Below are 60,948 nucleotides of genomic sequence, written 5' to 3' on the forward strand. Positions count from 1 at the left end.
ATACTATGACTTCAATAACCAAGGATTTATGAAATGAAATATCAGTGATCAATTGCTCCTCATATGATGGTTTTACAATAAAGATGCAAAGCCAAAGTCATTGTATTTGAAACACCCTGGTTTAGCAGAACTGAGGAGTAATAATGAGAATAAGGAAAATGATAGAGTTAGCATAGTGAGTGCTTAACAACGTGTAGGCTCTTCTTAAATGCTTTCTTGATTATCACATAAGCTTAGAAAAAAATACATTTCATCTCTGAATGTAATTGTGGACCGAGAGAATGTAAAATTCTAAGAATTTATCCAAGATCACATACGGAGCAGGTGTTTCCACTACAGTTGACATTCACGGTCTACGACATTGAAGTTTTTGATCTTCCTACTGTATCTGCCTAGAGATTCTTTTTCATGCTCATTTTATGCTAGCGATAAAATGAACAAATGACAAAAATCCAACACATAACTAATTATGGAGAACTTATAAAAAATACACAGTAGTGCAAACGAGAGTTGCTATAGGGCATTTATAAGACAGTAGAATCAACATCTTAAGTAAGTACAGGTCCTCATTCTAGTGAACCTAAGTGTTCCTACTATCATCAGGAATATTAACAGTATGACCACACATAAAATATTAAACAAATTGAAACACATTGACCTTTCTTAAATTGTCCAGTCATTTTATTTCAAGATGTCAGCCTTGCAATAGCTTTAGGATGTAATTATCAGAGTGATTATTTATCATTTCTCCTGGTAAGTATAAATGTGATTTTTCTCGTAGGTCCAAGTGATAAGTTAATAAAGTTCAAGGGAATCTCTTTACCTGTTTAGTTTTTACTGCTCATTAATTAACTACATAAGTATGAAATGCCGCCAAAAAATAATGCAAGCAATAAAAGAGCTGAACGAATAAACATTAGAACTAGTGCCTGGTTTACATTAGTAATAATTTTGCTGTGAAGACCTAGTTCTCTGACAGGTGGAGGGCCACTACCATCACTACCACCTGATCCTCTGATATCACACTTCGGTGGTTTCCATCCTCGCTGACAGTGACATTGGTTTTTGTTGTTGCACACCCCTTTGAAATTGCATTTCCTAATATCACAGTCAAAATGCATGTCCTGATGAAAAGTACAATTCTGCTGAAAACAGTATTTTCCTGGCCCACATGTTGCACCATCTATTACAAGCCCCATCTCTGGAATGTCTGTCCCCGGATGTGCATCGAACCCAAAGCATATTTCTTGTTTAACATCTGTTACTATTATGTGACGAAATGTCGTGTGCTCACCTGCACCAGGTATTTGTTGGACCTTCCTACAGTGCAACATTCCACAAAAAACATCACCTGTCTCACATTTAACAGGTTGTAATCCTCCTCGCTGCCTCCTCACCCCACAGTTTCCAAATCGGTCACCTCTTGCATTCAGTTGTGTATAGCATGCAGGTGAACCGTCTTTTACCTGATAGCCAAAAAGGGACTGACACTGCATATCACGGTCACTGCAGTTTCCTCTCACACAAACGGCTAATGGTGAACACGGGGTTCCATCCTGGATATAAAGGTCATCTGGACAATTCTGCGTTTTCCCATCGCAGTATTCCGGTAGATCACAAATACCTCGCACCTCTCTGCAAATCCGTCCAGGGTGAGCATATTTACAGTTCCTGCAGCAACCTCCTTCATCGCAATCACTGCCAAGGGAGAGGGCACAATCGGTCCCACAACATGTATCTTCGGCACATTCTTTAAAGGTGCCACAGTCACATTCTTCTCTCTGATTTACGATATGGTCACCACAGCGAGGAGCTACGTAAGGAAAATTAGAGTATGGTACATTTCTTGCACCCAAACAAGGATCCCATGCATGAATCCGTTCATGCAGTGATGCATAAGAACAATTGCTCCACATATCATTAAGACCAGGATCAGGAGACATGACACAGAAGGTTCTTCGAAAACATTTACAACCAGGCTTATCATTGTCCATACCCAGGCTATGACCTAGTGTATGTGCTGTAACAGTGGCAGCGAAAAACATATGAAAATGTGCTATATATACCCATGTGGACCCCCAGTTGGGATTGCATACTCCACGTATGAAAGCAAATTGGATTTTGTTTTCCACTTTAAATCCTGTAAAAAGTACTGAAATATCATGTGGAAATTGATTCCACCAGTAATGTTCTTTCCACAAACCAAATTTTTCTGCAAGGTCGTACGCAGACTGAAAATCTTCTGGGACAACAATATGACGCTGTTGCCATATGCACAACATACGTATGTGAACTTCTAGACCGTTATGATTAAAAATGGTATGTACTATGCTGTTCAGCATCACCACCTTCTCTACTAGATCTGTTATATTAGGGTTCAGCCTGTATAATGCATCACTAACCGTGTAGTGGACTTTTAAATATCTCCTATGTGGCCACCACAGATACACTGGCGCTGCTCTAGGGCTTTCAGCAAGTATTGCCTCTTCATATGCTAGATCTGCATCTTCCTCCCCGATTGTACACCTTTCAGTTGCTGCTGATTGTTGTTCTGTCACAAGCAGAGAAACCACATGCTCAAATTGCGAAGAAGCCTCCAGTGGTTTGATTTCGTAAGTGAAGTCATCCACCTGCAGCATGCCACGCAGGCCCCCGTAGCAAGTGTCCAGCGTGCCCATGGACCCGGGAACCCCTTCCAGGTAGCTGTAGTAGTAACAGTCTCGAGGAACAAACGGGTAGTCCTCCTGCATGGCACCTTGGTCGTTATCAGTGATAACAGGAAAATGTCTGGGCAGCAAGTTCTTCTTGACCTTCATGTGAATCACATGACTGCGGCCCCTGAAGTGAATCTTGTAGGAGAGCTGGTTTGGTGCCTGAGCTCCACCCACCCTGTGGGACACCTTCCTGGGGATCACAACTTCAGAGGAAGTGAAGCGCCATCCTGGTAGGGCATGGGAGCAGCAGACCTGAGACAGCAGGAGCCAGAGCAGAGGCAGCCAGAAATCACCTGTCAGGTGGGCCTGGGCCCAGGCAGTTCCCATGAGTGAGGGAGCCAGTGACCAAAGAAAATGCAGTCAGGTGCAAGGCAGGCAAGACTAGTGCTGAAGCAGCAAGTTTCTGGCAGTGTAATCAGGACAGCAGACAGAGTCTGGAGGTTTGACACCTGCAGGGAGAGGGAGGGAGAGGGGGAGTTGGAGAAGCAATTGCATAACAATGGTGCATTCATTAGGGGAGGCTGTGCTCAGTGCTCCTGGGACCCTGGACTGAAAGGTCCCCTGGTCTCCTGGAAAAGACACAGAGGAAGAATAAGTGGATTTGTTGGGAATTTTAAGACCCTTAGTAGCTTTCTTCTTGACATCTAGAAGACATAATAGATCAACATTGTAATTAAGAAGGAGAATGGAGAGGACAGCGCAGTTTTTCCTTTTAAGAACTTTGAGGAGAGAATTAGATTCACTCATATTTATAAAAACTGAATGCCGTTGGGCTGAACGATGAAAAAAAAGTGGAAAGAGATATCATGAGTAGAAAAATTAGGGTATAATAATAGTTTCTTGTACAGTGAAACTTATACTTATCTGCCTTATGTCCTGGCAAATCTAGTCTTAGGTAATTACCCACTAAGACTTGCAGATGAACTTTCATAGCAGCATTATTCACGAGTTCATCCCACCAACTGGAACCAACCAGTACTTAATAGACAAATGCATAAACAAACTGGTAAATTCGTCCAGTGGAATAGTCTTCAGTAAATCACAAGAAACTGCTGATACTTGTAAGTATATGGATGTGTCTCACAGATATGATGATGTTTACAGAAAGAAATTAGACCAAAGGAACTTAATATATAATTTTTATGAAGTTCTAGAACAGTCCAAAATCAGTTATGGGAACAGAATGTAAAACGGTCATTTCTTTTCATGGAAATGGAGGAATTGAGGGGACTTCTTGTAGTACTGGAAAACTTTTACCTTGACTGGGGTGTGCTATAGATTAAATGTCTATGTCCTTCCATAATTCATATGTTAAAATCCGAAACCCCTAGGCAATGGTATTGTTACTGTAAGTAGCTAAAGATGAATGCATGAAGCAAGCAGAAGACATCAGACATTGAGCATAGTAAACTTTGGAAGTGGGAATCAATCATTAGGCTTACTAAAACTGTGAGGCCCACTTCAATAGGAAGTTATAGCATTCCCTTCATTAGGGAGCTCTAGCATTTACAGGTTAATTCACACATGTAGGTTACCATTGCACCCTCAGGCCTCTGAACTTAATTCCCAACTTAGTTAGGAATTGTCCCCTGGGGTTCAACTGGTCCATCCCCAGACTATGGGGGTGGTGCTCCTGTGTCTCCACTTTGAGGCATGCACAAAGAAGGCAGAGTGTCAACCAGAAAGATTATCAGTCAGCCTAGAACAAAAATCTGATGGATTAGCGAGAGAAACTAGCACAAGCCCGCAAAAGATTAAGAACTTAATGGTTAGTTTAAAGAATATAATCTAGTCCTGGCCGGTTACCTCAGTCAGTTAGAATGCTGTCCCAAAACAACAAGCTTGCAGGTTTGATCCCTGTCAGGGCCCATATGGGAACCAACTAGTGAATGCACAACTACTAAGTGGGAGAACAGATGAATTCTTATCTCTCTCTCTCTCTCTTTCTCTCTCTCATTCTCTTCTTCTCTCTCTCTGAAATCAATCAATCAATAAAAAATGTAATTGAAAAATAAAAGCTTATACTCCAAGCGAACAACAGTGCTTTCCTCCTCTTCTACTTGGACACACACTCTGCCACTGTTCCTTTGCAGCTCTAATGATCCTCAGGGACCCAGCAGCGGCAGGGGCTCTGAGTGTGCCCTGGTTCAACAACACAGCACCTGGACTGGACTAGGCTTTATGCGGATTGAACCATGGCACAGATTCTGGACTCTGGCCTTTGTTCTGGGCTTGATGAAGATGAAGCTGGACTTTTTCTATGGTGCGATGAAGAGAATTGAGACACAGGAATCATGGGTCTCCTTCTACTTCAACCCTGAATAAATCTGACCACGAATGCCTCACTCCCCCCATACATGAGTCCTGTGCAATGCCCTTCCCGTGATTCCATGAAAGAACACCATTTCCACCCACAGCAGTATTAGGAGGTGAGGTCTTTAGAAAGTGATTAGGTCATGAGAACACAGCCCTTATGAATAGAATTAGTGTCTTTATAAAAAGCGGCCCGAGAGGCTCCCTCTCCCCTTCTGCCTGCAATGTGGGATTACAGGAAGCAGGTGCTGCTGTCTGTGAACAAGGAAGTGGATTTCATCAGACACTGATTCTGCTGGTGCTGGAACTTGGACTTCCAGCCTCCAGAACTGTGAGAAATAAAGTTCCTTGTTTAGAAAACATCTCATCTAAGGTGTTTTGTTACAGCAGCCCAAACAGACTAAGACAGGGTTATGGTTACAAATCACACCATAAATCTGTGTATTTAATTGCAGAGAAATGTAGACCTCAGAAAGTTAATTTCGTATAAAAGTTTGACTTCAGCTCCTTTATGACCCAGTCTGAAGAAGCACATCATTATTCATCCCCCACAACACCTTCTTTACCTTTTCAAAAATCATTTCAACATTCAATTGCATGTGAATGCACTTGTCTCCACATAAGGAAGTTACCAAGAATAACTTATCTCAGCTGTTTTCTTATCTTATGGATCACATCTTTTAGTTGGGAAGGGTTACACGCACATTAATATTTAGAGAATAAGTCAGACATACTGATATTTAAATGTGTTTTAAGCATGCCTTGCCCTAAGCTTCATATGAATTGACTGTGATTAAAAAAACATACTTTATGAAGAAGAAGTAATTTATCACAGTTGTAAAGGTAAATGGAACTAACTGTACTGGTAACAATAAAAAATGTTGATGAGTTCAAACATATGACATATATTAAGGATTTTTGGAAAACGGAATAGAATAAAAGTTTTGGTCATTTAGAATAGAGTAATAGTAAGGTAACCATTTATATATTAAGTGACTAGAAAATGTTGATTGTGAGGGTGTCTGTGAGGAGAGGGTTGAAACAAGGATGGTAATGTTTGAAAGATAGCTAAGCGGCATTTAGCATTTAGACCCTAGAAAACTACTACTCAAAATGTAGCAAATATGTATAGGTGTCTGAACGGTCTAAAGAGGAGTGTTCCTGAGAACATAGAGAGAATCATCCCTTTGAGTAGTGAGTTTTTTTCATGCTCTCAAACCCATGGGAGTGAGTTTTTCTTTCTCAAAAATAAAATTAGTTCCAGATACAGTTTTATTAACTTAAAATCATGTTTGATAACCAATTTATAGAAACAAGAAGAACATACATTTACCTTTTTTTTTTAATGTTGCCTTACACATTTTTAAAATAAATAGGTCGTACTCTGGATGGTCAGGAGGCACGAGGATGTACATGAATATTCGTACTGCTCAAAGGGTTAAGAAATGAGTTGTTTTCCCTGATCATGTGGTGGCGCAGTGGGTAGAGCATCGAACTGGAACAGGGAGCACCCAGGTTCGAAACCCCGAGGTCACTGGCTTTAGTGCGGGCTCATCTGGTTTGAGTAAGGCTCACCAGCTTTAGCCCAAGGGCACTAGCTTCTGCAAGGGGTCACTCAGTCTGCCGTAGCCCCCCCCCCACCTCCCGTCAAGGCACATATGAGAAAGCAATCAATGAACAATTAAGGTGCCATAACGAAGAACTGATGATTCTCATCTCTCCATTCCTGTCTGTCCCTCTCTCTTTCTCTCTCTGTCTCTGTCAGACACACACTAAAAAAAGAAATGAGTTGTTCTGAGTAATCATGTATGTGTGATTAATCTTTCAAAATTCTATTTGATTTAAAAAAATTAAGCCAGTCTGAAAAATATTCTTCTTGTATTTAATTATTCTCTTGTGTCTCACCTATTGAAACTTGTGTCCACTTACATTATCTCCCGCTTAAGGGAAGGTAATGGGGGCATTTGAGGAGGAGCAAGGAGGTTGGTAAGTGTAGGGGTGTTCACTATGAGTTTGGAATGTGGAGACAATTGGAGGCTGATTCATATATTTCTCTCATGGAAAAATTTCATGAGATTTTAAATTAATCATGGTTTTAAAGTCAGTAAGGTTCTTGAGAATATCATGGACCAGAATATAAACTAATATTTTATAAGCAAATGTATACTTAATGTTGAGTTAAGCTTGACTGCTGTTACAGAAAAAAATAATAAAGGAGCGAAACAAGCAATATATGATGCCAACCAAAACTGAACTTACCGTATGCAAAGACACTTGGCTACATATGACATGAGAGATAATTTAATGGATTTTGCAATAATTGTAATTCATACCATAGTCTACGGTGAAAAGTGAAACACAATTGTTTTGCTAAATTGTAGTCTTGAAACAATTTGCGGTTTTTTGTTTTTGTTTTTGTTTTAAATGAGAGGGGGGGGAGAGAGAGAGACAGACGACCGCATGTGCCTCAACCGACTGGGATCCACCTGGCAGCCCTGTCTGGGGCTGACATTGGAATTAACTGAGCTATCCTCAGAGGCCAGTGTTGACGCTCAAAGCAATCAAGCCACAGGCTACTGAAAGGGAAGAAGGAGAGAAGGGAGAGAGAAACAGACCTTCTCTTCTCTTGTGTGGCCTGACCAGGAATCAAGCTCAGGATGTCCGTATGCCAGGTCGATATTTTATTCACTGAGTAACAGGCCAGGGCCTCATTTGTGGCTTTTAATGAACCACTGTGTGTTGTTCTGTAAAAACGTTCAAATTTTTAAAGTTTTGTATTCAGAGTGACATAAGCAACATGGCACACCAGGAAGTTCCAAGCTCTTCTTCCCCCACAGTAAAACTGAGAAACAACTAGAATCAATCTGAACTAACGTTATATGAGTGCTGGGAGGGGGGGGGGGGTGAAGTCAAAGATTTACAGCAACCAAAAAATGGACCAATTAAGAATAAGCCATCTCTGCCTGACCAAGCTGCAGTGCAGTGGATAGAGCATCAGACTGGGACATGGAGGACACAGGTTTGAAACTCTGAGGTTGCTGGCTTCAGCACAGTCTCATCAGGCATGAGCATGGGCTCACCAGCTTGAGCGTGGGGTTGCTGATTTGAGCATGGGATCATAGAAATGACGCAATGGTTGCTGGCTTGAGCCCTAAGATCGCTGGCTTGAAGCCCAAAATCGCTTGCTTGAGCACAGGGTCACTAGCTGGAGCCCAGGTCGCTAGCTTGAGCAAAGGGTCACTTACTCTGCTGTAGCCCCCTGGTCAAGGCACATATTTGAAAGCAATCAATGAACTACTAAGGAGACTAAAGAGCCACAACGAAGCATTGATGCTTCTCATCTCTTTCCCTTTCTGTTTGTCCCTATCTGTCCTTCTCTCTGTTTCTGTCACACACAAAAAATAAAATAAGAAATAGAATAAGCCATCTTCAAACTGCTTCAGAAATTTATGGGAATCTGTGAACACGTAAGATGAAGATGGGCTGCAGAAAGAGGGTCATCAGTGAGCAGCCATAACCCCAGAATAGTACTTCAATATTTTAAATATTGAGGTCCACTCTCTTCTAGCTTGTAGAGCTTCTGCTGAGAAATCTGATGATAATCTAATAGGCTTTCCTTTATATGTTGTATTCTTCTTTACCCTGGTTGCCTTGAGAATTTTTTCTTTGTCATTGGTTTGTGCCGTTTATTTTTTTATTTTTTATTTTATTTTTATTTTTTATTTTTTTATTCATTTTAGAAAGGAGAGAGAGAGAGAGAGAAGGGGGGAGAAGCAGGAAGCATCAACTCCCATATGTGCCTTGACCAGGCAAGCCCAGGGTTTCGAACCGGCGACCTCAGCATTTCCAGGTCGACGCTTTATCCACTGCGCCACCACAGGTCAGGCGGTTTGTGCCATTTTTATTATGATGTGCCTTGGAGTAGGTTTGTTGTGGTTAAGAAAACTCGGTATTCTGTTTGCTTCTTAAATTTGAGGCTTTAGTTCTTTCCACAGGCTTAGGAAGTTCTCGTCTATTATTTGTTTGAATATATTCTCCATTCCATTTCCTCTCTCTTCTCCCTCTGATTTACCTATTATTCTTATGTTAGTCTTTTTGATGGAGTCAGACAATTCCTGCAGGGCTTTCTCATTTTTTTTAATTTTTGAGTCTCTCTCTTCTTCTCTCTGTTGTGCCTCAAGTTGCTTGTCTTCTATGTCATTAATCCTACCTCCTATCTGGCCTGTTCTATTAGCTAAGCTTGTTACCTCGTTTTTCAGTTCATGAATTGAGTTTTTCATCTCTGTTTGATTTGTTTTTATAGTTTCAATTTCCTTGGTAATATATTCTTTGTGTTTGTTGAGTTGTTTTCTGAGCTCTCTAAATTGCCTTTCTGTGTTTTCTTGTATATCTCTGAGTATTTTTAGGATTTCTATTTTAAATTCTTTGTCATTTAGCTCCAAGGTTTCCAATATATTAAATTTTTTCTCCATAGATTTTTCCACATCTATCTGTGCTACTTCTCTATCTTTTGTATCCATGATATTCGATTTCCTTTTTCTTAATGGCATCTGAGGATGGTCTTGTTAATAGCACTAATGAGAATTAATAAAGAATAAAAAGTTAAAAAAAAATTTTTAATGGAAAAAAACATACAAAAAAACAATAATAATTTATTATTCCCCCCCCTTTTCTTTCTTCTCTTCCCTCCTCTCTCCTCCTCCTTAGGAAAATATCATGATGAACTGTGAATTATATTATGCTAAATGGAACAAAAACTGCCTATAACAGAGGGCCTGAGTTGGGGGGAAGTGTTCAAGGGACAAAAAAGGAAGTAGGGACCCACAAAATGCAAAAAAGGAAAAAATTTGGGTCAAGTATAAAATGATTTGCTTGTAAGTGATGGTCAACTAAGAGATATAATGAGAGGGATAAGAGGGAAATGGGAAAAAGGGGGGGAAATAACTATTGTATTAAGTGGAGCAAAAACTAAATAGAATGGAGATCTTGGGTTGAGAGGAATGCTAATGAGTTAAAAAGCGAAGTCAAAAGCACCCAAAATGCCTCAAAAAAAAAAAACCCAAAAAAAACTTGAGTCCCAAATTAAATAATTTGTTTGTGATTGAGGATTGAATGAGAGGAAAAGTAAAAAGAGAAAAGAAGAAACTAATTGAGAAGGAGAAATAAGAAAAAGGGGAAAAGGAAAAGAAGAAAAAAAACAAAGAGAGAGAGAGAGAGAGAGAGAGTGTTAAGGGTTTTGGAGTGTAACCCTCATGGAGAGTAAGGAAGAAGAAAAGAAATAAAATGTAACACTTATGGGTAGTATAGTTCAAGAAAAGGAAAGAGTAAGATGGGCAGAGAATAAAAGGACCAAGGTGGAGGAAATAGAAATAATAATAATAAAGGCAAGAAGATGAAAGAAACAAAAAAATAGTGGAACAAGTTATAAAGTCTGTGTATTTTTCTTGATTTTGAGAGTTTAACTTCTTCCTTTTTCTTTCCTCTCCCTCTTCCTGGTCGGTGACTCTGTACCCCAGGCTCTGCCCCTGTGGCATGCTTAGGTAGAGATTTGCAGTTGATGAGACTCTACGGTGATGTCATATATTAGGCTTCAGTCTCATTGGTAGTCAAGGCTTGTTAGCGTTTGCAGGCTCCAACAATGAGAGAGTTCATTTTCCCGGAGCCTCTCTCATAGTCTCTCCTTCCTGAATTAGCAGCCTGATGATCCAGCTATGAGGCTGCCGCTGCCTCTGCCTGGGGAGTAAGAGGCTCAAAGAGCTAGCAAATCCCCACTCTATCCCCACTCAACGCAGGGCTCTGGGTAAGGTTCTGGCAGTCAGAGCAGCCAGTGTAATCAGGCCGGGCTGGGAGCCAATTGCTCTCAAGGTGACTTTCTATGAGCCTCCAGGCCTGTTCAGCACGCCTAGCACTCTGTGGTACCACTCTCCCCAGGCTTTCCGCACTTTGTAGCCTGTTTGGCTGGGAAGAAGATGCCCTAGTTGCTGCCTGCAGTACAGGAGGTCTTAACATCTGCCAAGTCCCTCTTTTTAGCTTATCTCTCCGAGTATGAAAGCTATGCCAGTCAGAAGTTGCCCCCACCCCTTTAGCAAGAGGCACTAAAAAATATCATGCCTCTTGTCTTAGATCGCTGAACTGAGAGAGATCTTGTCAATTAGAGCCGCGTAGGTCAATTGGGAGGTGAGCAGACTGTGGGTTAAGCTAATTTCAGCAATTGGATCCGCTGATCTGCTCCAGAAAGGACTGCAAGCTGCCCATGCGCCCCTCCCCAGATGCTTGATCATTAGCTTGAATGGCTGGGTGAGGTGCCCCGCCGGCCCAGAAAAACTCGGGCATAGAGAAGTTCGCTTTGGCACATGCCCCACACACTGCTGGCAGCTGCTGTTCGTTTGCTCATGGCGCGCGTTTGCTTGCATGGGCTGATTCACCACAGGCACACTCTTTCCTCAGCTTGAACGAATGTCCATGCCACAGCCTAGCTTCCTCCACACCCTTAGCCCCCCCACATACACCCACACACACTCTCAGTTCCAAGTGAAAGCAGCCTTTGCTCAGGTTAGTGAGGAAGGCAGAGTATTTCTTTGTCCGACTTATTTCCTTCAGGGTTGATTATATATTTAGTCAATTTTTCACTCGATCCTACCTTTGCCTTCAGTGTGTGAACTCCCGGACACTCCAAGGATAGATTTTTCTGTCTCTGGTTGATAAACTTGTTGAAATTTTGGGGAGATTTGTCGGTCACGCTCCTCACGGTGCCATTTCTCTGACATCACTCCTATTTCTTTTCTTATTACTGTACTGTAGTCCAATGTGTGTTTGTGTGTGTGTGGTGTGTATATAAATATAATGTATACAGAAATACGGCATCATATATATATATATATATATATATATATATATATATATATATATATATATATATATATACACACACACACACATACATATATATCATTTTTCTTTTATCCATTCTTCCGTGATGGGCTTTGTTTTTCTTCCTCAATATTGTATATGTTGAATATTAAAAATTCTAAGTCTTTTGCTTTCATTTAAACTTTATATCAGTTTGTAGATATCAAGAAAATAACGAGCTGACATTATGCTGGGGGTTGCTTTGAATTCCAAGGTTAAGTTGGAAACAAAGAACATCTTGACAATATTGAGTCTTTTAACCCATGAATAGGGAGTAGCTCTTCATTTATTTAGTTTTTTAATTTTACTCATGAGAGTTTTATAGTTTTCCTCATATAGATTTTGCATATATTTTTTCAGATTAATATGTATATATTGCACTTTTTGAGGATTTTTGAGCTCACTTTTTGAACACTTAACTAATATAAATGGTATTGTTTATAATTTCAAATTCCATTTGTTCATTGTTGATACATAGAAAAATTATATTGCCTGACCAGGCAATGGTGCAGTGGATAGACTGTCAGACTGGAAGCAGGGGCTCAGGTTCAAAACCCTGAGGTTGCTGTCTTGAGCACGGGCTTATCTGGCTTGAGCGCAGGGTTGCTGGCTTGAGCATGGGATCATAAATATGACCCCACGGTCACTGGCTTGAGCACAAGGTCACTGGCTTGAAGCCTAAGGTTGCTGGGTTGAGCAAGGAGTCACTCACTCTGCTGCAGTCCCACGGTCAAGACACATGTGAGAAAGTAATCAGTGAACAGCTAAGGAGACTAAGGAGCCGCAACGAAGAATTGATGCTTCTCATCTCTCTCTCTCTCTCTTCCTGGCTGTCTGTCCCTATCTGTTCCTCCTTCTGTCTTTCTCTGTCTCTGTCACACACAAAAAAAGAAAGAAAGAAAAGTTATTGGCTTTTGTATATTAACCTTGTATTCTGCAGCATTGTATACTTGCTAATTAATTCCTGGAGTTCCTTTGTCAAGTTCTTTGCATTTTCTACAGAAAAGATCATGTCATCTGCAAAAAGAAAATTATTTCTTGCCCTGGCTGTTTGGCATGGGGCCAGCATGTGGGTGGGGTTCGATTCCTGGTCAGGACACACAGGAGGGGTGACCATCTGCTTTTCCACCCTTCTCTCTCTCTTTTCTCTCTATTTCTCTCTTCCCTTTAAGCCAGCAACCACAGAGTCATGTCTATGATCCCACACTCAAACCAGTGACCCCGCGGTCAAGCTGGTGAGTCTGTGTTCAAGCTAGATGATCCCTGGAAACCTTGAGGTTTCTAACCTGGTCCTCAGCAACCTAGGCCAATGCTCTAGCCACTGTGCAACCGCCTGGTCAGGCTGTGACAGGTATTTGACTTGTCTGTCTCCAATGTCTGCAAGAACTTTGGGAGTTTTTAATATTAGTGCTACAATCAAAGAAGTAAAAGTTTGTGGAGATGCTCTTATTTATATTAAGTGACAGAAATTAGATTCTCATACTTTAATGTTTGTGTATTTTATGTCTTCTATGCCATGTAGATTCTATTTATTTTTATTTTTTAATTTATTTTTATTGAGAGGAGGGAGGCCAAGAGACAGACTCCCACACAACCCTGATCTGGATCTAGATGCAAGCCTCCTACAGGGCGATGCTCTGTCCATCTGGGGCCACTGCTCCATTACTCAGCAACAGAGTTATTTCAATGCCTGGTGTGAGGCCATGGTCCCTTTTCTAGCTATTTTGTTTATAAGTCTTGTTCTTCTGATTTGCTCTACTAGTTCTTCAGATACAACAAAGGGAGCCTGTACCTGTTAATACTCTGTCGTAGTGGTTATGCCATGCAGTCTTTGCCTTCTACCTGGTTAGAGTGTGTAGCCGCAGAGCTAATATGTTGAAAGCACTGGAATACATTTCCAGGACTTCCAACTGAGTACAACCCCACTGAAATGGAAGGAACAAAGTACTTACTAAGGAAAAGCAAAAGACATTTAATTTCAGAAGTTGAGTGCCCATTTATCCTTTATGTAAACATAAAGAACCAAGAAAACCTGCCTTTGATCATACTTTCAAAATTAATGAATTGTAGGTTATTAGACAATGATCATGCAATATCTTCTCTTTCCAAAGATATTTCCTTTGAACCAATGATTATTTTGTAATCCTTCTATTTCCTGTTTTAAGTTTTAAGGGTATTTTCTTGATTAGGGACTCTTAAAAACATAGTACTCTGATAAAAACATAAGATACTGAGACAAGGAAAGTGTGTGAATAGAATTATTGTGTAGCCCTGGCCGGATAGCTCGGTTGGTTAAAGCATTGTCCTGAAGCACAGAGGTTGCCCATTTGATCCCCAGTCAGGGCACATACAGGAACAGGTCAACGTTCTTCTCTCCCCCCTCCTTATATCTCCCTCTTGTCCTCTCTCTCTCTCTCTCTCTCTCTCTCTCTCTCTCTCTCTCTCTCCTAGTTCTCCTTTTCCCTCTCTCCACCTCTCCCTCTCTCCATCTCCCTCTCTCCTTCTCTCCTTCTCTCCATCTTTTTCTCTTCATTTCTCCCTTTCCCCCTTCCCCCTCCATCCTCACTCCCAGTACCCCTATCCTCCCCACTCTCCTTTTCTCCCTCTTCTCCTTTTTCTTCTCTCCTTTTCTCTCTCTCCGCCTCTTTTCTCCCTCTATCTTCCTCCCTCCCTCTTTCCCTCTCCCTCTCTCTATATTCTTTCCTCATCACTCCCTATCCTCCTCTTTCCCCCTCTGCCCTGATCCCTGTACTCCTCTCCCCCCTCTCTCCTTTTCTCTCTTTTCTTCTTTTCTCTCCTCCTTTTCCCTCTCTCCACCTCTCTTTCTTCCCCCTCTCTATCTCCTTCCCTCCATCTCTCCCTCTCTACCTCTCTTCCTCTCTCCAAAAAAAACAATTTTAAAAAATTATTGTGTGAAGAATTGTTACTAGTGAGGAAAGAAGGCTGCCCTTTGGGAACTGGGCCACTGGCTGAGCTACTTCCATAGCCTGCAAACACAGTGAGAAGAGTGGCAGTGTTCTTCATTGTTGTACATCCCTCTCATGGCATTTCTCTAATTGCAGTCATGGTTGAGAGCTGAAGAATCAACACAACTCCTCATGCATATCTAGCCTAGACCTCAACGGTGCCACCATTTCCATGTCTAATATCAACTAAATTTCTGCCAAAGTGGCAGTCGGTTCCCCAACACTTGGTACAATGAACACATATCTGGATTATGACACTATGTTTGAAACACATTTCCAGGGCTTTGCTTCTGAGATAACTCAGCTTAACTGAGTGCATTATTCTCACAATGCATTCTTCCACATAAAATGCTTGGGAGGCATCTTTTGTATGTTAAACCTTCTATACTGCGGTAGGCAGAATGATCTTGCATGTTAGTTATTTTACAGCAGTTCACAGAGGTGCTTTGCTGTTTGGACAACAATATAGTAATATTGTTTATTGTGACTGTTGCACATTTTGTGATAACAGTAGACACTGTCACCACAAAGCATCTCATCCTGAACATAGAAATTCTCAAGGTACCACCTTGGCCTTCTGATGGACCAGTTATGAAGGTGACATTTACTGATGTGTGTTCCGCAAGGCTTTCCAGGAGAGGACCAAAAGCATAGTGTGTCCGAGGTTTCCATTTAGTTAGACCCACAGCAAGGATCCTTTCTGCATTGACATTCTCACTCACGATCACACTCTTCATTTGCCACTCCAATGGGATAGTATTTTGTAAAGCAAGTATTTGACAGATTTCTTCCCCTGTGGTTAATGAAGTTAAAAGAACTTCCATGACTGAAGCTGCATTGTGCTTTTCCTGCATAAACAGAATTTCTCCATGTAAGACATGCCAAGATTATGGCCCAGTTGGTGAGCAAGGACCACCACAGAATGAAAGAAATCTTCTCTGATGAATTTACAAACTGCTGCCCCAAAGTGAGGGTAGCATATTCCTGAGATCCAAGCCTACAAACCCTTGCCTACAAACAGATGCCAGAATAATGTGGCAAACAGTGATAAAGATGAATACTTTCCCCCTTACTGAAACTGTCAAGTGGTTGACTTATTTCTTGTTCAACAATGTAAATATTCCCCTGGTTCCAAATCCTAGTCTCAATGAAAGACACATGAAATACTAGCTGGGGGTAGACAGAATCTACTCATGATCACATTGAATATATATTTCTCTGTTGCCATGGATACATTCCTATTTGAGTATGTAAAGCTATAGTTTTATATACCACGAGGACTAACTCCACAAAAGGCCTGTGGCTTCACCAGCTGTGGGAACTCTTGGCAGTTTTGAATTCTCTGCCTCTATCTCAAGCTTCTGATGTTGGGTTTTCTCTTCTGTTAAGCCACAGTTCATTGCTGGGGATTAACTCTTGTTACTGTCTGTCTTATACAGTTGATGTTCAAATATGGTAGAGTGTTTTATGGGCTCGATTTCATGAGTGAGGTCATTTACCTGTAGCATCCCCCTGAAAGGCACCCAGACAGGTACAGAGGCCAACCGTGAACTTTGGCCCCTCTACATAACCCTGATAGTAGTAGTCATCCTGGACAAAGGGCTGATTCTCCTGGCGGGCGTGCTGCCCTGTGTAGACGAACCCTGGCAGTTGTCTGTAAACCAGGAAGCTCTTAGGCTGTAGACAAATGCTGTGGATGCAGCCCTCCAAGCAGAGGCTGGTGCTGGGGGAACTGGGTCCTTCTGGGACGTCACCATTGGATGGGGTCTGAGTGCGTTTGAACCTAATGAGTATTCTACAGTTGTTGGATAGAGTGTTTTATATGTGTCAGTTAGCTTAATTTGATTTTTTTCTGCTTAAATATTAATTTTCTTTTTATATTTTTGTCTGATTGTTCTATCAGCTGTTGAGAGAAGCATGTTAATACCTACAAGTAGATTTTGGATTTTTCTCCTTTATATTTATCATTAAAATACATTTTAAAATTTTTATTAATTTTTAATTTATTGTGTTTCCATGGATTCAAGTGTCCCACTGAATATAACTCTCTCACCCCCACCCTGGTGTCCCCTTTTATACCCCGTTATCCCCCCTTCCCCTAACTCCCTCTGCCTTTGCCACTATGATTTGCTGTCCTGTTATCTGTCTCTGTGTTAAGTATATATATAGTTTCACTAATCTATTTACCTTCTCTGATCCCATGCCCTCATCCCCCTTCCCTCTGACTGCTGTCCCTCTGGTCCCTGTAAACACACCTCTGCCTCTATTCCATTCCTCATTTCACTTTGTTCATTAGATTCCACATATATGTGAGATCATATATTTGTCTTTCTCTGCCTGGCTTATTTCACGTAGCATAATAGTCCCCAGGTCTATGCACGTTGTCACAAAAGGTAAAATTTCCTTCTTTTTCACAGCCATGTAGTATTCCATTGTGTATATGTACCACAGCTTTTTAATTCACTTATCCACTGAAGGACACTTAGGCTGTATCCAGATCTTGGCCACTGTAAACAATGCTGCAATAAACATGGTGGTACATATCTTTTTCTGAAACCGTGATTTGGTATTCTTAGGATATATTCCTAAAAGTTGTTTAGCTGGGTCAGAAGGCAGTTCCATTTATAAATTTTTGAAGAAACACCATACAGATCGCCACAGTGGCTGCACCAGTCTGCATTCCCACCAGCAGTACAGGAGGGTTCCCTTTTCTCCACACCCTCACCAGCACTTATTGTGTGTTGTTTTGTTAATGAACACCATTCTGAAAAGTGTGAGGTGGTTTCTCATTGTTTTATTGGCATTTCTTGATGATTAGTGACGTTGAACATTTTTTCATATGCTATTGGCCATTTGTATGTCCACTTTGGAGAAGTGTCTATTCAGTTGTTGTTGGTTTTTTGCCCATTTTTCAATTGGATTCTTTACCTTCCTGGTTTTGAGTTTTAGCAGTTTTTTATAAATTTTTGATATTAACCCTTTAACAAACTTATTGGTGAATATGTTCTCCCATTATGTGGGTTGTCTTTTTATTTTTTTCATAGTGTCTTTAGCTGTGCAAAAGCTTTTCAGTTTGATATAGTCCCATTTGTTCATTCTGTCCTTTATTTCACTTCCCCATGGAGATAAATCAGCAAAAATATTGCTATGAAAGATATCGGAGAGTTTATATCCTATGTTTTCTTCCAAGATGTTTATGGTTTCACAACTTACATTTAAGTCTTTTATCCATTTTGAGTTAATTTTTGTGAATGGTGTAAGTTGGTTGGTCTAGTTTCATTCTGTTGCATGTACCTGTCCAATTTTCCCAACACCATTTATTAAAGAGACTGTCTTTACACCATTATATGCTTTACCTCCTTTGTCAAATATCAATTGACCATAAAGGCGTGGATTTATTTCTGGGTTCTCTGTTCTGTTCCATTATCTGTATGCCTGTTCTTATGCTAGTACTAAGTTGTTTTGAGTACAATGGCCTTGTAGTATAACTTGATATCAGGAAGTGTGATATATCCACTTTAGTCTCCATTTTCAAGATTGCTGAGGCTATTTGTGTTATTTTTTGGTTCCATATAAATTTTTGGAATATTTGTTCTATATCTTTGAAATATGCCATTGGTATTTTAATATGAATTGCATTGAACCTATAGATTGCTTTGAGCAATATAGACATTATAATAATGTTTATTCTTCCTATCTATGAACACAGTATATGCTTTCACTTATTTGTATCTTCCTTGATTTCTCTTATCAGTGTTTTATAATTTTCCAAGTACAAATCTTTTACCTCCTTGGTTGAATTTACTCCTAGGTACTTTGGGTTTTTTTATTGCAATAGTGAAGGGGATTGTTTCCTTAATTTCTTTTTCAGACAGCTTATTGATGGTTTATAAAAATGCCACCGATTTCTAAATATTAATTTTATTTCCTGCCACCTTGCCAAATTTATTTATCAGGTCTAGTAGTTTATTGACTGCGACTCTAGGTTTTCATGTCATCAGCAAATAATAATAGTTTTACTTCTTCTTTTCCAATTCGGTTGTCTTTTATTTCTTTTTGTCTGATTGCTGTGTCCAAGACTTCCAGAACTACATTAAATAAGAGGGGTGAAAGGGGGCACCCTTACCTTGTTCCTGATCATAGGGGGATTGCTTTTAATTTTTGCCCATTGAGTATGATGTTGGCCTTGGGTTTGTCATACCTGGCCTTTATCATGTTGAGTTATGATCCCTGTATTCCCACTTTGCTGAGAGGTTTGATCATAAATGGGTGCTGAATTTTATCAAATGCTTTTTCTGCATCTATTGATATTGTCATGTGATTTTTAAAAAATAATTTTATTTTTTAATGGGGTGACATCAATAAATCAGGATACACATATTCAAATATAACAAGTCCAGGTTATCTTGTCGTTCAATTATGTTGCATACCCATTACCCAAAGTCAGATTGTCCTCTGTCACCTTCTATCTTGTTTTCTTTATGCCCCTCCCCCTCCCCCTTTCCCTTTCCCATTCCCCCCTCCCCCCCGTAACCACCACACTCTTATCAATGTCTCTTAGTTTCACTTTTATGTCCCACCTACGTATGGAATAATGCAGTTCCTGGTTTTTCCTGATTTACTTATTTCGCTTCGTATCATGTTATTAAGATCCCACCATTTTGCTGTAAATGATCCGATGTCATCATTTCTTATGGCTGAGTAGTATTCCATAGTGTATATGTGCCACATCTTCTTTATCCAGTCATCTATTGACGGGATTTTTGGTTGTTTCCATGTCCTGGCCACTGTGAACAATGCTGCAATAAACATGGGGCTGCATGTGTCTTTACGTATCAATGTTTCTGAGTTTTGGGGGTATATACCCAGTAGAGGGATTGCTGGGTCATAAGGTAGTTCTACTTTCAGTTTTTTGAGGAACCACCATACTTTCTTCCATAATGGTTGTACTACTTTACATTCCCACCAACAGTGGATGAGGGTTCCTTTTTCTCCACAGCCTCTCCAACATTTGCTATTACCTGTCTTGTTAATAATAGCTAATCTAACAGGTGTGAGGTGGTATCTCATTGCAGTTTTGATTTGCATTTCTCTAATAACTAAAGAAGATGAGCATCTTTTCATATATCTGTTGGCCATTTGTATTTCTTCCTGGGAGAAGTTTCTGTTCATATCCTCTTCCCATTTTTTTATTGGATTGTTTGTTTGTTTGTTGTTGAGTTTTATGAGTTCTTTGTATATTTTGGATATTAGGCCCTTATCTGAGCTGTTGTTTGAAAATATCATTTCCCATTTAGTTGGCTTTCTGTTTATTTTGTTATCAGTTTCTATTGCTGAGCAAAAACTTCTTAGTCTGATGTAGTCCCATTCATTAATTTTTGCCTTCACTTCTCTTGCCTGTGGAGTCAAATTCATAAAATGCTCTTTAAAACCCAGGTCCATGAGTCCATGAGTTGAGTACCTATGTCTTCTTCTATGTACTTAATTGTTTCAGGTTTTATGTTTAGATCTTTGATCCATTTTGAGTTAATTTTTGTACAGGGGGAGAGACTGTAGTCCAGTTTCATTCTTTTGCATGTGGCTTTCCAGTTTTCCCAACACCATTTATTGAAGAGGCTTTCTTTTCTCCATTGTGTGTTGTTGGCCCCTTTATCAAAAATTATTTGACTATATATATGTGGTTTTATTTCTGGACTTTCTATTCTGTTCCATTGGTCTGAGTGTCTATTTTTCTGCCAATACCATGCTGTTTTGATTGTCGTGGCCCTATAATACAGTTTGAAGTCAGGTATTGTAATGCCCCCAGATTCATTCTTTTTCTTTAGGATTGCTTTGGCTATTCGGGGTTTTTTATAGTTCCATATAAATCTGATGATTTTTTGCTCTATTTCTTTAAAAAAATGTCATTGGAATTTTGATGGGAATTGCATTAAATTTGTATATTGCTTTGGGTAATATAGCCATCTTGATTATATTTATTCTTCCTAGCCAAGAACAAGGTATATTCTTCCATCTCATTATATCTTTTTCGATTTCCCTTAACAATGGTTTATAGTTTTCATTATATAAGTCCTTTACATTCTTTGTTATGTTTATTCCTAAGTATTTTATTTTTTTTGTTGCAATCGTAAAGGGGATTATTCTTTTGAGTTCGTTCTCAATTGTTTTATTGTTGGCATGTAGAAAGGCTATTGACTTCTGTATGTTAATTTTGTATCCTGCGACCTTACTGTATTGGCTTATTGTTTCTAGTAGTCTTTTTGTGGATTCTTTGGGGTTTTCGATGTATAGGATCATATCATCTGCAAAAAGTGATACCTTTACTTCTTCTTTTCCTATATGGATGGCTTTTATTTCTTTGTCTTGTCTGATTGCTCTGGCTAGAACCTCTAGTACCACATTAAATAAGAGTGGAGAGAGTGGACAACCCTGTCTTGTTCCTGATTTAAGGGGGAAAGCCTTCAGTTTAGTGCCATTTAATATGATGTTAGCTGATGGTTTATCATATATGGCCTTTATCATGTTGAGATATTTTCCTTCTATACCCATTTTGTTGAGAGTCTTAAACATAAAATTGTGTTGTATTTTATCGAAAGCCTTTTCTGCATCTATTGATAAGATCATGTGGTTTTTGTTCTTTGTTTTGTTGATATGATGTATTACGTTAACCATTTTACGTATGTTGAACCATCCTTGAGATTCTGGGATGAATCCCACTTGATCATGATGTATTATTTTTTAATATGTTGTTGTATTCGATTTGCTAGTATTTTGTTTAGTATTTTAGCATCTGTATTCATTAGAGATATTGGTCTGTAGTTTTCTTTTTTTGTGCCATCCTTGCCTGGTTTTGGTATGAGGGTTATGTTGGCCTCATAAAATGTGTTTGGAAGTATTGCTTCTTCTTCAATTTTTTGGAAGACTTTGAGTAGAATAGGAACCAAGTCTTCTTTGAATGTTTGATAAAATTCGCTGGTATAGCCGTCAGGGCCTGGACTTTTATTTTTGGGGAGGTTTTTAATGTTTTTTTCTATTTCTTCTCTACTGATAGGTCTGTTTAGGCTTTCTGCTTCTTCTTGACTCAGTCTAGGAAGGTTGTATTGTTCTAAGAATTTATCCATTTCTTCTAGGTTGTTGAATTTAGTGGCATAAAGTTTTTCATAGTATTCTACAATAATTCTTTGTATATCTACGGTGTCCGTGGTGATTTCTACTCTTTCATTTTGGATTTTGTTTATATGAGTTCTTTCTCTTTTTTCCTTGGTAAGTCTTGCCAAGGGTTTGTCAATTTTGTTGATCTTTTCAAAGAACCAGCTCCTTGTTTTATTAATTTTTTCTATAGTTTTTCTGTTCTCTAATTCATTTATTTCTGCTCTGATTTTTATTATCTCCTTTCTTCGGCTGGTTTTGGGTTGTCTTTGTTCTTCTTTTTCTAGTTCCTTAAGGTGGGAAGTTAAGTGGTTCACTTGGGCTCTCTCTTGTTTGTTCATATATGCCTGAAGTGATATGAACTTCCCTCTTATCACTGCTTTTGCTGCATCCCATACATTCTGATATGTCGTATTGTCATTTTCATTAGTCTGTATATATCTTTTGATCTCTGCACTTATTTCTTCTTTGACCCATTCATTTTTTTAAAAGTATGTTGTTTAGTTTCCACATTTTTGTGGGATTTTTTTCCTCTTTTTTGCAGTTGAATTCTAGTTTCAAGGCTTTATGATCAGAAAATATGCTTGGTACAACTTCGATTTTTCTGAATTTGCTGATGTTGTTTTTGTGACCCAACATATGGTCAATTCTTGAGAATGATCCATGTACACTGGAGAAAAATGTATACTCAGTCACTTTGGGATGAAATGTCCTGTAGATGTCTATCATATCCAGGTGCTCTAGTGTTTTGTTTAAGGCCACTATGTCTTTGTTGATTCTCTGTTTGGATGACCGATCTAGAGCCGTCAGCGGTGTATTGAGGTCTCCAAGTATGATTGTGTTTTTGTCAGTTTTTGTTTTAAGATCAATAAGTAGCTGTCTTATATATTTTGGTGCTCCTTGGTTTGGTGCATATATATTAAGAATTGTTATGTCTTCTTGATTCAGTGTCCCCTTAGCCATTATGAAATGGCCATTTTTGTCTCTGAGTACTTTTTCTGTCTTGTAGTCAGCATTATCCGATATGAGTATTGCTACACCTGCTTTTTTTTGGATGTTATTTGCTTGGAGTATTGTTTTCCAGCCTTTCACTTTGAATTTGTTTTTATCCTTGTTACTTAGATGAGTTTCCTGTAGGCAGCATACAGTTGGATTTTCTTTTTTAATCCATTCTGCTACTCTGTGCCTTTTTATTGGTGAGTTTAATCCATTTACATTTAGTGTAATTATTAATACTTGTGAGTTCCCTATTGCCATTTTATAGATTGCTTTCTGTTAGTTTTGTGTCTTGTTTGATCCTTCTCTTTCGTTTTTCTATCTTTTGTTTTTATTTGGTTGTATTCCATACATCTTTCTTCTGTTGCTATCTTTTTTATTTCATGTGCTTCTGTGGTGGTTTTTTCAATGGTGGTTACCTTTGAGTAATGAAAAGGGTCCCTACCCTGTTCACTGTAGTGAACTATTTTGTGAGTACTTTTGCACTCCATCGTCCTTTGCTACTATTAATCTCCATCTTCTCCCCCTCTTTCTTTTTGTTGTTGTCACAGTTTTAATTTGGTTTTATTGTGTTCTTCTTGGAGCTTTTACTTGTGGCTCTGTTTTTTTTTGTTCTTTGTATCTGATTGGAGAACCCCCTTTAGTAATTCCTGGAGTGGGGGTTTTCTGATGATAAATTCCCTCATCTTTTCTGTATCTGTGAATGTTTTTATTTCTCCTTCATATTTGAAGGATAGCTTTGATGGGTATAGTATTCGTGGCTGAAAGTTCCTCTCTTTCAGGACTTTAAATATTGGGGTCCACTCTCTTCTAGCTTGTAGAGTTTCTGCTGAGAAATCTGATGATAATCTAATGGGCCTTCCCTTATATGTTGTATTCTTCTTTTCCCTGGCTGCCTTGAGAATTTTTTCTTTGCTGTTGGTTTGTGTCAATTTCATTATGATATGCCTTGGAGTAGGTTTGTTGGGGTTAAGAAAACTCGGAGTTCTGTTTGCTTCTTGAATTTGAGGCTTTAGTTCTTTCCACAGGCTTGGGAAATTCTCATCTATTATTTGTTTGAGTATGTTCTGCATTCCATTTTCTCTCTCTTCTCCCTCTGATATACCTGTTATTCTTATGTTATTCTTTTTGATGGAGTCAGATAATTCTTGTAGGGCTATCTCATTTTTTTTAATTTTTGAGTCTCTTTCTTCTTCTCTCTGTTGTGCCTCAAGTTGCTTGTCTTCTATTTCACTAATCCTCTCTTCTATCTGACCTGTTCTATTAGCTAAGCTTGTTACTTTGTTTTTCAGCTCGTGAATTGAGTTTTTCATCTCTGTTTGATTTGTTTTTATAGTTTCAATTTCCTTGGACATATATTCTTTTTGTTCATTGAGTTGTTTTCTGAGCTCCCTAAATTGCCTTTCTGTGTTTTCTTGTATATCTCAGAGGATTTTTAGGATTTCTATCTTGAATTCTCTGTCATTTAGCTCCAAGATTTCCAATATATTAAATTTTTTCTCCATAGATTTTTCCTCATCTAGCTGTGTTACCTCTCTTTCTTTTGTATCCATGATATTCGATTTTCTCTTCCTTAATGGCATCTGAGGGTGGTTTTGTTGATAGTATTATTGAGATTTAATAAAGAATAAAAAGTTAAAAAAAATAAAAAAATAAAAAATCGAAGAGTTGTTTTTTTTAAAAAAAATTAATAATGAAATAAAGAAAAATAAAATAAAATAAAAATTTTTTAAAAAGGAAATTATTCCCCCCCTCCTTTTTTCCTCTCCTCTCCTCTCCCCTCTTTCTTGAGAAAATCTTGTGGTGAATTGTGAATTATAACAAACAATGCCTGTGATGGAGGGCCTGAATTGGGGAAAAGTAATAAAGGGGCAAAAAAAAGAAAGAAAAAAAAAGGGGGGGTATGGACCCACAAAAAGCAAATAAGGAAAAAATTTGGGTCAAGAATAAAATGATTTGCTTTTAGGTGTTGGTTGTCTAAGAGTTATGATGAAAGGAATAAGAGGAAAACAGAAAAATGGGGGGACAAATTAAAAAAATACTATTGTATTTAGTGGAACAAGAACTAGATAAAATAGAGAGCCAGGGATGGGAGCACTGCTAGTGAGTTAAAAAGGTGAAGTAAAAACCCCCAAATATGCCACAAACATAAGTTTGAGTCCCAGATAAGATAATTTGTTTGTTATTGAGGTTTGAATGAGAGGAGATGTAAAGGAGAAAGGAAGAAACTAATATAGAGGGAGAAAAGAAAGAGAGAGAGAGAAAAAAACAGGGAACCACTAAAAGAAGAAAAAAGAAAGGAGAGAGAGAGAGAGAGAGTTAAGGGTTTTGGAGTGCAACCCTCATAGAGAGAAAGGAAGAGAAGAGAAAAGATAATGGGAGATGTAACACTTATGGGTAGTGTAGTCCAAGGAGAGGAGAGAGTAAGACCGGCAGAGAGTTAATCGGCCAAATTGGAGGAGGAAAAAAAGTATCAAGAATGAAGATAAGAGAAACAAACGAAGAAATATAATAAAATGGGATAGGTTATAAAGTCTGCAGATTATTCTTGATTTTGAGAGGTTATCTTCTTGCTTTTTCTTTTCTCTCCTTCTTCCTGGTCGGTGACTCTGTACCCCGGGTTCTGCCCCTTTGGCACGCTCAGGTAGAGGTTTGCAGTTGATAAGTCTCTATGGCAATGTCATGTATTGTGCTTTAGTCTCGTTGGCAGTCGAGGCTATTAGCATTTATAGGCTCCGACAGTGAGATAGTCCGTGTTCCTGGAGCCTTTCTCCTAGTCTTTCTTTCCTCAATTAGTAGCCTGATAATCCAGCTATGGGGTTACTGCTGCCTCTGCCTGGATAGTAAGAGGCTCAAAGAGCTGGCAACTCCCCACTCTATTTCCACTCAGCACAGGGCTCTGGGTAAGGCTCAGTCAGTCAGAGCTGCTAGCATAATCAGGCGGGGTTTCCGCCCACTCAAAGACCTCTGGCTCTGCCACTCTGTCCGATAACACAGGCGGGCGCCCACTTCCAGGGCGCTTGGAGGAAACTCTCACTCAGTATCTGCGTGCGCAGACCAGGATATCCAGCCAGCAGTCTCACGCTCTGAGTGAAACCCCCAACCGCATGGAAAAGTTGCAGCGTTGGAATTGGCTCTCGCTCCGTCCCCATGCGCGGCTTTTGCAAGGCGCTGGGGTGGCCCGAGATTCCGCTTTGGCCCACACAAAGGCCCCTGACTCTGCCCCTCTGTGCGATGACACGGGCGCGCACTGCCGAGGCACTCGGAGGAATCTCTCACTCACTGTCTGCGCACGCAGACCAGGATATGAGGCTGGCCGCGTTTCCCTCTGAGTGAAACCCCCACCAGCATGGAAAATTTCCACCGTTGGAATTAGTTCTTGCTCCCTCCCGTGCGCGGCTTTCCCAGGGCACTTGGGCTGCCCAGAGATTCTGCTTTCGGCCCACAGAAAGGCCTCTGACTCTGCCTCTTTGTGGGGTAACACGGGCACCCACTCCCGGGGCTTAGGAAGAAATCTCTCGCCCATTAACTGCGCACCGACCAGGAGATCGGGTAAAATGGCTGCCCTGCTTGTCTTTCTTTGTTTGGGTTTGGCGCGAGTGTTAGCTTGTATTGCCCGGGTTGCCACAGGATCAGTTTTTCCTCAGCTTGGATCTCCATGCCACAGCCTGGTTCGGCCGTTTGTGCCGCGGCCTGGATCTATTCACCCCCTTTGCCCGCCTCAGTTTCTATATTCACAGTGACCAGAGAAAGCCGCCCTGTTTAGGTTAGTGAGGAAGGCGGAGCATTTCTTACTCCCTATTTCCTTCGGGGTTTGGTTATATATTTAGCCAATTTTTCACTAGACCATACCTTTGGGTGTATTGCGAAGCATCTGGAGGCTCCAAGTATAGGTTTTTCTGTTTCTGGTTGAAGATCTTGTTGAGTTTTGGGGGAGATTTATCGGTATCGCTTCCTACCCCGCCATTACTCTGACATCATCTCGTCATGTGATTTTTATCCTTCCTTTTGTTCATGTGATGAATCACATTGATTGATTTGGAAAAATTGTACCAGCCTTGCTTCCCCATAATAAGTCCCACTTGATCATGATGTATGATTTTTTTCATGTATTGCTGGATTCAGTTAGCTAATATTTTGTTGAGAATTTTAGCTTCTATGTTCTTCAGGGATACTGGCCTATAGTTTTCTTTTTTTGTAGTGTCTTTACCTGGTTTTGGAATGAGAATATGAGAAATATGGTTTCCTCATAAAAGGAGTTTGGAAGTCTTCCCTCTTCTTGAATTTTATGAAATACCTTGATAAGGATAGGTGTTATTTCTTCTTTGAATATTTGGTAAAATTCACCTGTGAAGCTATCTGGTCCAGGAGTTTTGTTTGCTAGGAGTTTTTTTGTTTTTTGTTCTTTGTTTTTTTCATTTTAGAGAGGAGAGAGAAAGGGAGAAAGAGAGAGAGGGAGAGAGAGAGAAGAGAGAGACAGAGAGAGAAGGTGGGGAGGAGCTGGAAGCATCAACTCCCATATGTGCCTTGACCAGGCAAGCCCAGGGTTTTGAACCGGCGACCTCAGCATTTCCAGGTCGACGCTTTATCCACTGCACCACCACAGGTCAGGCTAGGAGTTTTTTGATAACTGTTTCAATTTCATTTGTTGTAATTGGTTTAGGTTTTCTGACTCTTCCAGATTGAGTTTTGGAAGATTATATATTTCCAGGAATTTATCCATTTCACCTAGGTTGTCCAATTTTTTAACATACAGGTCTTCATAGTATTTTCTTACAATCCTTTGTATTTCTGCAGTGTTGGTTGTTATGTCTCCATGTTCATTTCTAATTTTATTTATTTGAGTCCTCTTTTTTTTGATGAGTCTTTTTAAAGGTTTATCAATCTTGTTTTCCTTTTCAAAATGTAGCTCTTGGATTCATTGATCTTCTATATTGTTTTTTTTAGCCTCTATGTCATTTATTTCAGCTTTGATCTTTATTATTTCCTTCCTTCTACTTCCTCTAGGCTTTATCTGTTTCCTTTTCTAGTTCTTCTAAATGAAAGTTTTTCTTTTTTTTCAATATTTTATTTATTGATTTTACAAGCAATGGGGTATAGATGAGTAGTTGCTTCATTCAAGCTGTTCATTGGTTGCTTGTCATATGTGCTTTGACCAAGATAGTCCAGGGTTTGGAACTAACAACCTCAGTGTTCCAGGTCAGCACTCTATCCAACTCACCACCACAAGCCAGACCTCTTTTTTTTTTTTTATTCTCAACATTTGCTTTATATATTTTGAAGCTATTTATTAACTAGATAAACATTTCTGTTTAATTTTATATTAAGTATACTTTATATAAATTCTTTGATTCTGTCAGTATGGTTTGTTTACTTAATTTTACCAATGTGAATTAGTGAATATTGTCATTATTTTAGAGTAGAAGTCCTTTTCTCTCAATTCAGAAATTCAACTTGTTCCTCTGGAACATATTAAATTAGATTCTGACTTGCAGTTAGAGCCAATAAATGGTGGTAAGAGTACATTCTGAGGACACTATTCATCCTGTTGAACGATAACTTCCTCAGCTAGGATAACAACAGGGTCTCAAGCCAGAGGTGGCTGGACTCCTCAGACAGCAGAGGACTAGGCTCTCTCCCTGGTAAAAAAAGACTCAAGGAATAGTTGGAGGCTCTAGATACTCAGAATCAATCAAGTCCAGCTGGAATTCTCCTTTGCAAGTATCAAGGATTTTTCCCTTCTCAGTGTCCTCTTTCCCACTGAGTGTTGGCAAATCTACGTATTCAACTTACATTGTTGTTCTACACAACTCCACAGTTAAAATCTGGTTTTCTGAGAGGTTGGCTCTGTGTCTAAAACAAATGAGGCATTCTTTAAGTCCACCCTCATCAGGTCCCTGAGCTGAGAATTTAGAACCTTGAGCCTCATTATGCAAATTCTGCAGTAGAATCCAGTATGGCCAGCTTGGCCCTCAGTCTTGGAGGTACTTACAATCATCATCACAGCCCTCACTTGGTCCCCCACACTCTCTTCAATAGGGCACTTCATCACAATCCACATTCGGTGGTAATTTAAGTAACTGTTATGCGATACATGCTTTATGGCCAGTAGTTGCGGCCATCGTTGTGGCCATGCACATGCAGGTTCCCATTAGATTCGGGCAGACAGTAAAGAAACAGTGGATCAAAAAATGAGTAGGCCATCCTTTTATTCAAGCCTCACATTGGTTGGCGAGTAAACACACAGGGAAAACAGTTCCCTTTCACTCAGAGCTCTCAAAGCCACTAACATATTCTCCCGTTCTACAACTAGGAGAATCTGCTCCAGTGTTTCCTAGAATCAAAGGCCACTACCAGTTTCAGTCACCTCTGGTTCCCCATCTGCCAACATGGCTTCTTACTCTGCCAAATGCTTCTCTCTTCTTTCCTGCCATCATACCTTCTTGTTATTCCTCCTTGTTAAACTTTTTTGGCTCAAGAGCCTCTCCTCCAGCCAACATTTGCATACCAATGACCCTTCCCAAGCAGGAAGGTAAAAAATAATTTCACAGATCACATATACCTGCCTGGCAGTGCCCAACACCATTTATAACAATAAAAGTGAGCAAACTCAAAACAACATAAATTTTACAAACTCATTTGCCCAACACATGCCCATTGCCCAGGAGTTCAACAATGAGGTAAAATCATGCACATGCCCAGACCCATCCCAGAGTCCCATTTTGTCTGTGTCTCTTGGCAGCACTGTTGGTATCAACTCCTGTTATCTGTCAAGATCGCATGCAGAAAAGAGAGAAATCCACAAAGTGTAATTAATACAGGGAATTCTTTAAAAAGTTCTAAGGACCTGAAAAGATAAAAAGGGAACAACACTGAGGTACACAAAGGTATGGTTCTGAGAAGGAAGTTCACCCCTAAGAATGGGGGTACAAAAGGAAGAGGTTGGGGTTATCCTAATATAGAAACTCTCATAATGGGCCTCATAGACTGAGACATGGACTGTAGAACATGTATGCTGGTAATTAAAGAACGCAGAAAAGGAGCATCATGGAGCTGATAGCTGCACCTCTTCATTTTTTAGGGACTTAGAAGAAGTCCCTCCAAAACTGTGACTCAGTTCTCAGAGACTTGCTATATATGTGGTGCTTGTATCAAGGCACTTTGTGGTGTGAGCTGGAACATCTGAGAAAGGGACACAGGCTACTAGTGTGGGTTGTCTAGGGTACTGGAGCATGGCTCTATATATCTGGTTCTCAGGAGGGTGCACTGCCCACCAGATACTCCTATGTTTGGCAAAGCCTCATGAGGCTGGTTCTGGGATTGCAGTAAACAACCCTCACCACCGGAACAAGGCACCATAGCTGTAGATTCACAGGAAGTAACAGCAGGGAAATGGATATTAACAAGTCCCTTCTCATCTTTCTCTCTCTCTCTCTCTCTCTCTCTCATTCTCCCTCGAATGCCCTTGTTGGTAAAATTTCAAGAATCCAAATAGCAATGGAGAAATACAACATGCAGAGTCTTAGCTCCAGCTTCAAAAACTATAAATGTTACTTTCGGAGTTTAGAAAATAGTTGATAATCAGCATGAGAGGGGCCCACAGAATGCTGCTGTTGTACCTGCTGTGATGACAGATAATAGCAGGTGACATGACCGCTATGAAGCTATCTGATATTTTTGTCTATTTTTGTGTTTCATTTAGCTCTGGCTCACTAAATCAATTTCATAACCCTGTATGGTTTCTTACCCAAGTTTTAAAACACTGAGTTAGGCCATGAATGAGAGAGTGCATGGAGACACAGCAAGATAGGGTTTTTGAGGAATTTAAAATAGCTGCAAGAAATAGAAGAAAGAATTCATGACTGATAGGAAGATTTACAATCTCCTTGATCTGCTGATAATGCTAGAATGAAGGGCTCTGGAGTGACACTAGTACACATAATTAATGTTAAGATGGTATTCCTTCAGTGCTTGTCTTTGGAGTCATGCAGTGGTGACCAAGGCTGGTGTGTCTCAAAGATTCTTGGTAGGATTCTAAGATGGCAACTGAGTAAGTGGATATTCCAACTAACACTCCCCAGGACCAAATTGGTTTACAACTTAATTTAAGAACAATGATCTTGAAAAACCAACTTGGGACTAAATGAAATGGACTTGATAACCAAGGGTCACAGAAGAAACCACATTATGACTGGTAGAAAGAGTGGATATGCAGAAAGGGCGGCCTGGCTCCCAGGAGCGAGGGGCAGTGGAGTGTGCGGAGGGACTCTCAACGTGGGGAGAGTTGCCCTAAGGGGTATGATGCTCAGTCCCAGGCCTGGAGACCCAACCTAGAGCCCCAGAGCCTAGAAGAGGCAACCAGGCAGCATTTGGTGATGTAAAGAGTTGGGTTTCTGTTTGCGAGAAAGAGTCAGCTTTCTAAGATGTATACTTTGTCTTAAAGGGTCTGCATGGAAAACCTTGTTCACAGCCACTTACCCGTGGCTCCGGTGGAGGGAGTGTTGAGAGGACGGGGGTTGCGTGAAGAGAGTATAATGTTGGATGCCCAAAGAGACTCCAGTGAAGGATAGCCACCAGAACCCCTGTGCTGAGTCATTCTCCAATACTGCAGTCACCATCTTTCTTTGGTAGAGCAATCCTCTCTGAGTGGCATCAGCCTGGGAAAAAGCAACTGTTCCACCCTCAGGAGTCTCTCTGGATCCAGGCATGGCGAAGGGTCATTCTGAGCGGTCAGGGAGCAGGGGGCAAATCAGTGACTCAGTTCTCTGGTGCTGAGGCTGGAGCAACACTGCCCCACCATGTTCCTGAGTCTAAGACTGGTGTTTACACCACATAGGAGACTCATCTGAAACTATGGATGGGCAGACCATACCTCTGGGTCTCAGAAGCCACACCCATGGGACTCCTGGGGCCACAACCTGCTGAGGTCTGTGAAAGAACTCTGGACAGACTGACACCTGGGGCCGAGGGGCAGAGCCACACCCACCACCTTTCCTGATCCCTGAATTGCTTCAGGCTCTAGACAAGTGTTTCCCAATGTGAGGCCCATGCCCCACAGGGGGGCAATTTGAAAATTGCAACCAGAGCCACTCTAGCGCCTGAGGCAGACTCAACACGACTTTAACTCTTTTGCCCCAGGCCATTTAAATGCAATGCTAGATATCGGTGCCAAATTTAACAAAAAATGCAATTCTTAAATAATTGCAGTAAATAATTATTAAGTATAATTTCGTTTGACGAGACCAAAATATCAACTGGGTGATTGGCGTCATCAAGTAAACTTCGTCCTGGGTTCACCGCAGAGCGTGCCGTCTGCCGCGGGGAACCCCGGACGTTTTAAAAACTCGCTAAACAACGCAGTTATTCTCACCTAATTGGCCCATCGCAACTTCTGTAGTGTTTCACATCATTCAGTTGGTGTTAATTTGAAATAAGTGTCAGTCAAAACTGTTGTAAAAGCTCATTGATTTAATAAATATACATATATATATTGTATAGATATAATTGGTAAGTATTTGATTTTATTTTTATCAATATTAAACTCTTTATTAAGTACTTCTTGCATCGGGGCTAGAAAGCACTAATATTTTATAAATATTATTGGGGCTATAATAGTGCATGCACGACAATTTTAATTTTAGAAGCATAACTTTCCAGATAATTTTGTCAAGTGGAAAAAATATAGATACCTTTTGATTTGCAGTGGTAGTGTAGTAAATGTGTTATATACATTTAAATAAATATGAATTTTTAGTATACGTTTACTCTATGTCACATTGAATATATTTTAACACATATTTAATATTAGTTTTTAATTGATTTTATTTTTATTATAGCCCATAGTAAAATGAGTGGTGCAAGCAAGAAAAAAACTCGTCAATATTTGGAGGAATATTTAAAATTTGGGTTCATACCTGCTGTTCACGATGAGTGGATTCCTTTTTGTCTTTTATGCCAGCAATGCTTGACCCACGAATAAATGAAATGAGGTCGTCTTGAGGCGCATTTGAAGGCGAAACATAGTGCTCATATTTTTTTTTTCATTTTTCTGAAGCTGGAAACAGGGAGAGACAGTCAGACAGACTCCCGCATGCGCCCGACTGGGATCCACCCGGCACGCCCACCAGGGGCGACGCTCTGCCCACCAGGGGGCAATGCTCTGCCCATCCTGGGCGTCACCATGTTGCGACCAGAGCCACTCTAGCGCCTGAGGCAGAGGTCACAGAGCCATCCCCAGTGCCCGGGCCATCTTTGCTCCAATGGAGCCTTGGGTGTGGGAGGGGAAGAGAGAGACAGAGAGGAAAGCGCGGTGGAGGGGTGGAGAAGCAAATGGGTGCTTCTCCTGTGTGCCCTGGCCGGGCATAGTGCTCATATTAATTCAGATTTGAGTTACTTTAAAACTTTAAAGAAAAATTTTGAAAAAAGAACAACATTAAAGTCTCTATTTACGGCTCATACTTCAACTAATAATCATGTTCTTGAGGCTAGTTATCAAATTTCTTTACTCATCGCTAAAACTGGAGAAAATCATACTATAGGAGAGAATTTAATAAAACCGTCAATATCAGCATTTCTTAAAAACGGTTCTTGAAAAAGATAACAAAGATGTAAAAGCTATGCCACTCAGTAACAATTCTGTTAGCAGAAGAATAGACGAAATGAGTGAGGATATTGAAAAACAACTTATTGAAAAGCTGAAAACAAGAAAATTCTCCTTGCAAATGGATGAATCAACTTTGAGAGACAGTGAGGCAGTATTGATAACTTACGTAAGCTATATTGATAAAGGACATTTTGCTGAAGAAATGTTGTTCTGTAAAAGATTAGAAAGCACCACTACCTCCAAAGATATATATAATAAGCTAAAAAACTACTTAGATGTCAATGATATACCAATGAAAAATATAACATCTTGTGCTGCAGATGGTGCTCCCAATATGATGGGCAAGAAAAATGGCTGCTTAAAATTGATGAAAGATGCAAATCCAGAAATGATTCTTGTGCATTGTGTTATTCATAGGGAAAACTTGGTAGCTAAAAACATCTCGCCTGTTCTGAATGAAGTATTACATACAGTAATAAAGTGTGTTAATGCTATTAAAGCTAGTGCCAAATGTGAGCGTCTTTTCAAGCTATTTTGTGAAGAACAAAATGAAGACCATGTGAGACTTTTACTTCATACTGAAGTAAGATGGCTATCTAAAGGAAACTGTTTGAAAAGATTTATGGAACTGTTTGATACTCTTAGTGATTTTTTAAGCGGCAAAGCTGAAATGAAGTATCTGTTAACAATAGATGGTAAAGCATTTGTGAGTTATTTAGCCGATATCTTTGAAAAACTAAATATATTAAATAAGCAACTTCAAGGAACAAATAAAACTCTTGTCGATGCAAAAGCAAAGATATTTGGTTTCATTACCAATATTGAGTTATGTCAGAAACATATTAACAACAAAAACTTTAAACAGTTTCATTGGCTCCAAAAATGTGAAGTAACTGATACTGCTTTATTTGTTATTGTCAATCATTTGAATATTCTATTGGCTGATTTAAAAGAAAGATTTTCTGATTTAAAACAAATTGATTTCCCAACATGGATGATGCAGCCAATGTTAGTGGATTTGTCTGATATATCAAATATGCAGCATCAAGAAGAACTCACAGAATTGCAAAATGATGAGTCAGTTAAAGCTTTATTTAATATCAAAGGAGCGATGGCATGGCTTTGTGAGGAAACAGAAATCAAATACCCAAATTCAACCAAATGTGCAAGAAAACTATTGCTACCGTTTCCATCTTCATTTTTAGCTGAATGTGGATTTAGTGCTGTAAATGATTTACTGGTAAAAAAAATAAATCGGCTGGATATAACACAACGTGGAGACTTGAGACTAAAGCTAACCAAATTGGAACCTAATATAAAATCTCTGTGCAGCAAGCATCAAGTGCAAGGATCACACTAAATTAAAATAATAAATTAATATAGAAAAATCTGTATTAAAATTATTTGGAATTTAAATTTCTGTTTTTCATTATATGTTTTGAAATTTTACTTACTGTGTTTTGTTAACAATTTCATAGTGATTTCTTCCTAGAACTTATCATTTATGTTTATTAAGTGAACAAATCAATTTTTTAATGTTAAAAATTATGTATGTTACATAGGGGGGGACATAAAAATTTTAGAAAGGTTAAGGTGGGGCATGGCACAAAAAAGATTGGGAAACACTGCCTAGACTCTAGAGACCAACAAGCAAACAGCAGACAGAGGCTGCAGAAGGACAAAATCTGGGAACGTTGGCCTTTTGAACAGACTTTTCCCCAGGTCCAGTGTGGGTAAAAGACAGCTTAGGTGTGCAGCTGGTACTTCCATGTGCACCTGGACCCAGAAGCGGCAGCCACAAACTCTGGATTACTAGTAGCTCTAAGAAGGTTGCTGATGGTTGGTCACTGGCAGTGTGTCCCACTGTTCTGTGCTGGGTTTCTGCCAGGGTGGCCCAGGGCTGGCACATCCAGTGGCCAGCTGCAGAGAACATTGGTTCAGGACCTAACAACCCTTGCTAGAATGGTATACTAAGGAAGGACTCCTCATACCTGGTCCAACTGAGGTGAGTTCTGCTCACTGTGATCAGCACCAGCACAGAGTCTCATGTGCATTGGATAGAGTGGAACTACACAGTCAGTTGGCCTGGGTGCTGGATATCCTATCCTTCTGGGGTAGACTCCAAAGGGGAAAAGGAGAGAGGCTTGGAGCATGGACATTTAAAGTGTGGGTCCCTGTGAGCCTACTGTTGGATCTAGTTGAGGGGCTTAGCCACTTTCTGGGGGGTACAGTCAGCCCCAGGAGAAGACTCTCTCAGTCTTCCTCCTCAAGACCAGGGTTTTGTCAGCTTTAAGAACTTCTTCAGAGGGGTCTGTTGGCCCCACTCAATCTGAACCTACTATTCACCTTGTTGGGAAGAAGTAAAATTTGAGTTTGCAGCAGTGGCTGAGATATTAGGTTCTGAAGTAGGGGCCACAATCCCTGTACTGTGCTACTATCCAAGAAACCACTGAAGTAGGGAGTCCCACTAATGTTATATTTCCAACTTCAGCTGCTTTAACCCAACAAGATTGCAAGCTGTAGAGGGATTGGTTGGGTGAAGCCAGTCAGTCCCCCACCCCCAGTACAGTCTTTCTACAGAAGACTTTGGGAAGAGCTGCAAGAGGAAGTGGAGTAGGTGAAAAGTGGAGGCAAATGTTATGGAGATTTGGGCTTTTACAGAGCTGCTGTCAGCTATAAGCAGGAGGAAGCTGATCCTTATACACAAGTTGGCCCCTCCCACAATACTCAGGCATAGAAAATGCAGACACAAACAGCAAAAAGAGCAGTAGCTGCAGACATGTAGCCCACAGCAGGTTACAAACAAGAACTGATGCTAACCTAAGAAGATGTAAAACCAACACAACTGGTAGCTTGTGGCAGACAATACCAACCATAGACTCAGCTAGCTATACAAGCAGCAAGCCCAAAGGAAGAGCCTATACACAGACAAAATGGGTAGGCAGAGAAATGCAACCCAAATGAATCAACAAGAGAAATCTCCATAAAAGAACAGAATGAGATAGAAGTAATCAAACTACCAGATGCAGAGTTTAAAACAATGATTTTAAGGATGCCCAAGGATCTTAGAGCAACAATGGATAGACACAATGAGCAACTAAATAAAGAGACAGCAAACATAAAAAAGGACATTGAAATCATAAAAAAGAACCAGTCAGAAATGACAAATACAATATCAGAAATGAAGACTGCACTACAAAGAATTAACAGCAGGCTGGATGAAGCAGAGGATCAAATCAGTGATTTAAAGGACAAGGTAAATGAAAGTATGGAAGCAGAACAGCAAAAAGAAAAGAGACTCAAAAAGTCTGAGGAAACTCTAAGAGAGACCAATGAAAACATGAAGAGATACAACATCCACATTATAAGGGTTCCTGAAGGAGAAGAGAACAAGGGATAGAGAACCTGTTTGAAGAAATCATAGCTGAAAACTCTAAATTGATGAAGGAAAATGTCACACAAGTTCAAGAAACACAGAGAGTACCATTAAAGAGGAACTCAAGGAAGCCTACACCAACATACATCATAATTAAAGTGCCAAAGTTAAGAGACAAAAAAAGAGTACTAAAATCTGCAAAAGAAAAGCAGTTAATTACCTACAGAGGGGCCCCCATAAGATGACATCTGACCGCTCAACAGAAACATTTGAAACCAGAAGGGATTAGCAAGAAATATTCAAAGAGATGCAAAGCAAGAACCTACAACCAAGACTTCTTTATCCAGTAAGGATATCATTTAAAATTGAAGGAGAAGTATAAAACTTCCCAGACCAAAAAACAAACAAACAAAAAAAATACTCAAGGAATTCATTAAAACCAAACCAGTAATGAAAGAAATGTTAAGGAACCAGCTGTAAATAAAAAGCAAAGAAAAATAATCTAGAAAAAAAGAATTGTAGATTTAAAGAATAAAATAGCAATAAACAACTAAATATCAATAATAACATTAAATGTAAGTGGATTAAGTGCTCCAATCAAATGACATAGTGTAGCTGCATGGATGCAAATGAAAATTTAAAAAGCTGGGATAGCAATACTTATATCTGATGAAATAGACTCTAAAACAAAGGCTATAGTGAGGAATAAAGAAGGACACTACATAATGATAAAGGGAGCAATACAATAGGAGGATATTAACATTGTAAATATCTATACACATAATATAGGAGCACCTAAACATATAAAGCAAATTATGATGGACATAAAGGGTGAGATCAACAGCAATACTATAATAGTAGGAGATTTTAATACCCCACTAATATCAATGTATAGATCCTCTGGACAGAAACTTAACAAAGAAACATGGGCCTTAAATGACACACGAGTTCAACTGAATTTAATAGGTATTTTCAGAATCATTCACCCCAAAGCAGAAGAATATACATTCTTTTCAAGTGCTCATGGTACATTCTCTAGGACAGACCACTTGTTAGCACACAAAAAGTGTCTCAATAAATTTAAGAAGATTGAAATCATATGAAGCATCTTCTCTGATCACAATGACATGAAACTATAAATCAACTACAATAGAAAAACTGAAAAACATTCAAACACTTGGAGGCTAAATAGCATGTAATAAAATAAAAAATGGGTTAACAGCCTGACCAGGTGGTGGCGCAGTGGATAGAGCATCAGACTGGGATGCAGAGGTCCTGGGTTTGAGACCCTCGAGGTCGCCAGCTTGAGTGCAGGCTCATCTGGTTTGAGAAAAAGCCCACCAGCTTGAACCCAAGGTCGCTGGCTCCAGCAAGGGGTTACTCAGTCTGCTGAAGGCCGGCGGTCAAGGCACATATGAGAAAGCAATCAATGAACAACTAAGGTGTTGCAACGCGCAATGAAAAACTAATGATTGATGCTTCTCATCTCTCTTCGTTTCTGTCTGTCTGTCCCTGTCTATCCCTCTCTCTGACTCACTCTCTGTCTCTGTAAAAAATAAATAAATAAATAAATAAAATGGGTTAACAACGAGTACAAGGAAGAAATCAAATATTTTCTTGAAAGAAATAAAAATGAACATAAAACAACTCAAAATTTATGGGACACAGCAAAAGCAGTCCTGAGAGGGAAGTTCATAGTATTACAGGCATACCTTAAAAGCAAGAAAAGGCTCAAATAAACAGCTTCACCATGCATCTAAAAGAACTAGAAGAAGAACAACAAATAAAGCCCAGAGGGAGTAGAAGGAAGGAAAAAATAAAGATCAGAGCAGAAATAAATAACATAGTGGCTAAAAAAAAATACTGAAGATCAACAAATCCAAGAGCTAGTTTTTTGAAAAGGTAAAGAAGATTGATGAACCTTTAACCAGACTCATCAAGAAAAAAAGAGAGAGGACTCCAATAAATAAAATTAGAAATGAACATGTAGAAGTAACAACTGACACTGCAGAAATATAAAAGATTGTAAGAAAATTCTATGAGGACCAGTATGCCAAAAAATTGGACAACCTAGGCAAAATGGATAAATTCCTAGAAACATATATCTTCCAAAACTCAATCTGGAAGAGTCAGAAAACCTAAACAGATCAATTACAACAAATGAAATTGAAACAGTTATCAAAAAAACTCCTAGCAAACAAAAGTCCTGGACCAGATGGCTTCACAGGCGAATTTTGCCAAATATTTAAAGAAGAACTAACACCCATTCTTCTCAAGCTATTACAAAAAATTCAAGAGGAGGGAAGACTTCCAAACTCCTTTTATGAGGTAACCATAATCCTCATTTCAAAACCAGATAAAGACACTACAAAAAAAAGTAAACTATAGGCCAATATCTTTGATGAACATAGATGCTAAAATTTTCAACAAAATATTAGCAAACCAGATCCAGCAATACATGAAAAAAATCATACATCATGATCAAGTGGGATTTATTATGGGGAAGCAAGGCTGGTATAATATTCACAAATCAATCAATGTGATTCATCATATCAACAAAAGGAAGGGTAAAAATCACATGACAATATCAATAGATGCAGAAAAAGCATTTGATAAAATTCAGCACCCATTTATGATCAAACCTCTCAGCAAAGTGGGAATACAAGGATCATACCTCAACATGATAAAGGCCATGTATGACAAACCGAAGGCCAACATCATACTCAATGGGAAAAAATTAAAAGCAATCCCCTTATGATCAGGAACAAGGTAAGGGTGCCCCCTTTCACCACTCTTATTCAACATAGTTCTGTAGGTCCTGGACACAGCAATCAGACAAGAAGAAGAAATAAAAGGCATCCACATTGGAAAAGAAGAAGTAAAACTATCATTATTTGCTTATGACATGATACTGTACATAGGAAACCCTAAAGTCACAGTCAAAAAACTAGACCTGATAAATAAATTTGGCAAGGTGACAGGATAAAAAATTAATATTCAGAAATGAGTGGCATTTTTATACACCAACAATAAGCTGTCTGAAAGAGAAATTGAGGAAACAATTCCCTTCACTATTGCAACAAAGTAAATAAAGTACCTAGGATTAATTTAACAAAGGAGGTAAAAGACTTGTACTCAGAAAATTATAAAACACTGATAAAAGAAATCAAGGAAGATACAAATGAATGGAAATGTATACCATGTTCATGGATAGGAAAAATAAACATGATTAAAATGTCTATATTACCCAAAGCAATCTATAGATTCAATTCAATTCATATTAAAATACTAATGGAATACTTCAAAGATATAAAAATAATATTCCAAAAACTCATATGGAACCAAAAAGAACACAAATAGCCTCAGCAATCTTGAAAATGAAGAATAAAGTGGGAGGTATCAACACTTCCTGATATCAAGTTATAGTACAAGGCCATTGTACTCAGAACAGCTTGGTTCTGGCATAAGAACAGGCATACAGATCAATGAAACAGAACAGAGAACTCAGAAATAAACTCACACCTTTATGGTCAATTGATATTTGACAAAGGAGGTAAAAGCATATAATGGAGTAAAGACAGTCTCTTTCATAAATGGTGTTGGTAAGATTGGACAGATACATGCAAAAAAAATGAATCTAGACCACCAACTTACATCATTCAAAAAAATAAACTCAAAATGGATAAAAGACTTAAATGTAAGTTGTGAAACCATAAACGTCTTGAAAGAAAACATAGGAAGTAAACGCTCTAATATCTCTCATAGCAAATTTGCCGATTTATTTCCACTGGCCAGTGAAATAAAAGCAGGATGAACAAATGGGGCTATATCAAACTGAAATCTTTTGTACAGCAAAATACACCATAAACAAAATAAAAAGGCAACCCACAAAATGGGAGAATGTATTCATCAATATGTCTGATAAGGGGTTAATAACCAAAATTTATAAAGCACTGCTAAAACTCAACACCAAGAAGATAAACAATTCAATTAAAAAATAGGCAAAAGAACTGAGTAGACACTTCTTCAAATAGGACATACAGATGGTCAATAGGCATATGAAAAAATGTTCAACATCACTAATCATCAGAGAAATGCTAATTAAAACCACAATGAGATATCACCTCACACCTGTCAGAATGGCACTCATTAACAAATCAACACACAGTAAGTGCTGGTGAGGGTGTGGAGAAAAGAGAATCCTCCTGCATTGCAAGTGGGAATGCAAACTTGTGTAGCCACTGTGGAAAACAGTGTTGTGTTTCCTCAAAAAATTAAAAATTAAACTGCCTTTTGACCCAGCTATCCCACCATTAGGAATATATCCTAAGAATACAAAATCACTGATTCAAAATAAGATATGCACCCCCATGTTTATTTCAGCATTGTTTACAATAGCCAATATCTGGAAACAGCCCAAGTGTCCATCATTGAACAAGTAGATTAAAAAGCAGTGGTACATATAAACAATGGAATACTACTCGGCCATGAAAAAGAAGAAAATCTTACCTTTTGCGATGGCATGGATGGACCTGGAGATTATTATGCTAAGTGAAATAAGCCAGGCAGAGAAAGACATATCAAATAATCTCACTTGTATATGGAATCTAAAAAAAACAAAGTGAACTGAGGAACAACATAGAGGCAGAGGCGGGGTAACAGGGACCAAGGGACAGCTGTCCGAGAGAAGGGGGATAAGTGGGTGGGATCAGAGAAGGTCAAAGGATTAGTAAAATTATACATACAAAACACAGAGATACAGATAACAGGACAGCAAATCCCAAAGGGAAGAGGGACGAAATTTGGGGGAGGAGGGCAAAAAGGGTGTAAATAGTGACATGGGAAGAGGGTGAGGGTGTTATATTCAGTGGGACACTTGAATCCATGTTAACACAATAAATTAAAATTAATTTTAAAAAATAATAAAATTAAAAAAACAAGATTCTTGACAATAAAATTTTCTATTATTATCACATCATATTTCTGACATAACTTAGTATGGCTTATTTCCATCTATCATATTTTATTGATAAAATAATTCTCTTTCAACAAATGCTTTCCCATCCTGATATCCCCAGATCTGTAGCAAAGAGCAATGCTATCTGAAGAGAGACATGGAAAGGAAATCTGGTAATTTAGGGTTTTTCCTCTGTCAGAAGTACTTCCTCTCAGAGGGTTCATCTAGTATTCTTGGTTTCTGGTAGCCATCCATTAGTTCTGGAAAAGTGTCCAGTTGTGTGCAGCTGTTCTTGACATTTCAATGCTGAGGCTAGTTATCATGCTGTACAATGCTGAGTCCCATTTGTGTTCTTTGTGTGTGTGTGTGTGACAGAGACAGTGAGAGGGACAGATAGGGACAGACAAGCAAGAATGGGGAGAGATGAGAAGCATCAACTTCTGTTGTAGCTCCTTAGTCTCCTTAGTTGTTCATTGATTGCTTTCTCAGATGTGCCTTGACTATTGGACTACAGCAGAGCAAGTGACGCCTTGCTCAAGCCAATAACCTTGGGCTCAAGCCACCGACCTTTGGGCTCAAACCAGTGACCATGGGGTCATGTCTATGGTCCCATGCTCAATTCAAGCCAGCAAGCCTGCACTCAAGCTGAATGAGCCAAAGCTCAAGCCGGTGGCATTGGGGTTTTGAATCTGGATCTTCTACATGCCAGTCCGATGTTCTATCCACTGCGCCACTGCCTGTCAGTCCCATTTGTGTTTTTATTCTGAATATTCAGGCTACCAGGATGTGTTCAAATGTGTTTCCAAATTTGGTTTAACTTTTGCTTTTAAATATTGAGCAAGTTGCTGATACTTTGAACTGAAAGCCAATGAATGAGGAAAATCAGCTGTTGCCTGAGCTTAAATTTGTTTGCAACAGGAGTGATGTGAGTCCACTCAAATTGTGGCCTTTTTAACATTTTAATGAACTGGCTCTAGGTTTAAACTCTTCAGTCCAGCTTTCTCTAGAGAATTCAGCTAACTCACCAGCCATGTGACACATAGAATAGATTCTGTATTTATGCAACCAAGATGAGTCTCATGATGGAGAACATGATGCAGCTGGGCTGGGTAGAGAGAAGGCTGCTGCCTCTATGCTGTGATTAGAGGCAAGTGGACTGTTTGTCTTGCTTTCAAGTAGCAGCCCCACTCCCTGTTACTCCATCAGTATGGCTGCCCTCTTTGAAATCCTTCTGGTTTCCACTGCAGATAAGAATGCATTATAAACTAAAAAATTGTCTTTATTGAAGGCTGTCTCTTAAAACTAATGAGACCTTAAGCGTGGCTTACTTTTATTAGTAACCTCAAACAGAATGGAGGTTAGATAAGATGGCTGCAGAAGAAAAGGGGAAATGGCCTGACCAGGCAGTGGCACAGTGGATAGAGCACTGGACTGGGATGCAGAGGACCAAAGTTTGAAATACCGAGGTCTCTGGCTTGAGAACTGGCTCATCGGCTTGAGTGCTGGCTCACCAGCTTGAGTGCAGGGTCACTGACTTGCGCGTGTGATCGTAGACATGACACCATAGTCACTGGCTTGAGCCCAAACATCACTGGCTTGAGCCCGAGGTCGCTGGTTTGAGCAAAGAAGGGATCATTTGCTCTGCTGTAGCCTCCAGTCAAGGCACATATGAGAAAGCAATCAATGAACAACTAAGGAGCCTCAATGAAGAATTGATGCTCTCATCTCTCTCCATTTCTGTCTGTTTCTCTGTCTCTGTCACAAAAAGAAAGAGAGAGAGAGAGAGAGAGATAAGAAGGGGGGAGGGAAAGAGAGAGAAAGAGAAAGAGGAGGGGATATGGAAGAACTGTCTGAGTAAAGGGGCTAAAAATGGTGGGTTTTGGATGGGTTGTCCATATATTTGTTGAAGATAGAAGGATATCAGTAGATTTTGGAGTGGAGGAGAAATTTGGGAGTCACATGTCAATTTTTTTAATAGGAATATTTTATGCTTGTTTACATGTTTAGAGACTATTATGAAATGAAGCTTTACGTAGCCACCATCCAGGCTCAACAATAACCCACCTATGATGAATCCCGTACATCTCTCTTTCTGGACACCTACCCTTTTCCCCACTCCTAATATATATATATAAGAGCAATTTCAGACATTTCATTGATTTTAGCCTTGTCCCAATTGGAGGATCACTTTTCCCTCACTCTCTTCTCTTTCCTTCCCTCACCCTCCCATCGCACCAGTCCCTTTCTGCTTTCACTTTCAGCACTGCGGTTCTGATGGCTCAACTATTCTAACTCACAGGTCTATAGAGGTCTACCCTGCACCCTGAGCAGCTCGGAGGGAGGAACTGTACCAGCAGTGCCTCATAGCCAGCCTGCTTCTGCCCCGGACAGATGGCTCCACAATGACAGCTCCAGAATGACAGTGGGTGAAGCCGTGATGCCCCCCAAGGACACTCTTCTACTGCTGTGGTTTTGGGTGTCTCTGTACATATATGACCACTCTCAGGCCAGGTTCTTTCAATGCATCTCCTCCCAAGAAGTGGTGGTCCCCATGAAGGTGACCAACAGGGACAGAGATGCTAAGGCTCCAGGCTGGCTCTCCTACAGCCTGCACTTTGGGGGCCAGAGACACATTGTCCACATGAGGGACAAGAAGTTCTTGGCTCCCACACAACTCTTGGTGTTCACCTACATGGACCAGCATGCTCTTCTCCAGGGGCACCCTTTTGTCCCTGATGACTGCTACTATCATGGTTATGTGCAGGGGGTCCCCGAGTCCCTGGCTGCCCTCAGTACCTGTTCTGGAGGACTCCGAGGAATGGTACAGATCTTGCTTATGAAATTGAACCAATTAAGTTTTCCGCCACTTTTGAATACCTCGTGTATAAGGTAGATGTACAGCTCCCACCTATGAGATGTGGCTTAACAGAAGAGAAAATAGCAAACCATTTAAAGATGCTAGAGTTGTATAAAGGCACTCTGATGCAAAGATCTTACATGGGCTGTTGGACTCACTATTTCTTGAGCTGGTGGTTGTTGTGGACCACTTTCGATACACTTACTCTCAAATTAATGTGTCAATAGTGCAGCATGAAGAAATTGATGTGCTCAATATAATAGGTCTCCTTTATCAACCTTTCAGAGTTGATGAAATTTTGACTGCAATTGAGGTCTGGAATAAAGGAAACCCATTTCCCACCGATAGCATACAGGACACTCTGGATTTCTTTTTTATTTGGAAGTATACGCAACTTGATGCCCAAGTGCAACAAGATATTGCCCATCTTTCAATGAAAAAATCATTGGCATAAAGGTTGTTCTTGTCTACATTGGAGGACTATTCCAGAAGGTTATTAATTGCGGAGTGGATGTTTTTGAAGACGATGCTCTGTATTCTTTTGCACTTACTGTGTCCCACGAGCTTGGTCATAATTTGGGTATGGTGCATGACACTCAGTGATGTAAGTGTTGTTTCAGGTGGTGCATAATGCATCCCTACAAAGTTCCAGCAACTAAATTTAGCAACTGCAGTTATGGCCATTATTTGGATTATACTATCAGTAATGAGTAATATATTAACCCTCTTCTACATCCAGACAATATTTTTAAATTACAGCATTATGGGAACCTAGCTGTTGAAGAAGGAGAGGATTGTGACTGTGGCTCTATAAAGCAGTGTGAACAAGATCCCTGCTGTCTGTTGAACTGCACTCTGAGTCCTGGTGCTGTTTGTGCTTTTGGGCTTTATTCCAAAGACTGCAGGTTCGTGCCATCAGAGATGGTGTGAAGACAAAAAATTGGTGAATGTGACCTTCCAAAGTGGTGCACTAGGAGATCTCATCAGTGCCCAGAAGATGTATATGTACAGGATGGGATTCCCTGTAGCGAGAATGCCTACTGCTATCAAGAGATATAATAGCCATGACAAACAGTGCAGGGAAATTTCGGTGAAGGTGCAAGGAGAGCATCTCAGCACTGCTATAAAGAAATCAACTCCCAGGGAAACCGTTTTGGACACTGTGGCCTAAATGGCATGGCATACCTAAAATGTAATATGTCAGATATCCTTTGTGGGCGAGTTCAGTGTGAGCATGTGTCAGTAATGCCTAATCTGATAGATCATACTTCAGTACTTCAGCATCAGGTCGGTGACACCATTTGCGGGGGCAAAGATTATCATTTCGGGATGTCCATTCCTGATATCAGTCAAATGAAAGATGGCACAGTGTGTGGTCCAGAGAAGATTTGCATCCACCAGGAGTGTGTCCCTATGGTTCCTCTGTCACAAGACTGTCACCTGAGACCTGCAACATGAAGGAGGTCTGCAATAATAATTATCTGCATTGTCACTATAATGATGAGTGGGCACCACCTTACTGCCAACACAAGGGAATTGGAGGTAGTAAGGACAGTGGCCCACAGATCAGGGACCAAGGACCACAGAGAAAGTTGGGTTCTCTAGTCTTATTGTGGCTTATTCCTTTGGTTCTTTTGTTTTTACGTTTCTTCATTATGCTTTGTATAAAATGTAAAAGCAAACAAAAAGAAGAACTAATGGAGGAAGAGGAGCTAACGGAGAAAAAAGAGGATCACTAAGGCTCCTGCTTCATTGAAAAAAGATCTTTAGTTTTTTAATAATAGAGAAACATGTCTACTACTTAAAGAAAAATTTAAGGATCTCTCGTGTTTGAATCATATTACACCAAAAAATTAGTGAAATGTTCTTGCTTCCTGATCAGTGTTTCAAGCAATATTAAAAGTTCACTTTGCCCTGGCTGGTTGGCTCAGCGGTAGAGCGTCGGCCTAGCGTGCGGAGGACCCGGGTTCAATTCCCGGCCAGGGCACACAGGAGAAGCACCCATTTGCTTCTCCACCCCTCCGCCATGCTTTCCTCTCTGTCTCTCTCTTCCCCTCCCGCAGCCAAGGCTCCATTGGAGCAAATATGGCCCGGGCGCTGGGGATGGCTCTGTGGCCTCTGCCTCAGGCGCTAGAGTGGCTCTGGTCGCAACATGGCGATGCCCAGGATGGGCAGAGCATCGCCCCCTGGTGGGCAGAGCATCGCCCCTGGTGGGCGTGCCGGGTGGATCCCGGTCGGGCACATGCGGGAGTCTGTCTGACTGTCTCTCCCTGTTTCCAGCTTCAGAAAAATGAAAGAAAAATAAATAAATAAATAAAAAGTTCACTTTTTCTGAAAGTCATCATTTTTTTTTAAAGAATTTTTATAAGAATCTATTTGTGGTAAATTGAAAACATACTGGGAGCAAGAGCTCAAACACTTCATTTATGTCTTCAAGTACCCTGGTCAAGTGAACAACAGCAAAGATACATTTTGAAGTTGATGTCGATCAGATCTAAACCTTTTCCAGCCTTTGTACTAAAAGATGTAATGTCTGGGATGTGCTACTATATCCCATTTTTTTATATATAAATAAAATTTTATTTTAATGGGGTGACATCAATAAATCAGGGTACATATATTCAAAGAAAACATATCCAGGTTATCTTGTCATTCAATTCTGTTGCATACCCATCACCCAAAGAGAGATTGTCCTCTGTCACCTTCTGTCTAGTTTTCTTTGTACCCCTCCCCCTCCCCCTCCTTCCCTCCCCCTACCCCCCAGAACCACTACACTCTTGTCCATGTCTCTTAGTCTCATTTTTATGTCCCACCAATGTATGGAATCCTGCAGTTCTTGTTTTTTTCTGATTTACTTATTTCACTCCGTATAATGTTATCAAGATCCCACCATTTTGTTGTAAGTGATCCGATGTCATCATTTCTTATGGCTGAAGAGTATACCATGGTATATATGTGCCACATCTTTTTTATCTAGTCTTCTATTTTTTTTACAGTGATTAAAGCCTTTAAGCAAACTCTTGGCCAATACAGCAAGAATACATAAAAGAGTAGTGTCCTTAACATGTTCACCAAGTCCAAGTTGGCACCAACACCATGCCAAATCCCTGAAAAATGCAACCCAACCCCAGTTCAGTCTGTTAGGAGCTGTCACAGGGAGCAGGAGTCCAGGAAAAGTCCACATCCAGGAAAAGTCCGCATGGCACTGGAATTGTTGTCACAATTCTATACTTTGCAGCTCACGTCCAAGTCCTAATGACTGCTGCTTCTAGCTGGTAATGATTCAGGTAGACTGGAAAAGCCATCTGCAGCATGTGTGGATATGAAGCTTCTGTTCTGCTCTGCCTGGAGAGATGAGACCAGGTTGCTTTTCCCTGGAGCTCTGCGACTGTGGCTTGGTAAAGAGAACCTTGGGATACACTAAGCTGGGTGGCAAAGGTAGATTCAAAATAGAAGTTGGCAAAAGGGGGAAAGAGAGCTCTAACTTAGGAGTAGGTCTAAGCCTGAAATATGAGTGGGGCATTGAGGTAGGAGGAATAAAGGAAACACTATATATTAAACAAAGCAGTAGAAAATAGGACTATCAACACCCACAACAGAGATCTTTGAGGGAAGAATAAAAAACCTGACTATTCAGGCAAGACATAGTTAAGTGGCCCTTGAGGAAATGAGATCAGTTTACCTGCTTCTTGGAAGAAATACCCTAGGCTCATCCACAGTGTCGTAGATGGGGCTGATGGCCCTGGGCACCTTCAGCCTTCAGTGGCAAACCCCAGCTTTCTGGGCAAGGTTAGGTCATAGGTGGCTGGAGCAGGGCTGGAAGAGACTGAACCCTTCCTTAGAGGAGCGAGGGGGAAGCCTACCTTCCAGTGTCCCTCTTCCTCACAGCAGAGGCATGTAAGTCTGGTAGGCTTTAGCTCAATGACCTTCCTTTCCACTATTGAAGCAGGACCCAGATGGCATCCTATGAGACCCCTTTGGGGTGTTGGAGCCTTTAAGGGCGTATCCTAAAAGCTGGTAGTTCCCCTGATCTCTATTGGGCTTTTTCTGCCTCTAGGTATCTTAAAAGCCATGCTCAGAAGATCTCGCTGAGGGGTTTGAGGATCCCCATCCACCTATATAAATCTTTTCCATATATCTGGAGCCATTTGGAAAAAGACAAAACAGTGTTATTAGCTGGATCAAATAAAGAAGGTAGTAGTTTGCAGGCGAAAAAGATTTGATGTCTCCTGTTCATCAGCATTCAAAAGAAATTTAATTTTTTTTAAGTAAAAAGCATGATATGGTAGACCCATAGGCGTTCCAGGATATGACTACCTCCTTTAAAATTTTTTTAAATTGACCTTAAAATATTTGCTGGGTACACTTTAATAATACCTTGACTTTAAAGATTGTAAGAATGGCAAAATACAGTAAATGCTTTTGCTCCATATGCAGGAGTATTTTCAGTTTAACCAGTTTAGGAAATCCAATAATAGAACAATGCATACAGACAATGAGCTCTAACATGCTTAGCAGCTTCTCCTGTTCTGACAGAGATTACTATAAATCCAGAATAGGTATCCATTGTAACGTGGACATAGGACTGTTTGCCAAATGAAGGTATATGAGTAACATCCATTTGCCAAAGTTGTCCTGGTAGGGGTCCTTGAGGGTTAACTCCAAATGAAGGGGCAGTATAGGACCCCTTGGACAGGATTTTCCAATCTGTCGTGCTGCTTCCCGAGAAAGTTGAAACTGTTTACACAGGGCTGCAGCGTTCTGGTGATGAATAGTATGAGACTGAATTGCTCGATCTGTCATGGTTGCTCCAAATAATTTTCTTTTGGGTAGCTTGATCAACAAGGGCATTCCTAGGCCCTGGCTGGTTGGCTCAGTGGTAGAGCATCAGCCTGGTGTGCAGGATTCCCAGGTTCGATTCCCGGCCAGAGCACACAGAAGAAGCGCCCATCTGCCTCTCCACCCCTCTTCCTCTCCTTCCTCTCTGTCTCTCTCTTCCCCTCCCACAGCCAAGGCTCTACCGGAGCAAAGCCACCCAGGGCACCAGTGGCCTCTGCCTCAGGCGCTAGAATGGCTCTGGTTGCAACAGAGCAACACCCCAGATGGGCAGAGCATCCCCTCTGTTAGGCGTGCCGGGTGGATCCCGGTCAGGCGCATGAGGGAGTCTGTCTGACTGCCTCCCCATTTCCAACTTCAGAAAAATACAAAAAAAAAAAAAAAAAAGAAAAGAAAAGAAAAAGGAAAAGAAAAAAAAAGGACATTCCCTTGTTCTAAAGCTCCAGGGAGCATGGAGTGAGCTCGAGTATGTCCTATGAAACATGGAGCTCTATGTTGACATACAAGTCTTTGAAGAAGGAGGAACTGCTGAAATAGTTCATCAGCATTTGCCCCTAAGACAACAGTCTTTATAGTGGAAACACCATAAGTAAATATTTGCTGTCTGTATATAGATTAAAGGGGGAATATGGCAAATGCTGAAAAGCCATGATAATGGCATATAATTCTAGACTTTGAGCTGATTTTAAGTTGACAGTTTCAGTATAAAGTTGTCTATTGATTTGCAAGAGCGATTTGCCATTTAGTGGAAGTTTTTCAGAGCCATTGTTGTTGATCCTTTGAAAAAAGGAACAACAATAATTTTGAGACTCAAAACCTATAAGCTGTAAGGGTCGCCTATGCCCCTTGATAACCCAGGAGGCAACAAGATCAAAATATGGAAGTGTATTCCATGGGCTATTAGATGGTTCAATGTGCCCAAGCTGTAGCTGCTCTTGTACCAATTGAGCAGCTGCCCTAAGTTTCTCCTGAGAAAGTAGCCATTGGTCTACCCATACAGGATTATCTGATTTCCAAGTAATTGGGTCTGCACAATGCATTATTGAGGTAGCAGGAGCTACCAAGGACCCTATGCTAAATTTTGATATCCTAATCCACACCTTCTGGTATTGGGTGCCACTTCTATGGGGGTGAGAATTCCTCACTGTTCTTTCCCTAGTCCCTTGGTGGGCAAAAATCCCTGATCAAGCATCTGAGTACTGACTAAACCATTAGGACTGACAAGCAACACTCCCATATTTTTCAAAACATCACTACCTCACAAATTAATTGGCCATCCAGGGAGCACATAAGGCTTAAAGAATCCAGAAGGACCTTCTTAATTTTCCCACTATATCCCATTTTTGTTTTGCCAGCTGTCTTCCAGGTAGCTATGCCAAAAAGGGACAATAGAGGTAGCCTGGAATGAAGGATGAGGGAAGAAGGGAGTTCAGTTTACTTGATGTGTACTAAAAGTTACTTAGTGTCATTTTGGCTAGGGCCATTCTCTCTGGTAGTTACGTCTGGTTTGGGATTCCAGCTCTGTTAGAACCACCCTCAATCTTCCTTAGAAGTCCCCGGACCTGCTTGGTCATGCTTCATACCCTCAGAGATCTGAGTTGCAGATCTAGGGTTAGGAGGGTGGTCCTCCTCTGAGTTCCTGAAGCATGAGCAGTAGCTGGTCACTTGCCCTCAAAGGGTCTTGGTCCCTGCTCTGCAGAGGATCTCCCTTAATCATCAGTATTCTAATAATAATAGAAACTCAGCTTCTCTTCTTTGCTTCCCTGACACTGGGGTTGGTAAGTGCTTGCAGTAATTACTTCATTGTGACAGTCTGAGTTCTCCAGAGCGGACACCATATTGGAATTTAGAGTGCAAGGTATTTATTAGAGAAGAACACCTGGAAAGGAAAGTGTTCTGAGATGAAGCCAGTTTTTCAGGCAGAGGATCGATTGTTTTGTAGATCTGAACACTCCTTGGCCAACCTGGATGGGCACGGTGAACCAATTATTTCCTGTCGTGTCCTTCCTGCTTGGGGCTGCACTGGCAGGGCCTTCGTGCCCTCCTTATGTATGATGTGTAGGTGTTGGTGGTCCTGGTCCTCACCTACACTGCCCATTCTGTGTGATTGCTTCCTTGAAATTATAAAGTTTAATGAGGGTAAGACCTGGGATTTCTCAAAACTATTTAGAAGAATTAACTGAAATTCCATGTGAATTTATGATTTCAGATTCAACCCTTTTAATACAAATGGAACTATTCATTTTTTAATTCATGTGTTAATTTTGGCGAATTACATTTTTCAAGGCATTACTCTTATTTTTCTCAAGTTTATCATCATAAAGTTGTTCATAATATCTTTTCATTTTCTTCTTTATATTTATGTGAACTCTAATTATGTCTCCTTATTGCTTCCTTCCTGATAATGTCAACTTGCATTTTCTCAATTTTAATCTTTATCAATTTTCTTTTATTTTTTTTATTATTATTATTTTTAATAATTTTATTTTTTTAATGGGGCAACATCAATAAATCAGGATACATATATTCAAAGATAACATGTCCAGGTTATCTTGTCGTTCAATTATGTTGCATACCCATCACCCAAAGTTAGATTGTCCTCTGTCACCTTCTATCTAGTTTTCTTTGTGCCCCTCCCCCTCCCCCTTTCCCTCTCCCTCTCCCCCCTCCCCCCATAACCACCACACTCTTATTAATGTCTCTTAGTCTCACTTTTATGTCCCACCTATGTATGGAATAATGCAGTTCCTGTTTTTTTCTGATTTACTTATTTCACTTCGTATAATGTTATCAAGATCCCACCATTTTGTTGTAAATGATCCGATGTCATCATATCTTATGGCTGAGTAGTATTCCATAGTGTATACGTGCCACATCTTCTTTATCCAGTCATCTATTGACGGGCTTTTTGGTTGTTTCCATGTCCTGGCCACTGTGAACAATGCTGCAATAAACATGGGGCTGCATGTGTCTTTACGTATCAATGTTTCTGAGTTTTTGGGATATACACAGTAGAGGAATTGCTGGGTCATAAGGTAGTTCTATTTTCAGTTTTTTGAGGAACCACCATACTTTCTTCCATAATGGTTATACTATACATTCCCACCAACAGTGGATGAGGGTTCCTTTTTCTCCACAGCCTCTCCAACATTTGCTATTACCTGTCTTGTTAATAATAGCTAATCTAACAGGTGTGAGGTGGTATTTCATTGCAGTTTTGATTTGCATTTCTCTAATAACTAAAGAAGATGAGCATCTTTTCATATATCTGTTGGCCATTTGTAATTCTTCCTGGTAGAAGTATCTGTTCATGTCCTCTTCCCATTTTTTTATTGGATTGTTTGTTTGTTTGTTGTTGAGTTTTATGAGTTCTTTGTAATTTTGGATATTAGGCCCTTATCTGAGCTGTTGTTTGAAAATATCATTTCCCATTTAGTTGGCTGTCTGTTTATTTTGTTATCAGTTTCTCTTGCTGAGCAAAAACTTCTTAGTCTGATATAGTCCCATTCATTAATTTTTGCCTTCACTTCTCTTGCCTGTGGAGTCAAATTCATAAAATGCTCTTTAAAACCCAGGTCCATGAGTTTAGTACCTATGTCTTCTTCTATGTGCTTTATTTTTTCAGGTTTTATGTTTAGATCTTTGATCCATTTTGAGTTAATTTTAGTACAGGGGGACAAACTTTAGTCCAGTTTCATTCTTCTGCATGTGGCTTTCCAGTTTTCCCAGCACCATTTATTGAAGAGGCTTTCTTTTCTCCATTGTGTGTTGTTGGCCCCTTTATCAAAAATTATTTGACTATATATATGTGGTTTTATTTCTAGACTTTCTATTCTGTTCCATTGGTCTGAGTGTCTATTTTTCTGCCAATACCATGCTGTTTTGATTGTCGTGGCCCTATAATATAGTTTGAAGTCAGGTATTGTAATGCCCCCAGCTTCATTCTTTTTCTTTAGGATTGCTTTGGCTATTTGGGGTTTTTTATAGTTCCATATAAATCTGATGATTTTTTTGCTCCATTTCTTTAAAAAATGTCATTGGAATTTTGATGGGAATTGCATTAAATTTGTATATTGCTTTGGGTAATATGGCCATCTTGATTATATTTATTCTTTCTAACCAAGAACAAGGAATATTCTTCCATCTCATTATATCTTTTTCGATTTCCCTTAACAATGGTTTATAGTTTTCATTATAAGTTCTTTACATTCTTTGTTATGTTTATTCCCAAGTATTTTTTTGTTGTTGTTGCAATCATGAAGGGGATTATTCTTTTGAGTTCGTTCTCAAATGTTTCATTGTTGGCATATAGAAAGGCTATTGACTTCTGTATGTTAATTTTGTATCCTGCAACCTTATTGTATTGGCTTATTGTTTCTAGTAGTCTTTTTGTGGATTCTTTGGGGTTTTAGATGTATAGGATCATATCATCTGCAGAAAGTGATACCTTTACTTCTTCTTTTCCGATATGGATGCCTTTTATTTCTTTGTCTTGTCTGATTGCTCTGGCTAGAACCTCTAGTAACACATTAAATAAGAGTGGAGAGAGTGGACAACCCTGTCATGTTCCTGATTTAAGGGGGAAAGCCTTCAGTTTAGTGCCATTTAATATGATGTTAGCTGATGGTTCATCATATATGGCCTTTATCATGTTGAGATATTTTCCTTCTATACCCATTTTGTTGAGAGTCTTAAACATAAAATTGTGTTGTATTTTATCAAAAGCCTTTTCTGTGTCTATTAATAAGATCATGTGGGTTTTGTTCTTTGTTTTGTTGATATGGTGTATTACGTTAACCGTTTTACGTATGTTGAACCATCCTTGAGATTCTGGGATGAATCCCACTTGATCATGATGTATTATTTTTTTAATATGTTGTTGTATTCGATTTGCTAGTATTTTGTTTAGTATTTTAGCATCTGTATTCTAGCATCTGTATTCTTTATCAATTTTCTGTATCCCTATGTGCCTATGCAATAGGGCTTGTTTTGTTTTCTTAATGATCTCTTCTAGTAATCACAATATGCGTGATTGGGGCTTCTGTTTGCATAAGTTTAAAGTACTTTATAGTCATTGAAAAAGACCCTTTTGATCTTTGCTGCAGAAAATCATTGAATTAAATGGGAATTTGATTTGGATTACCACCCTGCAGCTGTTACATGGTGGCATTAATCTCTTCTGTTACATTCCTGATATATTAGTGTTCCTGTTTCACTGTGGAGATAGGTGAGTATGGGGGAAATTTTTAGGGCTTCTCACTTGGTCTTTTCTGCCATAACTCTTAGAACCATTATAAGGATGCAACCATCTTCTGAGTTTATTTATTCAAGAGCCAGAGGAATTACCACAGAGCGGGTTCTACAACCTTTTGACCCACTGTGAGATGCACTTGGATCAAGATTTTACTAATTAACATCATCTTTTTCATGAGCCATTTTTGGATTCTGTGGTGTTTCTGTCTGGTCAGACCTTGCATCTGATAGTCTTCAAAAGATCTTAGTAGTCTCCCTTTCTCCACTGTGTAGTTACTCTGACTGGTATATGTATATCCATTTTGGGGGACAAGTTGCTTTGAGAAACAAGGGAATATTTATTGCATGTATTTGTGGTGACATTGCACAGTGCTTTCTGAAAGGTACTTGGTTTTTCATTCAATTGGCAGTTGGTCAATGATTGACCTGATTCAGCATTTAAAAATGGGCAAGAGATGTCCATTGCAGAAGTTGTCATCAGTCTACTGACCACCAGGTTTTAATTTTTTTTTTTAGTTGTATAAGACAATAAATCCACTCATTGCCTTACCTCCTATATCATCTCTAGGAGAACCAAAATTCTTAGACATGACTCCGATATACTTAGGTCAGTTTCAGAGTTTGTCATTCTAGTCTTATTGTCTGTTATAGTAATTATACCCACCTTGTTTCTAATAGTAAGGGCTACAACCTTTCTTTTTTTTTTTTTTTTTTCTATTCTGGAATCTTTTCAACTTCGTTGATACTTGGGAGCCCTGTTCTATAGCACCCTGTCTTGTCATCAAACTGGCCTACAGAGAAAGCCACCACTGAGGACCCAATGATGACTGCTTTTCTCTGACTGACTAGTGCATTTCTTGCAGCTTGGGAGAAGACATTCCTTTAGGACCTCTAGAGAAACTGGATCAGTGCTGGTTTCCCTGGCCTTTTTTTAATAGCCCATTCTCACATGCGTTCTACCCTGAATAGTCTGACCCCAAAATTTACTTCTCTGACAAAGTAGTTCTAGCATCTCCACCTCTATTATTATAGCCCCCAACATTTCCAAGCCTCAACAATGTAATAATTCCATCAGAATGTTAAAAAGTAAGCTCTACACATTTTGCAAGAATGTTAAATCATGAGAACCCACTTATTAAAAAGTCTTGTCTATTTATCCTGAAACAGTCACCTCAGCATCTAGTCTCTGTACTTCTGGCTCCTGATGGCATATGTTAACCAGTTCCCAAAGCTCTCTTGATCAGTGATCCTGTTTCTTTCATACTAAGAACTGTCCTGACCCAAGTTGTTGGTCTAGATGTAAGTAAGAGATGTTAAGACCAGATCTTTAGGAAGATAAGCGTAATGTTTGGTTAAACATGGTCTCCAAGCAATGAGAGCCTACTCTCCTCCAGCAAAGTTTGAGGAGTGAGTTCTGTTGGCCCACGGTGTTCAGGATATTCTCAGGATCCAAATTTTGTTTTATTTCTACAAGTAAGAGAAGGTGAGATAGAGAGACATACTCCTGCATGTTGCCGTGACCAGAATCCACCCAGCAACTCTTGTCTGGGGCTGATGCTCAAATCAAACAAGCTATCTTCAGCACCTGAGGCCAATGTATGGACCAACTGAGCCACTCACTGTCTGTGGGAGAGGAAGAGAAAGAGAAGTGGGAGAGGAAAGGGAACAAAGCAGATGATTGCTTCTCCTGTGTGCCCTGACTGGGGATCAAACCCAGGACGACCTCATGCTGGGCTGACACTCTATCCACTGAACCAGTGATCCAGGCCCTAGGATTCAAATTTTCAAATGCAGCTAACTCAAATTTTTTTGTTTTAAATCTCAGGATTTAAATGAGGAAGTTTCCAGGATGGGCTACTGGGGTCATCCCCTGTGGACTCTATAAAAAGTTATGTGAAATACACCTTTGGATAGCTCTAGATAATACCTCTAGTTTTTACATGGGAAAAATACCAGAACTCTAAATTCAGTAATCTTTATTAATTTGCATAGTTATAACTGGTCTGGGGTATTATTTTCAGCAGTCTATAGAATGAGATTCTCTTCCAACATGGTCATTGAGGTCTTGGAACTTTAATACCATGCTAAAGTTATTTTATCTGAGCATGTCATTTTCTTTATTCATCACTTCTTCACTAGTTACCTAACTTCATAATTTTATATTTCTAATTCAAACATGAAAGCTATTGTATAAGCCAGGGCACCACTTCCGTCTGTATCTCAGCTAACACACCATTTTCATCAGAGGAAGCTGTCATTATTGAAACCTGAGTGGGAGCTTAAGTGAGAGTCTTAGTTCCTGGTGTTGTAACACACCAGTGGTCACCAATCCACTGGCCACAACTATGAGTCCTGGTTGCCTTCTGACAAGTAAATGATCTAGCTCTAGATAGAACAGTGTGCAAAACAAAAACATCCCTGCCCTCACGGAGAGTATATTCTGGTATTCAAAAAAATACTCCAAGAAAATACTGAAACCGCTAAATTAAGGCAAAGAGAACAGATAAACATGGCTAGAAAACACAAAGAGAACAGAGCCAAGATTATTTTTTTCCTTGAGAGAGCAAGAGAGAAAGACAAGGAGAGGTGAGAGACCAATGAGAAACACCAACTCATAGTTGCAGCACTTTAGTTGTTCACTGATTGCTTCTCATATGTGCCTTGACATCTACCTACTTTAAATGATGTATCTCACTCCTTTTCCCTGACAGTGTTCTCTTGCACCATGGAGGACTATCCAAAGGTGTATTTCACATAACTTTTTATAGAGTCCACAGGGGATGACCCCAGTAGCCCATACTGGAAACTTCCTCATTAAAACACTCCTTTTTGTGCTTCCAAATAAATTAAACCCACCTAAATCATGAGCATCTTCTGGGCACTGATGGGATGTCCTAGTGCACCACTCTGGAAGGTCACACTCACTGATTTTTTTGTCTGCACACTGTCCCTGATGGCATGAACTTGCAGTCTTTGCAACAAAGCCCAAAAGCACAAGTAGCACCAGGACTCAGAGTGCAGTTCAACAGACAACAGGGATCTTGTTCACACTGCTTTATAGATCCACAGTCACATTCCTCTCCTTCTTCAACCACGTCATTCCCACAATGCTTTGGCATGAGGACATTCCCTGGACTTGGAGGATTGTGCAGACATGATCCCTGGTTTCATGTGGTTTTGGTAAAATCTGCATAACTGCACTTGGTGAATCTTTCTGCTGGCACTCTGATAGCATTCATGATGCAACCACTTTGCTCACATGAACAGAATTCTTCATCATGCCGCATACCTAAAGTATGACCTGATTCATGGGCCACAGAGCGGGCACAAAGAGACCAAGGGTCTCCTTGGAAATTATTAACTCCACAGTCAATAGGAGGATGACATATTCCTGCAACATAGGCTATACCAAGTGTACTCATAAGTGAATTTTTAATGAAAATATGTGCGGCATCATATTGTAGCCAGGAAAGTCTGATTTGTTTCCACTGAGTAAAATCCTCCAGAACCTGCTCTATGCTTATCATTGGGAAAACATTCTCATGGTTCCAAATCTCAACCCCAACCAAAATCACATAAGTACCCAACTGCTGATAGATGGAATCCACTATGGTATTAATAAAAAATACATCCTTCTGCACCTTTGAGAAGTTGCTTTCAGAGTAAATGAGAAAATTTTGGTCTACCACCACAACCAGCTCCAGAAACCATGAGAGGATCCACCAGTTATCAGTAGAATATTGTTTCCGAGTTGTATTCTCGGCTTTTACAAATCCCAATTGTTGGTGTGCTATTTCCTTCTTTGTTAAGCCACATTAATAGGCAGGAACTGTGTCTCATTAATGTTTATCTTATAAATCAGATGTTCAAATGTGGTAGAGTGCCAAATGGGCTAGATTTCATAAGCAAGGTTATTTATTTGTAGCATTCCTGGAAAACCTCCAGAACAGGTACTGAGAGCAACCAGGGACTCATGGAAGCCCTCAACATAACCATGATAGTAGCAGTCATTAGGAACAAAAGGCTGTTCTTCCTGGAGGGCATGCTGGTCCGTGTAGGTGAACACTAGTAGGTGTCTGGAAACCAAGAGCTTCTTGATTCCCATGTGGACAATGTATCTCCAGCCCCCAAACTGAATGCTATAGGAGAGCCAGCCTGGAGTCTCTGCACCCCTGGCCCTGCTGGTCACCTTTAGGGGAATCACCACTTCTGGGGAGCTGAGGTGTTTCACAGACCTAGCCTGAGAGAGGCCAGAAGGAAACACAGATACCCCAGGCCAAAGCAGCAAGAGAACAACACTCATAGACAGCCTGGCCTCACCAGCCACCATTATGGAACTGCCATGATGGAGTCAGATATACAGAGAAAATGAATGGGAGACACTCTGAATCTGGCTCTTCCCTCTAAGCTGGTCATTATGTAAAAATGACCTTTAAGGATCTGAGTCCCAGCAGAGTTGGCCAGCAGAGTTTCTGTGCTGAAATTGAAAATAAAAAGAGGGTTAGGAGAGAAGGTGGTGGGAATAGGTATAAAATAGTGGGAGTGAGAAAATACTGGATATTAAAAAAATGATTAATGAATCACAAAATTAGATTTGCTTTCAATAAATGATGTTGGGAAGGAAGAAGTTATAGCTAAGAGAGGATTGGCCTGTATTGGTAATTGTTGCAGTTGGATGATAGGTACTCCTCTTAACATTAAATCTGAGAAGACTTGCATAGGAGATATGAAAATGAAGATGCCTTAACTACTAATAATCTCCTGGACTTTGAATTTATTCCTTGTCAATATTTCCTTTACACTGATTCAAATTCCTTTATATCTATTTGTATTGCTTTCCCTATGACTGCTGCAGTCTTTTCATTTATTTATTTTTTATTTTTTTGATGACCAAGGAAGAAAGTTTGAGAACCAAATTCAATCCTAAACCTCTTCACAGAGCTCTCTATATCTAATTCTTAAACTGGAGATTCAACAGAATTTACTTCTTTCCCTAAAGCTCACTCTAGAAAAATCTAGTTCTCAGTATTTCTATGTACCTTGTGATCCAGAGTCTGGGCTCTCATTCTCCGCAGCCCACAAAGTTTTTTCTAAACCATTCATCCTGCTACATTTGACTACACTAATTTTTTAACTTTTCTTTGCACTCTTCCATTAACCACTCCCTGACATTCTGTTATAAACTTCAAAGCCTTTGATACCTGACTGATACTTATTCTCCACCCAAAAATCGCACCTTCCTCATAAATGATGATAGCAATTATATAGACAATTCATCTGAAAATCACAAGCATTTTTCAACATTTTTTAAACTTTTCCAATTCAGCTTTACGGTATTTCAGTTTACCCACTCACTATCAATCTATACCTTGATGTCACCAAATGAAACAGAACAAAACCATTTTTTACATCCTAACAATTTACCAATAATTTTAATCCTTCCAGCTCTCCCTTACTCCTGCTATACCTATTTCTCAAACTCAAAGAGAACCCAAATACTTTTGTCTTCCATTATGTTTCATTTCTCTCAATCTCATGCCCCTCTTCAATTTTATTCCAATTGAGACTAGGTGACCAGTTTTATCACTTCAACCACTTTATGCCCAAATCTTTAATCCCCTAAAGCTCTATAATAACACTAATTTGCAAAACAAACACAACTGGTTTAATTCTGCCATGTACTTTTTCTATTTCACTATCAAAACACCCATACACCACTAAGGTGAGAATCTCAAAACAATGTGTTTGTGAAAATCTCAAAAAGGGAATGTATAATCAGAACTGGAAATGGATGGAGGTGAGAAGTCAGCTGATATTTCAAACCCTCCCATGCCATTTTCTTCTTCTCTTCATTCATTCTCCAGGCCATTATGTTTACACATGCCTAATATTCTGAACTCCTCATTAATGTATAGTGTCAGTAGTCAGTAAATTCTGATTGCCTTTCTGTCACAGAGGAAAATAGTTGACCAAGTAGACCTCATCTTTTTCTTTCTAACATACAGTATTTAAGTTTGTA

At 39.8% G+C, this 60,948-nt stretch overlaps 1 protein-coding gene and 2 pseudogenes across 1 annotated transcript in view; 1 reads left to right on the forward strand and 2 right to left on the reverse strand.

Moving 5' to 3' along the window:
• LOC136377023 (disintegrin and metalloproteinase domain-containing protein 20-like) overlaps window positions 1-3,041 on the reverse strand; it is a 31,655-nt gene extending 28,614 nt beyond the window's left edge. The window contains exon 1 of the mRNA XM_066343606.1: window positions 939-3,041. Coding sequence (XP_066199703.1) covers window positions 939-3,041 — 2,103 coding nt within the window. The remainder of the gene's footprint in view (window positions 1-938) is intronic.
• A 12,284-nt stretch (window positions 3,042-15,325) lies between these two features.
• Window positions 15,326-59,259, reverse strand: LOC136377024 (disintegrin and metalloproteinase domain-containing protein 21-like; annotated as a pseudogene).
• Window positions 44,295-46,579, forward strand: LOC136375820 (disintegrin and metalloproteinase domain-containing protein 20-like; annotated as a pseudogene).
• Window positions 59,260-60,948: the final 1,689 nt, after the last annotated feature.

The sequence above is a fragment of the Saccopteryx leptura genome, chromosome 6, assembly GCF_036850995.1.
Source record: "Saccopteryx leptura isolate mSacLep1 chromosome 6, mSacLep1_pri_phased_curated, whole genome shotgun sequence".
Classification (NCBI taxonomy): domain Eukaryota; kingdom Metazoa; phylum Chordata; class Mammalia; order Chiroptera; family Emballonuridae; genus Saccopteryx; species Saccopteryx leptura.